This window comes from Macrotis lagotis, chromosome 3, assembly GCF_037893015.1.
Source record: "Macrotis lagotis isolate mMagLag1 chromosome 3, bilby.v1.9.chrom.fasta, whole genome shotgun sequence".
In the NCBI taxonomy this organism is placed as follows: domain Eukaryota; kingdom Metazoa; phylum Chordata; class Mammalia; order Peramelemorphia; family Peramelidae; genus Macrotis; species Macrotis lagotis.
The window spans coordinates 285,772,673-285,833,620 of record NC_133660.1 but is presented as its reverse complement, the minus strand read 5'-3'; the positions used below and the strand labels follow the sequence as shown (position 1 = coordinate 285,833,620).

The following is a 60,948-nucleotide window of genomic DNA, read 5'->3' as shown; positions in this document are numbered from 1 at the left end:
GATACTTGCTGTACTTTCCTAAACAAGTCACTTAAATTGCTGCCTGCCTCAGTTTCCTCTTCTGTAAAATGAGGATAATAATAACACTGACTTCCCAGAGTAATTCAAAAGAGATATTTTTTTTTTGTTTTGTTTTTAAGGGTTTTTTTTGGCAAGGCAATGGGGTTAAGTGACTTGCCCAAGGTCACACAGCTAGGTAATTATTAAATGTCTGAGGCTGGCTTTGAACTCAGGTACTCCTGACTTCAGGGCTGGTACCACCTAGCTGCCCCCAAAAGAGATATTTGTAAAGTACTTTGCCAACCCTAAAGCAAGACCTAAACATGTCTATGATGATCACCCAGCCAAACTGCTCCCCATTTCAAAACCTCTGGCAGAGCTGGAGACTTCTTGCCTTAACTCTGGTCGTCTCTTGAGTCCAGAATTACTTACCTTCAGTCTCTTCCATTTTCTTCTGTCCCCTTTATAGTCCCCCTCAAATACCAACCCAATCCAGAAGCTAGTCCTGATTCTTCCCAGGACAGATTGCCAGTCTTCCTTCTACCACTCTTACTAATACATGTTACTGACAGGTGTGTGTGATGTTTGGTTTTGGGGTCTGATCCCCTGATTTACTAGGCTGAAAGATCCCTGAAGGCAGGGATCCAAGGCAACTCAGCTTTTTCCATAGTCCTTTGCATACAGTAGATGGTTCATGTGTGCTGTATCTAATTGAAATTTGGGAGCAAGGGTTTTGCCATGGCTGGCTGGGCTCCACTACTGTCAACCCCTAAGCTTCAGAGGGTTGGCGGGGTCTCTGAAAATGTGTAACCAAACTCGACAACCTGGTCTCACACAACAGAACACTAGGCCCTTGTCTAAGCTGGCAAGGGGACCCTGAAGACTCTTTCTCATGCCAAATCCCAGAAGTGCCCCAGGCTGAGAACCCTCAGCTCCTGGAGAAAGGTGCTGTAAAACTGTCCTTCCAAGGGCTCCTCCCTACAGTCTACCAATGGGAGAGGGACCTGGAGCCTGTGGCTGCATCCAGGGGGACTTGAAGGGGGGAGAGAAGCTTTCCCAGGTCCTCTCCTGTCACAGCTGGGAACCAGGGTCACCTGCCAGGAGCTGAGAAAGGACTCAGCTCGTTAACTGCTGCCGTTTGTTTCTTTATTTACACGTGTCTCTCACCAAAGACTGGAAGAACACAAACATTCAGGGTCAGGATGGGACCGGGCAGGGTAAGGGGTGAGGGCTGGATGGCCATGCTTGGAACACTGGGTCTGTGAGCACGCACACGTATTGGGGTGCCAGCCCTGAGAGCCCAGAGCTGGGTGTGCGTATGGAAGGGCTACTGGGGGAGGGGAGGCAGAGCAGAAAAGAAGGGCGTTGTCACAGGACAGGTGGCAAGGGCAGCATGCGAAAGATTTTTGTCCTTAGACATCGATATCGGTGCAGAGTAAAGACCTCAGGCTGGGGAGGGAAGGCCCCAAAGGATTTGCCAGTACTCCAAATCAATCCTCCTTCTGTCCCATTGTTCTGCCTCTCTCCTCTGGTCCTTTCCTGACCCAGGCTGGGCTTTTATTCTGTACTTTGGGGTTGGGGTGGATATGGCATCATCAGAGGACAGGATGCTCAGTGGTCTGACATCTCAGGTGGGGCCAGATCTGCTTTGTTGGAGTTCTCAAAGTCCAGGTCCAAGGTGTTCCAGGGGCCACCTGAAGTCTTTCCATGTCGATGGCATCAGTGGTCTCTGTGGCCACCAGAGGGCACCCCCGTCCAAAACCACCAGAGCCCTGTGCTGGGTGGAGGGCCCTATTCATTTTTAGTCTGAATTAGTCCATTTGATTTCTCCGCCGCCCCCCCCCCCCCCCACTGGACTGCTCAGGTTTTCTCCATAGAGAACAAACAAGACTCTGAGGCCCAGATCCTCCTCCCAAGACTTCTTCCTGGTGCACTGTCCAGTCCTTCCAATTGGAAAGCAGAATAACCTGTTTCCCTGGGATCAACAGGACTCAGGATACAAGCAGGGCCCTCCTATCCTGGTGGAGGACAGCGGCTCCCCCAGAGTCCTCTGGGACTGTAGCCCAACGCTGCTTCCATCTCCTCCAGGAAGCCTTCCAGAGTATTCCAGCTGCCAACATTGCCCCCTCCTCCAACAATCTCAAGTCATTTGGTCCAAATTTCTCCTTCACCCCTATCATGTTCGACTCTATCATGATCAGCTGTGTCCATGTGGTATCTTCTCTATTAGACTGTAAGCTTCTTGAGGAGTTGTATGGCTTCCTCTTGTATTTGAAGTCCCAGTGCCACATAAAGGCATACTGTACACAGTAGGCATTTACTTAGTACTTGTGGAGTTGAATTGATAGGGGATGGATGGGCGATGGGACAGCTCTCTTACATTAGGAAGCTGTGTGTGTATGTGTGGGGGGGTCTGCACGAGCACAGGCGTGGCAGGGCGAGGCAGGTCTGGACTTGGCTTGGCATCAACACTGCCGAGATGGGGTGCGGTGGACAGATCCAGGACGCTTTGGGATCTTCCGCCAGCGCCTCTTGTCCCAGCGGCAGAGCAGCAGCAGGCGGAAGGTGTCGCGGAAGGCCTTGTTGCAGAGCGCATAACACATGGGGTTGATGGTGCTGTTGACATAGCAGAGCCAGTAGCCTAGTTCCCACAAGGTCTCGGGTACGCAATCAGTGCAGAAGGTGGACACGAGCACCATGATGTTGTACGGGGTCCAGGTGAGGATGAAGGCCAGGAGGATGGCGCTCAGGGTCCTGGCAGCCTTCTTCTCTTTGACCAGCGAGAAGGTCTTACGCTTGGTCAGCTGTTCCTTCCCCTTTCTCTTCGGCTCCTTGCTCACCCGCTCGCGGGTCTTCTTGGTGGGGCGCTTTACTGTCTGGGGGGATGCCCGAGGAGGTGGCTTGGCTGGAGCTTGGGCTTCTGGCCCCACCATGGGCATCTTGATGACCACCTCAAAGCCTGCCTCCTCTCCCTCAGAGGATGTCAGAGACTCCAGGTAGCCTTCATCCTCCTCCTCTTCCTCTTCTTCCTTCCAGGTGTAGGAAGGAAGGAGCCGGGGTCCCCAGCAACAGCAGCAGCGCCTTGTTGGTACGTCAGGGGAACCTTCGGGGCCCGGCTGGGACCTCTCCGAGCTGCTGCTGCTACCTCCACCTAGCCCCTTGCCCGGCGTCTCAGAGCCCTGAAGTGCCGCCAGCTCCCTGGCCCTGTTCTCAGTCTCACGGTAGATGCGCCAGTAAAGCACGCACATGACGGTGACAGGGAGGTAGAAAGCTGCCATGGCTGTGCCGAAGGTGATGATGGGCTCAGAGAGGAACTGGATGTAACACTGGCCAGCCTTCACGGTCCGCTTGCCCACCAGGTACTGCCAGAAGAGAATGGCTGGGGCCCAGAGCACGAAGGAGACCAGCCAGGCCAGGCCAATCATCAGCGCAGCTCGCCGAGGGGTCCTCTTGGCTCGGTAGCTGAGTGGCCTGGTGACGGAGAAGTAGCGGTCAAAGCTGATGAGCAATAGGTTCATGACCGAGGCATTGCTGGCCACATAGTCCAGTGCCAGCCAGAGGTCACAGGCTAGCGTGCCGAGGGCCCAGTGCCCCATGACCAGGTAGGTGGTATAGAGGTTCATGGAGACCACACCTATGATGAGGTCGGCACATGCCAGGCTGAGCAGGAAGTAGTTGTTGACTGTCTTGAGCTCACTGTTGACCTTGAAGGATATCAGTACCAGCAGGTTTCCAGTCACAGTAGCCAGTGACAGCAGGCCCGTGGTGAGGATGATGAAGGCCACTTGCCATGGGCCCTTCACCGGCTCCAGGACAGTGATGTTGGGGCTCACGGCGGGGGCGACAGAGACGTTCATGTCAGCAGCTGCTGTGCCACATGGGAGATGCAGAGTGGGCTAGGGAGAGGAGGACCTTCCTTCCCTGGCTCAGGGGGCAACCCCTTCCTTCCCTGGGGCAGGGAGACCACTTCTGGACTCCCTCAGGCCAAGCTCCGAACCTGAAAAGAGAAGGTACTTGAGCACATTCAACACCTTCAAAGGATACCTAATAGGGGCTTGATGGTGTGTTGGGCTGGCTGTGGAGGCATCGAGTCTGCCTGGCATTCTGAGGGGTCAACTAATGGGAAGAGTCCTAGTCCTGAAGGTAGATGACTTGAAGTCCAATTCCAATTTTGATACTTCTTAGCTTTATGACCCTGGGTGAACCAGTTATCCTCTCTCTGCCTCAGTATGCTCAGCTGTAAAATGGGTGTACCAGTCAAGGAAGAGGTAATATCTATGCCCCCTCTGTCAACAGGGCCCCTAGAGTGTGAGGGATGTGGGAGAGTGCTTTGGCCAGACTTGGGGGCCTCATCCTCCAAGATTGTGGGTGAGAAGTGACACCAAGGTCATGGTTCCTTTCTGAACCTCGATTAGGGAAACGGTCAGGTTAGGTTTTTCCTAGAGGAATAAGGGAAAGAAGCTGGGATCTTTAATTTTTTTTCCTTCTTTGCATCACTTCCACCTCTAATCCCTCTACTCCTCAGTTGTCTCCCAGGCCATCACCTCAACATTGACTTTTTCTCTCCCCAACTTGACATCTTGTTGAACCACTTCAACTCTACAACTGGTAGGCCTGTTAAACCTCAGCCCTGGATCACTCCCACTATCCACCGACTTTGCTCCTACTCACGTGCTTTTGAAAACTCCTCCTGGCTGGGTCCACTATAAGTTTAGCATAGGTCATTCGAACCAGGCCCCCCCCCCCCCCACCAGGAAATCCTTTAACATCTTTTCAAATCACCACAGTGATTCCCCTAAACCTGTTCATCATTCCTCAAACTTCCCATGGCTTCCTCTTCCTTCCATCCCCTTGGGCCAAGAATCACCCCCCCCCCCCCCCCCGTTGACTGCTAAAAGATTAAGGTAGAATACCTCTCTTCCTCATCTCGGATACCTTCTTCCACCTTCACCCACAAAGAGGTGGCCCTTCTCCTTACCAGGGCATAATCGTCCTATTCTGTCCATGATTTCCAGGAGATTGTCTCTTGTCAATCCTCCTCTTACCTATGTTTACTCTTTCACTATCTACTGCTTGTTTCATATCCATCTTTTCCCCTGACATCCTCAAAAAACCTCCTCTCGATCCATCTTTCCTGATAGCTGTCATGCCATCCTCCTCCCTTGAGACTAAATTTGAGAAGGCTGACTCCACATGTGATGGATGCCTCCACTTCTCTTCTCATTCTTCTGGACTTTCCATAGTCTGGCTTCCAACTTTATCATTCCAATGAAACTTCTCTCCAAAGTTAAGAATGGCCAAATAGAATGACCTCTTCTCAGTCTTCAATCATACTGATTTCTCAGTAGCCTTAGACATTGTCTGCCAATCTCTTTCCCCTATCAGTCTCTTCTCTCTAGATTTCCAAGACAATTCTCTTTCTTGGTTCTCCTCCTACTCCTCTGTCTGCTTTGCTCCTCTTGGACCCTTTTCCTCTTTTTCCTCAAAATTGCCTTAACTGGTGATCTTATCAATTATCCTCTCAAGTCACTTGTCCAGACCCAACCTCTCTCCCAACTCCTGGGTCATATCTCTAAATAATCAAATCCATTAGACTGTGAGCTCTTTGAGGGCAAGTTCTGGTTCTATCCCCAATGGGGCAGCTAGGTGGCACAGCAGATAGAGCACTGGTCTTGGAATCAGGAGGATGGAAGTTTGAATCCAAACTCAGACTCTTAACTGTGTGACTGGGCAAGTCATTTAATCCTGATTATCTCACATCCAGGACTATCTCCAGTCGATTAGATTCCTATTTGGCCACTGGACCCAGATGGCTCTGGAGGAGAAACTGAGGCTGGTGATTTAGCAAAGCCCCCCCCCCCCCATTCAAATCCATTCATGATCTTTTCATGGCATCATCTCCCTGATGTCATGGTCTTCTTTGAAAATGAAGGACAAATATCATTATCTCCCCTGGACTAAGCATCATGACTGGTACATGGGTGGGGGCTTAATAAAGTCATATCAACCATTCAATTCTAATCCTAATTCTTTGCCTATTATGTGTCTCTCTCCACTACAGTACTTCAGCTGTCAAGCTAATCTCCTGACATACAGATCTGACTATGGCATCTCTCCCCCCCCAATAACTCCAGGGCCTCCTTATAAGCTCTAGGGTCCACTTTAACACCTTTTATAGCCTTGTGTTTTTTCCAGTCTTCTCACACATCATTTTTCTCCATCTAATCTCCAATCCAGGAACACTGGCCTCCTTCACACCCAACATTCTGAGTATTTCCAGTGGCTCACCTCTATTCTTGGAAGGCTCTCCCTCCTGGCTTCCCTGGCTTCCTGCAAATTTCAGCTAAAGTCTCACCTTTGGGTGAAGCCTTTCCTATCCCTCCTTAATCTTAGTGGCTTCTCCCTTCACAAGAAGAACTTAGTGCCTTTGATCCTATATAGATCTTGTTAGTGCATAGCTATCGGAACCTAATCCCATTAGATGATGAGCTCCTTAAGAATGGAGATTGGGATTTATACATTTATATATCCATGTGTATCCTTGTATCCGTGTGTATTCCCAGTTTTGTATCCCTAGCCCTTAGCAAAGTAACGGGCACACAGTAGGGTTTAATACATCTTAGTTGCCTGATTGAAAGCATGGGAACCTGTCAGGGGAGAATATGATGGTGTGTTGTCATGGAAACATTTCTAGCTTGGGAGTAAGGAGATCTATTTTTGAGACTTGGTCCAGCCAGTCTGCTAATGGAATCCTGGGCAAGTCATTTCCCTTTTCAACCTTCCAGTTTTTTTCTTCTCTAAAACAGAGGGATCGGACTAGAACTCTGAGTGCTCTGCTGGTTCTGAGAGTTGGTATTCTGAGGTCACTTCCAGTTTTGACCATTCTCTGTTCTGGTTTTCTAGTTTCTAATATCTTGTGACTCTGTGTCTGAAGGGCACTTCCTGTTCGGATATTCTATGTTCTAGTTTTGGCATTCTATGCTCTGACATTCCATTTCCTTTTTTTTTTTTTACAAGGCAGTGGGGTGAAGTGGCTTGCCCAAGGCCACACAGGTAGGTGGTCATTATTAAGTGCCTGAGGTCTGATTTGAACTCAGGTCCTCCTGACTCCAGGGCTGGTGTTCTATCCATTGCACCATCTAGCTGCCCATGATATTGTATTTTCTAAGGTCAATAGGGGTCTTCAAGCCAAATCTGAATCCACCTACCAGGTGGAAAGGAGTCTTGTTCAAGATGGTTCCTGGGGTCTCTTCCTTGTCAGTGATTTGGTGATTTGGCAGTTATCTCTGTTTCCTCATTTCACTTCCTCTACTCATGGTTTCTCCTTTCCTGATTTCACGAGCCATCATGGAGGCAGGACAGGACAATGATAACCTTGAGCCAGGACTACTATTGAAAGCAGCCCCCATGGGATCATCTGCAACCTCTTTGCTTCTCTGAACTCTGCTATGTCCTCTCTTTTAGGGGAGGGCAGGAGGCAGGGAAAGAGCGTGGGAGAAGGGTCACCTGCTAAGCACAGTCAGAGGAAGGTTAAGGGACTTGTCCTTTCTCCTAGGACCTTTGGAGTCAGGTTAGGACAACTGGTAGTGGGTAGAGGGTTTGCAGATCAGGAACCAGATGAGGGAGATTTTGAGAGGAACAGACCAGGAGGAGGGAAGTTAAGTGGGACAGCATTTAGAATTTACAGATCTCATGCCTTCTTTTTTGAGCTCTGGGGCCCTATTTTGGGGAGTGTGAGGAGCTGTGTATCCTTAGACCAACAACATAATAAGCTTATTTGTTATGTCCTTCCAGCTTGCTTGGGGTTGGGCTGTGAAGAGTGAAAACTTAAAAGGAAGAGGAAAAAGAAGGCAGAGAGGTAGAGAATGAGGGAGGATCCTGGAGAGGAAGGAGGAGCAGAGATGATTAGAAGGAACTATAAATTTGAGAATTCAAGTATCAAGGCCACCGGAAGACAAATGTGACCCTTGAGGTGATCAACTGGACCAGGGTTCACATCCCGCCTCTGACTCTTCCTAGCTATGTGATCCTAGGTAAGTGATTTATCCTCTTGTGCCTCAGTTTTCTCATATGTAAAATGTGGGAAATAATACTTATGGTAGTATCATGATCCAACTGAAGGGCTTTAGAACAGGAAGTGTCAGAGCTGAGAGGGACCTGAAGATAACTTGTAGTATCCCTAGATGTTGGCAGAGAGGTGACTGGAGATCATTATGCCTTGAGGTATGTCCATGAGCATATGGAAATAAGGAGGAATTATGCTACAGAATCTGAGAGGATCCTGGGAAGAGACTTAGCCAGGGTCACACAGTCAATTAGTGTCCTGGAATGCCAGACCCAGAATGAATGCATCCTTAATTCAAATCTATTGTCTTCTTGGTTCCCAGTTGACTCTGTTCCCAAGGTAAACCCCAGGATTTGGGTACTTCCAGTTGCTACAGGGGTTGGATGGAGCAAAATCCCACCTGCTCTTCCCCTTGATCCTTGGGAATGAAGTTGTTCAAATCTTTCCCTGTTTTTTCCAGGCCTTCAAAGGGGATCATTTAGCAAAGGAGGAATTCTATCTTGAAAGTAGATCTATAGGGCAGCTGGGTGGTACAGTGGATAGAGCACCGACCCTGGAATCAGGAGGACCTGAATTCAAATCTGACCTCAGACACTTAATATTTACTTAGTTAGATCTTGGGCAAGTCACTTAACCCCATTGCCCTGCAAAAACAAAACAAAATAAAAAGTAGGCTTATATATCTCCTGCTCAGGAGTGGGCCAGGACTGGGAGTCAATATGGCCCACTGACTCTTGTCAGACTGAGGGCTTTAGAGTCTTCTCCTGGGAAGTGCTGCCATCACAGAGTTGCTATATGGGTGTTTGAGGTGAGGGAAGGACGTCATCACATCCAGGAGTGAGACTGTCCCTGATTTCTGGTATTTAAGAAAGAATAAAGCAACCAGGAACTCCTGGGGAGCATCATTCTGCCTCAGTTGCCCTTATCTGCAGTAATTAGCATCTATCTCCCTGGGTTGTTGAGAGGATCAAATGAGATGGTATATGCCATACACTTTACAAAATGAAAGGACTGGATAAATGTTACATTATTATTATTGGTTTGGGGGCTGGCTTCTTCTGCCAGCATCTTTCTAACTTACAGGAAAAAATAGAAGCATGATGGACCTGGGGCAGAAATGGGGCCTGTTTCCTCCTCCCTTTTGTCTACAATCGAATGTCAGTTGTGATCCATGTCTTTGGACTCTGTGATGTGGTCTGAATTCCACTCCCTTTCCTGCAAGCAGAGGGGCTCAAGGGCCAAGGGTCAATGTTGCACCACAACTGGTGGGGGGTCAAATTCCAGCTCTGTCCTTACTGGCAAATAAGCTAGTCCTTTTCTCCTTCCGGGCCTCAGTTTCCTCTGATGTAAAATGAAGGAGTCAAATGACCTGCAAGACCCTTCTGAGTTCTAAATCCATATTAAAAGATTGTTACGCTGGGCTGTCTCTTCCAACTCAAAATTCTATGATTCTGGTTCAGTTTTGCTTTAGGAGTTAGAGGGTTGGGAGTTGGGAAGATTCTGAGCAAAACTGGAGGAGAGTAGGAGGTTAAAGGGTACTCCCCTGTGCCTCAGTTTCCTCTTTTATAAAATGAGAGTGTTGGATTGAATGGCTTCTATTGAATGGCTTCTCTCAAAAACAAGCCCTGTATCTTCCCGGTTTGGCTAGTGGTCTTTGATCAGCCCTTTCCTTCTGCCCGGAATGCTCTCTGGCCCCCTCTCCATGGATTTGTGGAAATCCCAGACAGCCTTGAAATCTTAACTCAAACACCACCTTCTCCAGGAAGCTTTTCCTGCCCCTCCAGGTCTAGCTTGCCTTCCGTCCCCCATCTCACTAAGCTCTTGGTGTGTAGCTGACTTACAGCATAAAACGTCCATTCAGGTTATCAGTGGGGCTGTCCTATCTCCTTAGGAGGCTCAGAGAGTGGGAGACCTGTGACTTCAGAAACCATCTTATCTAGCTTCCATATTGTTCAGGGGAGGAGACTGAGGTTCAGAGATTAAATGACTTACCTAAGGGCACATAAGGAGTAAGTGGAAGAACTGGGATTTGAACCTAGGTCTTTTGGTGTCAGAGCTTGTGGCCTTGAGCTTCTTGATGGCAGGGAGTGGACTCTGTCTTATCTAAATCTCTAGGGTCACATATAAGAGAAATTGGATCAATCTTTGTTACATTAATGGGGGAGTGGTAGGGACTGAACCCAAGAGAATTTTCTGGAAGGACCTTCCCCCTGACACTCCCTAGCCCCCTCCCTGAACCCTCCCTCATTTGCTCTCTCCCACATGACAGGGTCCTGAGGAAAACCTTCCCTGGTACACACTCATTCTAGGATTTTCTGGGCTCTGCCCTGAATTTCCCAACATAGGTTTTTTCCCTCCTATTAGGAAACAAAGGCAAGGCAAGGGGGTCATGTCTTCCCTGCCTTTCACTTGCCCCTCTCTGGAGACTTCATTATAGACCATGATAAGAGCTCCTATAGACTGATTAAGTAACTAAGGCAGTAAGAGGCAGGATGGTGGAGAGACAGGAGTGTGGACTGGGTTTGGAGGCAGGATCTGGGTTCAAACTCTAGTTCTGCTCCTTAGTACTGTGTGACTTGAAGCAAGTCATTTAACTATTCTGGGGCTCAGGTTTTTTTTTTTTTGTAAGGCAGTGGGTTAAGTGACTTGCCCAAGGTCACACAGCTAGGTCATTATTAAGTGTCTGAGGCTGGATTTGAACTCAGGTACTCCTGACTCCAGGGCCAGTGCTCTATCCACTGTGCCACCTAGCTGCCCTTGGGAGCTCAGTTTTAAAACGAAGGCTTGGACCCTTCGTAATTCCTAAGGTCTTTCCCATGCTTCAAATATATCATTCTTCAGGAGTAAATATTCTGAATTGACTGGAAAACTGAATGACGGGGAGCTTGGCCTAGGACCTGCTGCACTCTTGGCTACAGCAGGAAATGAGGGTGATTGGCCTGGTCAGGCTCCACAGATTGGCATAGGAGGAGCCCTAGGGATGAGACAGACACTGTCTGAGAAAACTCCAGGCAGGAGGAGTCTCCAGTGGAGGAGCCTCCCCAAGGAGAGGGCTGGGCACTGGAACTGGTGAGGCAATGCTAATAAACACACCTTTTCCCCAGCTCCCCCTTCCTGTTCCCCCCATACTATTAGATCCTGGTCTAAATTATTCTGTCCTAATGAAACTTCTATTAATATTGGACATCCCCCAGAGGAAGCAATGCCATGAGAAGTTAACACAGAACAATTCCATTTTAGAGTCCTTTGATCATTAGAGTGGGAAGAAACTTTAGAACATGGAATGTTAGAGCAGGGAAGGACCTTGGTTAGAATATGAAAAGTAAGAGCCAAAAGGGACTTTAGCTCATAAAACAAAGAAACATCAGAGCTGGAAGGACATAGAACAGAGAATTTCAGAGTTGGAAGGACCTGAGAACAGAGAACATCAGAGCTAGAAAGGACCTTAGAACACAGAACAGAGATCACCAGAGTTGGAAGGGATCTTGGAACATAGAGCAGAGAACACTAGAGCTAGAAGGGACTGTAGAACAGAGAACACCAGAAGTGCAAAGGAACTTAGAACATAGAGTAGAGAACACCAGAGCTAGAAGGGGCCTTAGATCAGAGAATATCAGAGTTGGAAGGGATCTTAGAATAGAGAACACCAAAGCTAGAAAAGACCTTAGAACATAGAACAGAGAATTTCAGAGCTGGAAAGGATTTTAAAACATAGAAAAGAGAACACCAGAGCTAAGAGGGACTCTTGAATAGAGAACCGAGAACACCTGAGCTGGAAGAGACCTTAGAACAGTGAAGAGAGGACATCAAAGCTAGAAAGGACCTTAGAATATAGTATAGAGAACACCAGAGAAAAGAAAATATTAAAGTTGGAAGGGGCCTTAGAATAGAGAACAGAGACACTGAAGTTGGAGAGAACCCTCCATTAGAGAAAATTAGAAGGGAAAGTTTTTTTTTTGGCAAGGTAATGGGGTTAAGTGACTTGTCCAAGGTCACATAGCTGAGTAATGATTGTGTCTGAGTTCAAATTTGAACTCAGGTCCTCCTGACTCCAGGGCTGGTGCTCTATCCACTGCACCACCAAAGACCTTAATACATTGAATGTCAGAGATAGAAGGGATTACAGAACACAGGAAGGAAAAAAAAATTGCTTTCCTTAGAAGCCAGGGGCTTTACTAATCTGATCTCATTTGATCCCCACAAGCCTGGGAGGCTGGTGCTCTTGGGATCTCTATCTTGCCATGGAGGCAGACAATGGTTCTTACTCAGGTTACTGGTAGTAACAATTAGTAAAGATCTGAGGCCAGAACTAGCCCCTGGGCCACCAACTGTCTCTGATGGAAGTTAGATGAAGGGGAGCTCTTTGGAGTGGAGTCTGACAGAGACAGATTATGGATTTTACCCTCAAGTTTGACATGAAAAATCTATCTCACCAGGCAAAAAAAGAAGTCGGAGGCACATCTAATGGACTAAGGAAACAGATTCTGCTTAGGGAGAAAAAAGAGATCTAGATGAGGCAGCAGGATTGGGAGTTTTTGCACCAATGTGGGAGATTTCAACAGTCAATTCATGTCTTTTAGAACCTGTAAAATTTCTAGAAACCTATCATAAGCAAGGTCAGTCTCTCACACCAAACCTTGTCTCACCATACACAGGGAATAGCATCCAGAGAAATTCCTGGAGAAATCTCTGGGAAATGCTAGCGAGAGAAATACCTTTAATTAGCCTCAGTTTCCCACTTTGTTAATTAGGGACAAAGGTCCTTGCATTATTAAGGTTATTATGAAGAACGCATCATAAAAATCCAAATATCATTATTCCAATTAGGAAATAAACCATCAGGAATGAGCAAAGGGGAAGAGGGACTTCCAGAAAGACCATCTTGCCTTGAACATTCTATCAGATGTCTTATGCATTCGGTTCCTTTCCTTGAATTGTATTTGTCTGGCTTATATGCCCCCACCCCAAGCTTCCTGAGGGCAAGACTTTTTTTTTTGGCCTTTGCATCCCTAGGGCAGGTAATAGTTCTTGTATATAACTGAGGATCTAACAAAAGTTTGTTTGAATTACACCTGAAGAGGTCCTGCCTCTCTAAGGTTCAGTTTCCTCGTCTGTCAAATGGGGATAACAATCTCTGCCCTACTTCTTTCTTAGAGATATTTGGAGGGTCCTAGAAGATCCTGGATGTGGAAAAGCTAGAGTGTGTGTGTGTGTGTGTGTGTGTGTGTGTGTGTGTGTGTGTGTGTGTGTGTGTGTGTGTGTGTGAACACTAGGGCCATCTCCCAATTCTCCCAATTAGTTGATAACAACCATAAGATTCTTTCTGATCATGTCTGCTCCTTCTTCCCCTTCCTATCTTCCCTTTTCCTCCTCCTCCTCCTCCTCCTCCTCCTCCTCCTCCTCCTCCTTCTTCTTCCTCCTTCTTCCTTCTTCTCTCTCTCTCCTCTCTTCCTCTCTCTCTCTCTCTCCCTTCTCTCTCCTCTCTTCCTCTCCATCTCTCTCTCTCTCCTCTCTTCCTCTCTTCCTCTCTTCCTCTCTCTCTCTCTCTCTCTCTCTCTCTCTCTCTCTCTCTCTCTCTCTCTCTTCTCCCTCTCCTCCCGCCCTCTTCTTTCTCCTCTCCCTCCCTTCACCCCCCCTCCGCCCCCTGCATTTCTGTGTCGCCCATCTCCATGGTACCCACTGCAGAACAGAAGCCTGCTGGCTTCACCAACTTCATTCTGCAGCGTTCACTCCCCACCCAGATGGGAGGCAAACACAGACTCCAGCTCTTGGCCTTCCCCTTCCCTGTCTCCAAGACTGCTTTGGATCCACAGGTTCTCCCTGACCTGGGGTATCTTGTCTTTTCCCATCTTCTACCTGTCCGATTCTTTCCAATTCAGGGCACCTTAACCCTTCTCTCCAGAGCCAGGGGAGGCTGGAGCCCTAGGTCATCAATCTTCCACCCCAACTGACCCACCTGGTGCCCAGGTAGAAGCAGTGAGGGGAGATGAGGAAGGGGAAATGGCCCCAGGACAGCAGTGCTGTGGAGTTGGGGGGTACATAGGTAGCCAAGTGACAAAATCTTTAGTCACTGTGCAGGAAGGTCTATGTCAAGTGGGACTGGCAGAGCTATTTACTTGGGAGGGGGAAGCTTCTAGGTGGGCAAGCCTGCCGCTGACTGAAGCCCTGAATTTCCTGAAGTTTTTGGAGGAGGTAATTAAAAAAAGGGGGGGCAACCTCTTCATAGCAGGGAGCCACTGATTCTGCAGTGAACAGAGGGTGTGTGTGTGTGTGTGTGTGTGTGTGTGTGTGTGTGTGCTGTCCGTTTTCCTATGGCCCTCCTTTCAATGAGATGATGATAGTTTGTCGATAACCTGAGCTCATGGGAGTGTGAGTCCCCCATCGGATACGGATGCCAAAGTCATGGACCCCAGACTCAGAAAGGAATTGAGAATACAGGGTTTGGAATCAAAAGGACTGGGTGGGTCTTCCAAATTCTGCCTTTGCTAATATGTGTGACCTTGGGCTACTTCCTTTTCCCTCCTTCGTTGCCATTCTCACCTCTGTAAAATGAAGAGGTTGAATGAAATGACCTTTGAGGTTCCTCCCTGTTCTAAATTCTATGAATTGATCTCCCAGAGGTGAACCCCTTCATTGCTAGGTCATTCCAGGCTGTGGAGCTATCAGTAAGGTCTCTACCCTTCTTTTGATGATTTGTCCTGGGCCACCCCCAACACAAGTCTTGGAGCTGGGGTGGGGCCAGGTCTTGTACCCACCTTGAGGTTTTGTTCCTCCTTCTGCCAGGCTGCTGGTGTCAGTCCATCCTGGCGGGGGCCACAGGTAGGTGAGGTTAGCTTGACACAAGGAACCCTAAGGGATGAAAGAAGTTGGGTTCCTGGGATTCAGGGGAGTCACCCTTGGCATGCCAGGTGCTGGCACCAGCTGATCACCCCAGACGAGACAACGCCCTCCTGGACAGTTCACCTGATCAGCTGCCAGGTGACAGCTGCCATCTGGCTTTGCAGACCCTTCCGTCTTGCTCTCCTCCCCTCTGCCTCAGTGGGTCCCTGTCCTCTGGAGCACCTGTTCTTGTCTTTAGACTACTCTTGTAGAATCATCAGGTTCAGGGATGGCAGTGATTGAGCTGGGAGGTAATCTCCAATTCCATTCATTTTACAGAGAAGGAAAGCTCGACCCGGAAAGGTGAAGGGACTTGCCCAGGGTCATGGTGGAGCCAGAATTTTTTGAATCTGGCCTGTTTCCTAGAGACCTTCACCCCACTTGAGCCCCCACCGACATCCCTGTTCTGCCCCTCCCCCTCTCCAGCAATTCCCCAAACCCAGCCTCTCTCAGCGTTCCCTAAAAACCTCTGATTCATACTCTGTGAGATGGGGGGGAGGTAGGGAGAAGGATGAGGAGTGGAGAACACTCTTCATTTGCCCCCTCCTCCCCTGCTTCTTCCCCGTTTCCCAGGACTTACATCCAAGGGGCCCCCCCCCAACCTAGCGGCTTCTCTTCCAGAGTTCAGGTGCTTTCTCTCCCACCCTAGACCCCCCCACCCCCAGTGCTCCAAAGCCCCGAGCCCCTCTTCCTGCCCCCTGCCCCCAGTCGCCCTGAGACAGCTACTCACCATGGGGGTGTGCGTGGGAGCAGAGGTCTGCCGGGGTGTCCAGTCCCGCTCCCTCCCCAGGGGGACGGCGTCCTTTCGAGGGACCTGGACACTTGGCTCCCCCGGGGAGCTTCGTCCTGTGCTGGCAGCAGGAGAAGAACGGTTGTTGATTGGCATGTCCCACCCCCTGGCACGACAGCCCCTGGGGAGGGAGGAAAGGAGGAAGGAGGGTGGAGCTGGGAGGGAGGGGAGAGGGAGCTCTGAGCTGGAGGTGGCCCCTGCAGGGCAGACCTGGGCACCCCCACCTTGGGCCAGGGGGTGGGCCGCGACGGGGCAGGGCCGCCAGGGGAGGGTGCTGGAGGCCAAGGCAGCGAGAGAAGGCGGACGCGGGAGAGAGACAGACGCCCCCCAGGACCGCACTCCGACAGTCGCCCCGTCCCCACCATCACACGCACACGCGCGGAGGCTCCCCCTCAGAGCCCCGGGCATCACGCTCGCCCGGACACGCGACCCGGCTCGGACCAGGCGCACGCCGCGCCCACTGCCCAGACCCCCCGGCTTGGACCCAAGGGGCGGCCCGTCCCTGAGGGCCCCGCCCCGCGCGCATCTGCCTCCCCGCCGCAGGTACACGCGCCCCCAGCCGTGCCCTCCCCCTGCCCGCCCACCGTGCCACCTCCCACACAGCCGCGCTGCGGGGCTTCTGTTCTTCGTTCCCGTCTGTTCGGAGATGACACAGTGGTCCCAGCCTGGAGCCCACCCGGGGGCCGGGGGCCGGGGGCCCACCAAGGCGCGGGGATCGGGTGCGCTCCGGGCGCGGTTGGCTGAGCCGGGGCGCTCCCCAGTCGGGTGGGTCTGCCTGCCAGAGGCTTTGGCTAATTCTGGCCCTTTCTCCCCTCCTTGCTCCGCCCCCAACTTTCACTCGGAGAGACAGACAGACAGACAGACAGGCAGACAGACAGCTCTCCGCCCTCCCTGTCAAACTGTGTCTCCCCCCAACTCCCACATAAGGTTCACAACATACCTGGAGATGGCAAACCTCTCCCCTCCTCCCGACCTCGCAGAAACTGGAGCGCAGCCTTGCCCCCCTTCAGTCCTGCCCGGGGGCACCTCTCACCCCCTCTACCCCTCCCATTTCCTTAGCTTTCTCTTGGGTACCCACACCCCTCCCCAAATCTCTACTTCCGTGACCTGGCAGACTTGGGCAGAGTAATAAGACGCATCACTGCATGGGGGGGGGTTAGCTGGTGCCTAGTTTTTCCTGGAAGCCCCTCTCCACCAGGTATCTCTCTGGGTGCCCTCCCCCTCCATCTAGGTGTTGCATTTGTGTGTTCAAAGTTTCCCCAGAAACAGGACCTCCCTGGGAGCCCTTTGCTATAGAGACCTGGGTCCTGTCCCTGCCCTTAGGCTCTACAGACCTCCTGGAGACTGGAGGAACAAAGACCATGGTCTTGGGTCCCCTGCCTCCCCTCCCACAAGAAATTAGTTCCTGTCCATCCTGATTACCTCCTGCCGGGTGACAGGGAGCTGACTTAAAAAGTGTGGATGGTGAGGAGGGAGCCACTTCCCAGAGGATCTGAGTATTGAAAGCTGCCCCCTGATGTGCCCATGCAAAAACAACTTCCCTTCTCAGGGTTTTGCTTTTGTCCACTGCTGCCTGGATGCCCCCCTTCCTTCTTTGGCTCTTCCAATCCCTGACTCCCTCCCAGCCTCATCTCAGAAGCCACCTTCTTCAGACAAGACCCTCCATCTACTCTCTGTGGGGCTGTGGGAGAGCCTATTTTGGGACACGTTGCTGCCCCACAGCAATGTGAGGAGGATCCACGGAGTCTCTTTCTTTGTATCCCGAGTACCTCAGGAACAGGGCCTGGGGAATAGTTGCTCACCAATATCGTATTGAGTAACTGATTCAGGAAATAAAATGGGAAAAGAACTCACCTGGGGCCTCCAAGGCAGAACTGGAACAAACATAGAATGTCCAAGATGGGGGGGGCACTTAGAACCTAGAACCTCAGGGACCATAAAATATAGAATATCAGAACTTGGAGGAATCTTAGTATATAAAATGCCAGAGCTGGGAAGGACCTTAGAACATAGAATGCCAGAGCTGAGAGGGTGCTTGGAACATGGAATGTCAGACTGTGAAAGAAGTTTAGATCAGAAAGAGTCAATGATGAATAAACCTTGGAACATGGAATGTCAGAGATAGGAGGGTCCATAGAACATAGAATGCCAGAGCTGGGAGGGCCCTTAGAACCCAGAATGTCAGAACTGGGAGGGATTTGAGAACACAATGTCAGAACTGGGAGGGCTCTTAAAACATGCAAGGGATCTGAGAATGTCAGAGTTTGGGAGATGGTGTAGTCAATCTTTTCATTTTATAATCCAGGCCCATTTGGCCCTGGGAGAGGACATGAGTTGCTTGTTGGTCCAGAGTGAGGTCAGCTGCAAAGAAAGCCTCAGAGGAAGGGGATTGAATCCTTAATAGAGCTGCCCCTAGATGTTAAGTAGGTAGGCTTCATTGCTCTGAGACTGACCGCCACTCAGCACTGTCCTAGGGGGTGCCCAGTGCCAGCTGTAGCCAGGACCTTCTGGAGGTGCGCTTCTGGGTCAGGTAGCAATATAATATGCAAGAGGCCTGGAAGATGATTCAGTGGGTGGGAGGGCATCTCTCTGGTCTGCCAAGTCTCCTGCTCCCCTGACAAGCTGGTGACCTCCCTGCCTGGCCTTGTCTATTGCCCTCCTTTTCTCCAGGAAGCTGATAATGAGGACTCTGGTATCTACAAGACCTGCCATGCATGCATCACAGTGGTTGCCCTGACAGGTCCCTTATGATGGCCCTCTGGGTGTGGGCAGTAAATAAGTGCGCTCAGCCCTCCCTGAGAATACTTCTCTACCCACTTCCACAACCGGTTGAGGGTGCTTTTTTCTCTGTCTTTTCCGATTTTCTCTAAAGGATGCTGAATGTTTCTCCTCAAACCCTACCTAGGGGGTGGGAGCAAAGGCTTTCCTCTCTCCCATCGGCAGGATATTTAAGGATCAGAGGATGGGGGGGTGGGGAGGAAGAAAGCTTTAGGGATTTTCTTGTCACTCATGTCTAGCTTAACACAGATTGTAAGTGACTTGAACCCGAGTTTTCTGGCACTGGCGGAGCTGGAACTGTTGCTTCCTGCTGCCTCTCCGGGGCCTATGCCAACCTGTCCAGGCCAGCACTGTCAGCTCCAGTAAGCATTTAGGGATGCAAAGACAGAAGGAAGTAGGGCCCCTGCCTTCCAGAAGTTTACATTCGACAGTAGGGGATGCTACAAGGAAAAAGAGAAGTATATATACAAGATGCTTGGAAGGGGAGGGACAGGGGGCCCACCAAGGGAATATAAATTCTGCCCACTGTGCTAGCCCAGGAGTTAGGGGAAGCAGGGGACTGATTCTTAGAGCAGCCCTGGAATCCCTGCATCAAAGATTGACCCTGAGCAAGGCTAAGGCTCTGGGGGTCCCCAGGTGTGTGACTTTGGATGTCTGATAGTCACCTCCCTATCAAACCAGGGGGCTGGGTTCCATGGTGTCCAACACTTCCTTCTGATGCCACCAATCAATGAGTCTTAAGAATTTTTTAGGGGGACCATGGGGTGTTGGGACCATCAGCGGTTGGCTCAAGAACTTGGCCTCCCTGTATTTTACAGATGGGGAAACTGAGGCAGGTGTACACTCAAGGCCAGGGGTGGGAGCTGGAGGGTCAGCAGGAATGTGGGTGGCTCGGAGGTCCCATCCTCTCTGCCTAGCTCAAGCGCTGGTCCTGCCGCCCTCCCTAGTCGAACCTCCCCCGCACCGAGCCAGATTTAGCAGGGAGGGAGGGAGGCTGGGAATAGGTTTTTTTTTTATTTTAAGCAGCTTGGAGCGAAGCACGAACGCATTTCTGCACCACAAAAGGATCTTAGAAGAGGCTGCGCAGGTGCAGATTGGGGGGAGGGGAAGAATAAAGTGGCCAAACCATTAGCCAGGTCCAGTTCAGTGTCCTACCTCCCTGCCCCCATTGTGGGTCACTGGGCATCCCTACTCTGGGCTCAATCTTTCCCCCTTCTCCCATCCTTTAGGATGGGACCTTTCAAAGGTCCTTAGAGAACCTTAGATCCAGGTTAGGCAATTCCATTTAGCATACTGAGAAACCGAGGCTCAGAGAAAAGATCACACAACTAATTAATTCACAGACCTGGACCCTGAAACCCTTGAATCTTCTGGTTCTTTTATTCTGAAAAATAAATGTAGATAGATGGCACAGTGGATACAGCACTGGCCTTGGAGTCAGGAGGATGGGAGTTGGAATCCAGACTCAGACACTTGACTCTTACTAGCTATGTGACCTTGGGCAAGTCACTTAACTCTGACTACCTCCCATCCAGGGCCATCTCCAGTTGTCCTGATTCCTCTCTGGTCGCTGGACCCAGATGGTTCTGGAGGAGAAAGTGAGGCTGATACCTTAGTACAACTTCCCCCCCTTCACATCCAATTCATGTGCTTATCATGATGTCACCTCTCTGTTGTCATGGTTTTCTTCAAGAATAAAGGACAAAACATTCTGAAAAATGCTAAGAAAGCTCTTCCTTCCCCTACCCTCACTCTACCATGGGGAGGAGCCTGGGTGGGGGGCTTTTTGGTGTTCCTTGATCAGCACCTACAAGACGGACCCTTCCAGACCTGTGATCTCATCAGAGCAGAGTTTGCATGGAAACACCCAACATGGATGCCCACTGACAACTTGTTGGTAGAGTCTAGTCTTAGAAAGCTTCAGAGAGGTTCATGGATTCTCCCAGTCACACAGACTGTAGGGCTCAGAGGAAGGACCTTGGATCCAGGCCTTCCTGACCTCAAGGCTCTGACTCCCTCTTCCTGAGGTGTGACTGTGGACCTCCAGTCACTCTCTCCTCTGCTCACATCATTTAAACCAACAATTTAGGAATCAAAGCATTTAGAAAACCCCTGAGAGATTGAATTGTTTGTTGGGAGCTCATTGGCCATCTCTAGTCCAACTGCTTCATTTTCCAAGTGAGAGAGAAAAAAGCTAATGACTTGTCCTTGGTCAGGGGCAGGATCTAAATTCAGGTTATCCTGACTCCCAGTGCTCTTGAAGACAAAAGGCCATCTAGTCTAACTTCCTCAGGCCATGGAAATAGGACGAGAGAGGGACAGGAACTTTGACTGAGGGCCTAGATTGGGAGTCAAGCAGATGGTTCACCTCAGACACCTGCTGGTTAGGTGACATGGGTAGATCATGTAACTTGTCAATTTGGGCATCAATAAAGTGGGAACAATAAGAGTAAAACCAGTCAAGGGTTGTTATGGGTATCTGTAAAGGGTTTTGTGAAACCTTTAGATAACATGTTATTCACTAATATTATTAATAATTGTTACTTGCCTAAGGCAGCTCAATTGACTTGAGACAGGACAAGCTGATTCATCTGCTTCAGATTTCCCATTTTGTCCTGCTGTTCATCCCTTGGGGACTTGGAGATGTTTGGTTAGAGCCTGCGACTCGAGAGGCCTCCTAGGGGAAGGGGCTCCAGCCCAGGGCAGGCTGAACACCGGTAGCCTGGCTGTAGCCTAGTGGAACTGTGTGGGCCCTGGGGGGGGGGGCAGGGGCAGTGGCCATCTCTGATCATTACCTCCTCCAATGGCTATTTTTGGTCGCCTCCAAAGGGATTCGCTCCTCTCCACCCCCACCCCCTGGGCAGAGGCGGTAGAAGGACCGAAATAGAAATGCAGGCTTGGGTGCTCTGGAGTCTGTCTCCTCCTCCTCCTGCAGAGAGGAAGCAGCCTCGGCCACTTAGAGTGACTGGAAGCCAGGTTCCTGAGGGGTGGCCTCGGTTTTGCCTTGGATACTATGTGGGGCCTTGTTCAGATGACCTTCTCTTGGAGTGGAGAGAAGGATCCAATGTGGCAGGAGTTTGCCCATTGTGGGATCCCTAGGACAAGGGCTCTTAAGGCTTCTAAATTTTGGGTCAAAAGGGGCTATTTTCTTCTTTTTACAGAAAAGGAAACTGAGGCTCTGATGACAAGGTAAAGATGATAGGAAATGGTGGAAGCAGAATTGGGGACCATCAGAATCCAGTTTAGTGTCCCTAGCACAAAGTCATGGTGCCAGTTGGGCACAGATGGGTTTGGATGAATTGTCTATGGAAGCCATTTCAAATAGGCCTGGGGGTTCCCCAGTGGAGGCTCAGTGAACTAAATCACAGGATTTAGGTCACATGAGCAGTCCCTGAATTTGCCCAAAGTCATACCTGTGGCACCTGGTTCATAGGGCCAAGCTGGGCAACCACAGGAGGAAATATAGTTGCCCTGTGATGGTCTGGGCAGGCTGCTTGCCCCTCACAGGGACTGGCGAAGGTGTGACATTCGAGCTCCAAAATTCAGAGTCCCAATTTTCAGGGACTGGGTGGCATTTCAGAAAGAACCCTTGAGGTGACTTCAAGAACTCTGGGTCCTGTCATTTAATCACTTTCTCTCTTGAAGCCTCGGTTTCCTTCTCTCTAAAATGGAGGTAATGCCATTTGCACTCTGACCTCAATCTCTCAGGGATGTGAAAAAAAAGGAAATGTCAAAGAGGAAAATGGCTACAATGCGGGAGGAACCCACTGCCCCGCATCCATTCTTTTTTAAAAATCAAATGAGCAAATATTTACAAAAGGCTTAGCCCAGTGTCACCCTAGAATACAGTAGTCACTTAATAAATGTTTGCTCTGTTCCCCTTGATCAAGATGTTAGAAAGGGGGTATGTGAGGGTAGGAGTCTGACTTGGAGTGAGCTGCTTAATAAAATATTGTGTGTGTGCGTGGCGGGCAGTGATGATGCCCTTGATTGGGCAAGACCTGGGAGAACCCAAGGCAGGGCTTGACAGAACATCTTGTGCATCTCCCTTCCCCTCACCTCCTTAACTCACCCAAGCTTGGGCAGCTAGATGGCACAGAGGGTAGAGTGCTGGTCCTGAAGTCAAGAGGACCTGAGTTCAAATTTAGCCTCAGATACTTTGGAGCTGCGTGATCCTGGGCAAGTCACTTCACCCTGATTGCCTCGCATCCAGAACCATCTCTAGTCATTCTGATTCATTTTTGGTCACTGGACCGAGATGGCTCTGAAGGAGAAAGTGAGGCTGGTGACTTAGCACTGCCCCCCTCACTCAAATCTCATTCATGAGCTTGTCACAGCATCACCTCCCTGAGGTCATGGTCTTTGAAAATGAAGGACAAACATCATCATCACTAGGCCTGGACCTCTCCTATCTCTCAGATAATTCTAGGCTGAGGTGGAGACCGTGATAGAACATCTAGCAGAGACTTAGATAATTTCCTCACAGGGATCCTAAAGGGACCACGTATGGGAGTAGTGGTATGGTAGTGAGGGTGAGGGACCCTAGGTCTTCAGTCAGCTGGGTTGTCCCTGAGGCCAACTGCAAGCCTAGGTTTCTAGGGAAGGGAAAAGAAATGGACTTTCCCAGGAAGGAACTGGGATTTCTGGGAATGCTGTCTCTCCAGCCTTTTCCAGATTGCTGGAAGGGCTGTGGCCTCGCCTCTCCCCTCCCCCCAACCCTATGCAAGTGACAATCTAGGCAGCCCTGGGCTTGGTATTAGGAAAATCAGAATTCAAATGTGACTTCAGACACTTGTCAGCTGTGGGACCCTGGGCTAAACGGGGGTCATAGTGCCAACTACCTTCCTTAAGCACAGTGCCTGAAGCATCTCAGATTCTTGTTCCCTCACCCTGCGCTTCCTCGCTCTGTGCCTCAGTTTCCTCATATGTAAAATGGTGCTAGTACTCCCACTGCCTCCCACACAAGTTGTGAGTGTATGAATAAAAAGAATTCTGGGGAATGCTAGGTGGCACAGTGGATAGAGCACCGACCCTGGAGTCAGGAGGACCTGAGCTCAAATCCAGACTCAGACACTTCGTCATGACCTAGCTGTGGGGCCTTGGGCAAGCCACTTAACCCTACTGCCTTGCAAAAAAAAAAAAAAATTCAACACAAACAAGAATTCTGGAATATCGACTGAGAGACCAGTTCCTCTGGGAGCTCAGGCTCTCCTTCCCCTGGCCCTCCCTCTCGGGGTGCCCTCTGGAGCCAGAGTTGGACACCCGGTCTCTCAGCCTGCCGTGTGCCCAGGGCGAGACCTAGGGCGCAGTTCTGGAGGAGCGCCATCCTCACCTATCCTCCCGGTGTCCCACAGCTCCTGGGGGGTGGATTGGACTGGGCTCTTGGGCTGCTGGGTCAGGGTAACCCCTTGAGTGGGACTGAAACCATGCTTCCAGGCACCTCCCCCCCCTTTATTTCCCAGCCGGGGTGCTAGCTCCAGGGGCCTTGGGACAGGTGAAGGAAAGAAGAAGCCTCTCTATCCCCAGACAGGAGCTAGCAGCCCTCCCCCTATCTTGGGGACCTGGGTTCATTCAGGGCTACAGCCAGCCAGCCAGCCGTCCTGGTTCCGGCTGCCTTCCCTACTGGCCCAGCCCTTGGCCAACCCAAGGTACAGGGTTTAGAGTTCCAATCGTGTTGGCTCTGTGGTCTGCAGAAGATTCTTTGCTTTGGGACTCAGTTTCCCCATTTATAAGAGCAAAGGGAGGGGGGTGGATAGGATCGTAGCTCAGCCATGTATGTAGTTCGATCCCTTCCTTTTACAAAGGAGGAAACTGATCTTTAAGGTCTTTTTAATCTGGGGATCCCCGAGTCCAGGCCTAGGGCCCCGAAAATGAGATCCTTACTTAGTATTTCACTTTTTCCAAAGACGTTATTGAAGTCGAGAGGGATTCTCAGAAGTTTCCCAAGTCACTTCCCGGCCTCCCGGCCCCTAGAGACCCCCCCCCCCTTCCCAGAGGAGGGAGCAGGCCCGGACCCCAGCCCCCCAGCCCATTCCCTGTAAGGCTTTGGAATCCATTCCAGCTCCGCCACTTCCTTGTGGAGAGACCGTGGGCCAGTCCTTTCCCCTCTGGTCAGTGTTCTCCTCCGTACGAGGAGGGATTGGACACGACCTCCCCTGAAGGTGCTTTCCAGCTCTAAAGCTTCGGGAAGGAAACGGATTCCTGGGGCCAGCGCTCTCTCACGCTAGGGCTCTGCAACAGGTGGGCACGCAGGCTGGGGGCGCCCCCCGCCCCGCCCCAGCTCCCTTCTCCGCCGGCCCCCCGGCCTCGTTCCCTCGGCTCCCCGCCTCGGCTCCCCAGCCATCGGCCAGGGCGACCCCGCTGCTCCCCACCCCAGCCTGCTCCTCGCCCCCTCCCGCTCCGGGGGCGCAGCCCGAGCCGGCGGAGGCGGGCTGTGTGTGCCAGCTTCTCTGCCCGCTTCTGCGGCGGCCTCCGATTCCAGGGGCGCCCTGGGCTCTCGCCCCCCTCGGCCCTCCTGAGCCTCGCTGACTTCTCCCGGAGGAACCCTCACCCTGCCGGCTGCACACCCATCCCCAGATCGGAGGGAAGAGGGGCTGAGGCCGGTGGGCTCCTGGTCCGCTCGGGCCCCCGGCTGCCTCGGCTCCGCCCGGCCTTGGCCTCTGCCGTCTGAGCCGCTGCCCTTGGCGGAATGTGGAGACCCCAGCCCCCCGCCTCCCCACCGCCCCAGGGGTCAGGGGGACAGGGTGCTCCAAAGCCGAGGGGTGACGGCCTCAACCGTCCTTGGAGAGATAGTCCTCCAAGGGCCATGTCTGCTGCCTGGGTGGCCCGGGCCCCTCCAGTGGGATTCAGATGCGAATTCTGCGCCTGTTCCCCAGTGGGGTTAGAACTCGGGGTCACATCCCTTCTGGGTTCGGGATAAATGCAGACCTTCTGCGAGGCCAGCGTGTGTGTGTGTGTGTGTGTGTGTGTGTCTGTGTGTGTGTGTGTCTGTGTGTCGGTGCGGCTCTGTGTCTGTGTCTGTGCCTGTGCCTGTGCCTGTGTGTCTGTGTGTGTGTGTGTGTGTGTGTGTGTGTGTGTGTGTCTGTGTGTCTGTGTGTCTCTGTGTGTGTGTGTGTGTGTGTGTGTGTCTCTGTGTGTGTGTGTGTGTGTCTGTGTGTCGGTGCGGCTCTGTGTCTGTGTGTGTGTGTGTCTCTGTGTCTCTGTGTGTGTGTGTGTGTGTCTGTGTGTCGGTGCGGCTCTGTGTCTGTGTGTCTGTGTGTGTGTGTGTGTGTCTGTGTGTCGGTGCGGCTCTGCGTCCTGACCTCTCCCTTTTCCAGGTCGCCCCCATCCCTCCGCGGCTCCGGAGATCGGGCCACTTCGGGGGAGTCTCTGGGCTCCGGGGGCGCCGCCGGGCCCCCCTGCCTGGGCCCCGGCTGCAGGCTCGGCTGCAAGGCCGCGTCCCCGTCCTCATCTGCCGCGGGCTCCCAGCTTCTGCTCGGGCCCTGGCCTCAGTTTCTCCACCTGGGACGGGGCGGCCCCTGGGGGAACGCCCGGCGTCCCGACCCGGGCCAGGGACCCGAGGTCCAGAGAGGGAAAGCGAGCGGCGGGGGGTCCCACAGCGGAGCAGCGACCTTAGCTCCCAAGGCCCCCCGCGCCCCCTCCCCCTCGGGGCTCCGTTTCGCCCCTGTCCCTGGCGGGGCTTGGGGCGGACGAGGGTGGGCAGGTGCGCCCGATCGGAGACCCCAAGCCGGGGGCCCCTTTGTGGGCACCCTTGGGACAGCGGCCAGCGCCCCGGGGGCTGGGAGTGGCGTGCGCTCGGGGCCGCCCTGCTCCTTCTCGGGCCCCCTCCCCGCCCCATCGCCCCGGCCCAGCCCCAGACCCCCCGGGCTGGGGATCCCCAGGCCGGGGGCGGGCGGAGCCGGGCGCAGGCGGCGGGGGTGGGGGGCCCCCGCGCCCCCTTCTGCGCCCCCCTCCCGGCGGGCTTCAGGGCACAAGCCCCCCCGCCGCCACGCTTACCTGGGGCGGCCCCCGCGCCGCGCCCTGGGCCCGGGCTGGGGGCCGGCGGAGCCGGGGCGCGGGCCCCTGGGAGCTGGGCGGCGTCGGGGCCCCGGCGGCTCCCTGCACCTTCTCCTCTCGGCCGCCTCTGCGCCCCGGCGCCTCCCGCCGCGCCCCCTAGTGGGCGTGGGGCGCCCCGCGAGCCCCGGGCCCCCCGCGCCGGCTCCATGGGCACCCAGCCCTCAGGTGGGGGGGCCCGGGGCCCGGGCAGCGGGGGGGGCCCCAGGCTTGGCCCCGCTCCGGCCCCGGGGGGCCGGCGGACCAGCCACCCTCGCTCCCTAGGGGCGCTGCCTCCCGGCCCCCCGGGGCTGACCCGCGTGCAGCTGTGGTGCTGATTTCTTCTGATTGGAGGGCCGCGGAGGCCTCCTGTTTACTGTTCCTGCCGAGTCTGGCAGCGGGGAGATTAATGGGGCACAATCGAGTTAGGGCCCCTTGGCCGGGGCTGGGAGGAAGGAGGCAGAGGGGGAGGGGAGGCTGCCTGCTGGGCCTTCGCAGGCCTGGCCACTGGCACAGGCCCGCCCTGGCCTGAGCCCCTCCTGGGGGAAGAAAGCCTGGGGAACTGGGGCACTAGAGATGGAGACCCCAGATGAGGAGCCCCCCATCCCGAGGAGTCCACTTTGAACTTTGCAATTTCCCCAGGCCTGGAGCAGGAGGGGCTGCTGCTTCCCTCCTCTTCTTCCTTGGACAGTTGGATGGAGGAGGAGGAGGGCCCGGGAAGCCGCCTGGGGTTTCTGAGGCGAGCCCCCTTAGCTACAAATCGTATTAATGAAGACCCTTTATTAGCCGCATCATGCGGGTACAGCCTGTCCCCTGGCGCTGCTCTACCAAAGGGGAAATCAAGGCAAGAGCTGCAAGTAGCAGATGTGGGAACTGCCTGTGGGGGTGGGGAGGGTGTATATAGGGCTCAGCCTTCTGTTTCCAGGGCTGCCCGAGGCCAGCTTTTTCAGATCCAGGGCAGTGGGTAAAGGGAATGGGGGGTGGGGGTGGAGGGAGGCTGAGCCAGTGAGAAAGTGGGAGACTTTGGCTCTGGTAGTTTTCTTATCATCTTCAGGCTGGGAAGATCTTCTGGAAGCAAATTGGCATCTCATCGACCTCTCTGAGAAGGAGCGGACCCAAACATAGCAGCTAGGGGTGCGTGTGGATGAGCCAGGGAGTGATGGAAGTCCCAGGAACAGAACGGAACTCAGGTGTCCCGTCTCCCAGTTGGCCCACTGGCCAGGCACCCATGGGCTTGGGCCTAGGAGACATCCACCGGTCACCTGGTGTGGCTTTCTCCTAAGGCTCTGTCTCCTGCTGCTGGGTAAGCCTGAAGGGCCAGATATGTTTTGAATCAGTGGAAAGAAGAAGGGAGGCCATACTCGGACAGGTCGAGGAAGGATTCGATTGCCACCCACCTGTTCTCCACCTCTTCCACGGTGTCCTTCAACGGCCGATTCCTGGTTTCGGGCAGCCCAAGGGCCACAAGGCCGGAGAGCACCGGGATGGAGCCATAAATGATGGGGGGCACCAGAGGCATCTGCTCACCCATCAGCTTTACCAGTGGGGCCACAATGCCCCCCACTCGGGCCATGGTGCTTCCCACTCCCAGCCCAGTCTGCCTGGGGGAGGGGGAGGCATCCAGTTCCAGAGGAGAGAAGGGAAATTCATTTCAGTTAATTGCCATGTCCCTTCTTTTCTAGTCATCCTAACCTGGGTGGGCCCGAGGCAATAGCACATTCACTGTCTACCTTCTGCCCTCATCTAAACACCAGTTCCCATCTGCTGGCTAAGACCTGACTTTTTGCTTCTAATGCTAGTTTTCACCTTTAATCCTAGTTTTAAAACATTTCCTGAGAGAAATCAGGGATCTAGTCTTATCTGTCTTTGACCCCCAAATGCCCTGACTCCCCTTATTTTGTCTTAAGACAAAGATGGGATGTAAGAGGGGCAAGCGAGAGTGTAAGGGGTCTGAGAGCCCAAGAATGAGTGCTTCCCACTGGAACGGACCAGGGGAGCCGGGGAACTGAAGGCCAAGGCTCTGAACCTCTTCAGTTGACCTCCCTGGTTTTGCCCAGTCTGCAATTCTCCCAAGTCCATCCATTCTTGTTCTCTCAAGCTCATTCCAGGAAATGAGACCTTGTTACGGAAGCCCGAGAGTCTGGCATCCTATGCTGTTCCCTGAGAAATGGTTCCTGCTTCTGCCCCTTCCCCTCCTGTCTTTCTGAAGCTCAGCCCCTCAGAGTCTTCCCCCAACCAGGCCTGCCCTCCCTAAGGACTGCTGGGAAATGGTTTCTAAGGTTACCAGCTCGACTCTGGCCCCCACCCCATGTGTTTGACTGTGGCTTCACCCCCAGACTGTAACCAGCCCCTACCTGATGGCTGTGGGGTACAGCTCCCCCGTGTAGAGGTAGACGCAGTTGAAGGAGGCTGCCAGACAGCCCTTCCCTAACACAGCCAGAGTGGTCCGAAGGGCGGCCAGTTCTGAGGAAGGACACAGGAAGGATGCTGGAGGCGTGGTGATGGTGATGGTGTGGGGGGGTCTGAGTGTGTGTGCGTGTATGTGACTTTGTGTGTATGTGCATGTATGTATGTGAGAGTGTGGATAAGTGAGTGTATGTGTGAGTGAGTGTGAGGGTGTGAGTGTGTGTATATATGTATGAATGTGAGTGTGAATAAGTGAGTATATATATGGGTGAGTCTGTGAGTGTGAGAGTGTGGATAAGTGAGTGTATGCGTGAGTGTGTGAGTGTGTGAGAGTGTGGCTTGTATGCATGTGTGAGTGTGTGAGTGTGTGTGTGGCTTGTATGTATGTGTGAGTGTGAGTGTGAGTGTGTGGGTGAGTGTATGTGTGAGTGTGAGAGTGTGCAGATAGACAGAGTCTGCAGGAAGCTGCTCAGCCCGGTCCTCCAGGCCCCTGACTTTGCTTCATCCCATTGGCGCCATTCAAAGCCCCAGAAAGCAGACAATGGTGGCATGGCTGTTTCTGATTTTCACATGGAAGTATGTTGGCTTGCCCAACCTTATAGGGCCAGTTTTGAAACTTGGTGTCCCTGATTCCTAGCTCTTAGGCCTTCCAGGAGCCCTCCCTGCCTTCTCAGCCACATGAACTAGTTACCTTTCCTGTTCTCTTCAGGGGCACTGCCCAGATGCCTTCCTGCTGCCTCCTGGCCAGGTCAGAGTTAAGGCTGGTTGCTAAAATCCTGGAACCAAGAGGAGGATGAAGGGGTGCACAAACAGGCCTCTTCCTTGACTCTGGCCCTTCTCTACTCACTTCCTTCTCTTCTTTTTTTTGAAATTTTTATTTATTTTAAGGCAATGGCGTTAAGTGACTTGACCAAGGTCACACAGCTAGGTCATTATGAAGTGTCTGAGGTTGAATTTGAACTCAGGTCCTCCTGACTGCAGGGCCAGTACTCTATGCACTACACCACCTAGCTGCCCCACTTCTCTTCTGATCCTGATGACTGAGGCTAAATGATTTTTTAATGGCTTAGAATCCAGTGAGTTAACACAGTGCCCTTAAGAGAACTCGCTCCTTATTACCTCTCTGACCTTGGGCAAATCACCCAACAGCCAACATCTCTGTGCCAACATTAGAGTTGGCAAAGAACTTTTACATGTACCATCATACTGAATTGTTGCAACAGTCCTGGGAAATTATCCCCCATGTTACAGGTGAGGAAACGCTGGCTAAGAAGGTTAAGTGATTTGCTTGCCTATTACCCATTTAGGAATTTGATCCTAGATTATCTCAACTACACAGGTTCATATTATCCTGCTTATGTTCCTAGATGTGATCTGGGGTCAGTCACAAAATCCTTCTGAGCCTCGGTTTCTTCCTAGATAAAAAAGAGGGGCTGGGCCAGATGGTCACCAAGGTTGATTCCATTTCTCAATCTACAATCATACGCATTAGGAATAGCTCTTGGGACTTCAGTTTCCCCACTTGTACGAAGAGGAGGTTGGATTGGAGGACTAAAATGCTTTTGAACTCTCCATCCTGAGTCCATTCATCTGAGCCAAAGTCCTGGATTGTAAGAGGAGGCCAGAGTTGGGTCCCTCTGGGTGACTAGGATCTTGGTTCTTATGGTTTAGGTGCCTTTGTGAGTGAGGAGAGAAAATCAGAAGGTGCCAACACTGGGGAATGAATGAATGAATGAATGAATGAATGAATGAATGAATGAAATTGTTTTGGAGGGTCATAGATGGAGGGATTTAGATATGCAAGGAAGGTCATGTGGTCCAACTTTGTCATTTTACATATGGGAAAATTGAGGCCCCAGAGGTGGTGACTTGCTCACACCTGTGTAATTAGTCAGACCCAAGTTCAAAACCCATTTTACTAGCTGTGTAATGATGAATAAATTATTTAACCTTCTTCAGTTTCCTCTCCTAAAAAATGAGGCTGATAATAAGGGAAACTAAGGTTTGGAGAGGCTTAGATATTTAGTGGTTTGTTTTAGACCAGGCAAGAGGGGAGCTGACCTGGGTAAACACTCTCACCTGCAGGTACAAAGAGGTTGGCCAGGATGCCCAAGCCAGCTAGTACTAAGGTGGCCACTTGGGCTACTCTCCTCCCAGCTCGGCTCATGCCCACCGTGGAGAGCAGTTTGGCTGGAATATCCACGATGCCAAACAGCAGCTGCAGCATGTGAACCCGGAGGCCGAAGCCCTGCAGGTCCATGGCCACACCATAATAGGCGAAACTGGTAGCAAACCTTTGGGAAGAGAGGGGATGAAAGGTAGTTTAGAGAGACTTCTCCCTCCCCTGTCCAATGTGGGACTCTTCTGGGATGGAGAAATCGAAGATCTAGGGCCCTGCCTGTTCCAGAGGATGGTTTGGAATCAGGAGGACTGGAGGGAAAAGAGGTGGGTGCCTCCCACCCTCTTCTCCATTCGTTTGGGAGCAAAACTATCCTATAGCAATCAGAGCCCATACTTAGTGTTGAAGCTTGACAACTCACAACATATCTGGGGGCATTTTAACTTTTTTATTTAAAATTTTAATTTAATTCAAAATTAAATTTAAAATTTTTAAAAATTAGTGCTTGGATTCTTCTTATGAGACCAAGAAACCTACCCAAGGTCACACAGTTCACAAGCATAAGTGTGGTTTTCTTGACTGTCCCTATGGAGAAACCATCCATAGAGGTGCTCCACAAGCCATTCCATCTCCTACTCCTTCCTTCCTTTCTCTCTCTCTCTCTCTCTCACTCTCTCTCTCTCTCTCTCTCTCTCTCTCTCTCTCTCTTCTTTTCATCTTCCTCCTCCTCCTCCTCATCATCATCTTTATTGTTTTGTGAGGCAATTGGGGTTAAGTGACTTATCCAGGATCACACCACACAACTATTAAGCACTTTCTTATTTTTCTGAGAATGTACTAAAACTGACCAACCTCATAGTTTTACCTCAAACTGAATGGAAAAGATCCCCCAGATCACATGATTCAGATCACCCCCTTATTTCTCCAATGGCCCATGAGACTTTTCTCCTATCAGATGGTGACTCTAATCAAAGAGGCAATGTAGAAAGAAGCCATATCTAGAGTGTTAGCCTCAGAGTCATAAGGAACTGGGTTCAAATTCTACCTCTGACATATACTGACTGATCCTCTCAGTGCTCTGGGTCAACTCTCTAAAATTTAAGATTTATATAGAGAAGTTGCCCATCTGCATTGGTAAAGAGAGGCTCATGATTAGGCGAGACCCCAGATTTAGAGTTGAAAGGGACCTTAGAGACAATTTGACTTTAGAGATGAGGAAACTGAGGCCCAGAAGAGGTAAGTGGCTTGTCCAAAGGACATGCAGTTAGCAAGTGGCAGCATATGAGCTCAGAGCTCCAGAGGACTACTAGCTCCTAATACCAATGTGATCTGAGAGCTGGACAAGAATCTCTGAACTTATTTATGTCACAGCTAAGAGGCACAGAGCTCTGGAGCTGGATTCAGGAAGAGCTGAGTTCAAATCTTGTCTTAGATACTCATGAACTCTATTACTGTGCCATTTGTTAATCTTTCAGCCTCAATTTCCTCTTCTGTAAGATAGCTCCTACCTCAAAGAATTGCTGGGAGGATCAAATGAGATAATTAAGTGCTCTGTTAACTTGAAAGCACTCTGGAAAGACTGGTTCTTAGCTATTATTCTCCTTCCTAAACCTTTCTTTAGGATAAAGGAAAATGGGGCTTGTCAGTTAATAGATTATTTCTATATTCATCCCAGGAGGTGAAACAGAAGAATCTGTTTTTCCCGACTTGCTTTGCGTTTCTTAAAACACCATAAAAATGTTTGCATATCCATATAAAGGATCCACAAGTCCCTCTGACCAGGGGCCCCAGTCTGAAGAGGCACTTACCAGACAGCAGCCAGGCACTTGGAGATTCGCCGAATGGTGGGTGTGTGGACCAGGTCCCAAGGGGTTCCTGGGGCTTGAGCCAGATCCAATTCTTTCTGAAGATGGGATCTCAGGGCCTAAGCAGCAATAGAAGGAAAGAGCCAGAGCTTAGATAAAGTCTCCCTTCTTTCATAGTCCTGGGGGCCAGAGGGAAATGGGATGTAGAGGAAAGGGGGCACCTACTAGAGAGTAGGCTTTCCCAGCAAACATGAGACCTCCAAAGTAAGGTGAGGATGGAGAGGGATTCCAGAAGCCAGGTCATAGCTCCCTTCAGTCATGCTCCCTGGGTTCTCAGAGTGTCAATTCCTCTTCTCCTTTCCATCTTCTTTCCCCCCACCCCCCATTCTCCTCCCCCATCTCTCCCCTTCCTGGTATTCTGGGGAGCCAGGTCTCCCTGGCAATTCTTTCACCTCTATGCTGAGTTTCTCTCCTTCCGATTTCTTCCCATTGATGCGAGCCACCCTCTTCAGCACCTGGACAGCCTGCTCTGGTCTTCCAGCCAGGACTAGCCATCGTGCTGACTCAGCAAACCACCTGAGTACAGGAATGGTCATGGTATTTCAAGAATCATTCCTAAACAAACACTGTCCTCTATACATCGTTTCCCTTGAGAAGCCTGCTGATCTTGGATTGGAGAACCCCAGTGAGGGGACTTCCACTCGACTCTGGGAGAGTTCTCATCATTAGCAGGTTTATCCTGACATTCTAGTTTTTCCCATCCATTGCTGTCCTTGAGGAAGATAGAGCAATTTCAATCCTTCCAAATGTTTCATCATTTTCAGTCATGTCCAACTCTTCATGACCCCATTTGGGTTTTCTTGGCAAAGATACTGGAATGGCTTGCCATTTCAGTCCTTTAAATACTTGAAGAAAGCTATCAGTTCAAATCCTTTCTATAGGCCAATCATCCTTAGTTCCTTTAACCAACCATTGCATGGTCTGGTAGCCCTTCACCCTCCCTGCTTCCTTCTAACTTATCAACATCCTTCCCAAAATGTGGGACTCAAATCTGAATACACTGCTCCTAATAGAGTTGGATCAGGACAGAGGAACTATCATCCCCTAGTCTGGGTCTTATGGCTTCATGAAGACAGGACAAGTTCCATTGGATCCTTTGTCTACCATATTGAGGTTATCACTTAATGTCCTTGGTCTTTTTCTGGTGAGAATCTTTCACAGTGCCATCTCCCCTCCCCCATTCTGAAGAAGTTGATTTCTTGAACCCCAGTAAGACTTTGCATTTATCTCTATGAAATTTCATCTGATTTTCTTCCTGAAAATTTATTTAGGACCCTGACTTTTTCATTATTAGTTATCTCTTCTAACCTTGCATCATGTATGCATTTTTTGGGGGGGGAAACCACTATTCAGAGGCAATTTGGCAGAGAGGAAAGAGTACAGACCTGAATCACATAATAGTTACTTGCCTCAGTTTTCTTGTCTGTAAAATGTGAATAACAATAGCACCTACCTCCCAGGATTGTTGTGAGGACCAAATGAGATAATGATTATAAAGCCTTTTGCAAACTGGAAGGTTATATATGTGCATCAGTTTTTATGATTGTTATGCTATATCTTTATCCAAAGAGATAAAATATATAGGGCAGCTCAGTGGATAGAATGCTAGTCCTAGAGTCAGAAAAATATGGCCTCAGAGATTTACTAGTTGTATGACCCAGGACAAGTCACCTAACCTCTATTTGCTTCCTGGAGAAGGAAATGACAAACCACTCCAATATCTCAGTAGGGTCTCTGGGATCACATGAATCAGACATGACTGAATAATAAAAATAATCCAAGTCACTGATAAGAATGTTAAATAGTATAAGACAAAGCACAAAATCCCTTGGGCACTCCACTAGAGACTTTCCAAGTTGACATGAGTCCCATTTGGTACTGATTATTCTTTAAATTCCACCATCTAAGCAGCTCCTAATTCATCTAAGGCACTATTGTTTAGCTTGCATCTTTCTCTCTTTTTCACATGGATAATAATGAAAAATACTTTGTTTAAATCTATGTAGACGACTTCTAAAGATGTCTGGATAAAATTGTTACTCATAGCTCCTTAATTTCCTTGGAAAGAAGAAATAAAGAAATCCTCCTTCCTGATCCCACCACAAGGGGGCAGTGGCTATAGATTTCCAACCTTGAGCTCATGACAGCCACTCAATATGGCCCCTTCCCAATGGGTAACTCCTAAAGGGTCTCTCCTTAGTAGAGCTGTCAGGGCCAAGTTTGGACTTTTTCATCCTTCTTTTCAAAGGGATGGGAACGCTCAAAGAAAGTCTAATAGTAAACAATTTTTACAGCTGGAATTTTAGAAGTCATCTGATACAACCATCTCCTTTTACAGAGGGGGAAACTGAGGCCCAGTACGTGTTGAACACCGACAGTTCGTTCAGCACAATCTCTTTCTGACCTCTGGGAACCACTCCCCTCTCACCCAACTACTGCCTAGGACCATACAGAGCTGGAAAGCCCCTTGCAGACCATAGAAACCAACCCTGTAATTTGGTAGATAAGAAACTGAGGCCCAGAGAGTTTCACCAACTTGCCCAAACCCTAATTCCAAGTTCTAATTGGGACTGAAATCCAGTTTTAGGTTTCAACCCTTGAATTTAGAGCTCTTTCCATTACATAGACTTCCATCCCAGTATGAAATAGAAAACGGGGGCTTAAACACACCTACCAGGAGTAGCAGAAGAAGGCAAAGAAAGGCAGTGAGAGAGTGAGCTGAAGCCAGCGCCAGTTGGGGAGGGCATAGGCCAGGCCTGGGAGGAGGATCTGCCCCAGGGTAGCAGAGTAGCTAACCAGGGTCCCTGTAATTGTGCGAGTCCGGGTGGGGGACCACTCTAGAACTAGAGAGAAGAGAAATGGTCACCTTTCCTCCCTCTGTACCTCAGTTTCCTTATCTATTCTTAGTGATTACTAAGGTCTCTCATTCTATGTTTTAATGTGTTTTAATGTGACATTCTATGTTTTAATGTATTTTTTCCCCTAAGGTCCCTTTCAGCTTTAATCTTTTCTATTCTAAGATTTCTTTATCTGGCACTCTTGGTTCTGAACCCTAATAGTCTATGCTCTAAGTCCCTTCCAGCCATGGCTTTCTAAGTTCTAAGCCAACATTCTGTGCTCTTAGGTCTCTTCCAGTTCTAGGAGGGCATATTTTCTCTTCCATCATTTTAGGTTCTAAGGTCCTTTTCAACTTCAGCTTTCTATGTTTTAGGTGTCTCCTAGCTCTGACAGACAATTTTCTTTTTATGTTTTTGAGTAGCATCTTTGTTTATTTTTCATCCATTGTCATCTCTGTGTGTGTGTGTGTGTGTGTGTGTGTATGTGTGTATATATATATATATATATATATATATATATATATGGTTTTTGCAAGGCAATGGGGTTAAGTGGCTTGCCCAAGGTCACACAGCTAGGTCATTATTAAGTATCTGAGGTCAGATTTGAACTCAGGTCATCTTGACTCCAGGGCCAGTACTCTATCCACTGTGCCACCTAGCTGCCCTGGCACATGTTTATTTTTAAGTTACAAAATTTCTTTCCACCTTCCCTTCCCACCCCCTCCCACCAATGGCAAACAGTCATGTTTACATTGTAAATACAAGTTTTTGATAAACATGGTTACAGATTAGTCATTTTTGGTAGGAGGAATTAGGAGTAAGGGAAAGAGATATAAGAGATCATTTTTATAGTGTTCATCAGATTCTGAAGGGTTGGTAGTTTTTTTTTTTGGTTTTGTTTTATTTTGTTTTGTTTTTCTTCCTTTGGTTGGGGATAACGTTGTCCATAGCTGGTTTAATACTGTCGTCCTAGCTCTCTAAGACAGACAATTTTCTAAGTTCCCATATTTTCTCTTCCATAATTCTAGGTTCTAAAGTCCTTTGTAACTTTAGCATTTGATGTTCTAGGTATCTCCTAGCTCTGACAATGTTCTAAGTTCTCAGCTTTGATAGTCTATTTTTTATGTTTTAGCACTCTTAAGTTTTAAGGTTCCTTTCTGTATTAATAACCCATGATCTAAGCTCCCTCCCAACTCTGCTATTACATGTTCTAAGGAACCTTCCAACTTTAACATCTTGTTTTCTAGGTCCTTCTCAGTTCTTCTATTTTATGTTCTATTTTTTCTCATATATTCCCACTGTCCTGGACCCCACTCATGTTTCTGGGGTCCTTCTGCCCAGCTTCCCTCCTTCCTTTCTGATTTTTACTCCTGACTCCTTCATCCATATATACTTCCCAACTTCCCAGCTTGTTCTGACTCCCTGAACAAATTATTAGGTTTCTGTTCCTCTAAGAAGGCATGTCCTTTCCCTTCCTCAGGATCCCTTCTTCTGTGTCTGCTTTTCCCAAGGGCCCCCTGAAGGTAACCCAGGGCAAGGAATTCCCTTCTTGTTGAGGGGCTAACTACATCCTGGGACTGGCCTGAGGCTTCTGGCTTGTCTAGTAGCCCTTAGCCCAACTCTCCAGTGTCATCACCTGGGCTCTGACTAGAGAGGGTTAACAGGTCCCAGAGCTGAGTTGGGCCACGTGTGTTCTTTGGGCTACAGCCAGGGCCTGGGGAGAAGGGGGGGAACAATGAAGTTGCCTAGAGAGGGCTGGGATGAGGGCAAGGACTTCAGGGGGGAACAGGAGAGTGTTTACGGTAATCAGAGAACCCTCTACCCCTGCTTAAGCCTTCGGGGCACAGCTTAGCCCTAGGAGAGGGAGGGAACCCCATGGTGCCAAAACAGAGTTTTTGCTGTGGCTGAGAATTCCGGGTAAGGAGGAGGGGGGGGGGGGTTGACCAGAATTCAGACTTTGGAGCCCAGGAGTCCTGGATTCAAAGGATGGGGGTGGGAAGGTGGGCCAGGAGGTACATGAGGAATGAGGGGAGTGAAGCTAGAGGGGGAAGGGAGGACATGATGGAGGAATAGCTATGTATGGTGCCAAGGACTGCAAGAAAGGAGTGAAAAATGAGACTGGGTTGAAATGGAGAGATTTTGATATGGGGTGGGGGGTGAACCCTTGGATTAAAGGGGGAGGGTGAGTCTGAACTCTTAGTTCCCTCAGTCATTATTAATTGAACCCTTAGACCCAGAGAATTTAGAACTGGGAGGACCTTTTGAAAGCCTCTTGTTTAATCCCTTCGTTTTACAGATGAGGAAACTACAGCCCAGAGAAGGAGAAAAGCACCCACTATGGGGCTCAGAACATTTTACAAATGTTATCGCATTTGATTCTTACAACAACCCTGTGATATAGGGGTTATTATCCCCATTTTATAGTTGAGGAAACTGAGACAAATGGAGATTCAGTAGTTCAGTCCAAAGTCTCATAAGTGGAATGTGAACCAGGGCTCCTTCTGTCTAAGTGGGCTGCTACCAACCAAACCTGTTTCAGTGATTCCTGGCTCTATGGCTTTGGGGGTATGGATTCACCCTCCACTGACACAGATAGCAACCTCTCTGTAAGTTGTCTTTGAGAGTGATGGTAGCTGAAAAAGTCACCGTCCTTTGAACTTGTTTAGGTCCTTATCAACAGACTCATAGTCTATTGGTTGCTAGGCCTGGCCAGTTGGTAGGAAGAGACCTGGCTCTGTACTTGGAGGATCTGGATTCAAATCCTGTCTCTGCTACTTACTATGACATGATCATGGTCAAATCACCTCACCTCATTGTGCTTCAGTTTCCTCATCTGTAAAATAATGGAGTTGTATAAATGGCCTTTGTGGGTCCTCCCAGACCTACACTACCTCTCCTTCAGATTTAAAGTCACTGTACCTCAGAGTGATAGTGATGTGCCCAAAGTCAGCCAAGATCCACACCTGTTGCAATAGCCTTCTGGTTGATCTGCTTGGCTCAAGGCTCCCCCCACTGCAGGTCATATTCTACTTAGCAGCCAAGGTGACCTTCCTAAGGTCCATGTCATCCTCACCCCCATTTCCTGTCAGTAAACATCAGTGGCTCCCTATTACCTCTAGGATCAAATGCAGACTTATGTTTGACTTTGAACACCCTTCAGAACCTGCTCCTTTCCTACCTCTTTGGTTTTTTCCCATGTTAGTCCCCTCCTATGATCTAGTGACCTTTGCCCTTAGCTCTCCTGGATTTTTCTACCTTACCACTACATCCTAGTCTCCCTGCCTTCAAGTCTCAATTCTCGATTTCCCCTTCTGCCAAAGTCTTCCTCAAATTCTCTTCCTTCTGAGATGACCTTCTAACTCTTTTGCATATAGCTTGCTGTTTGTCATTATTTGTATGTTATCTGTGAGCTCTTTGAGGCCTGCTCTCTTCCCCCCCCTTCCCCCAGCATTTAGTACAGTGCCTAAGTAAAGCCTGGAGTAAATGCCCCATAAAAGCCTATTGATTAATGTGGGGGGAGAGAGGACACTCACCCAGAGACATGCAGTTGAGGACGATCCCAGAGACAGCCATCCCAACCAGAAATCGAAGGGCACAGTAGGTAGAATAATTGGGGGAGAAAGCAGTGGCAGTCCCTGCCACCCCCAGCTGTAGGTAGGACCAGCTCAGTAGGGCCTTCCGGCCAAACCTAGGAGGGAGTAAAGGATCAGGATAGCCTGGTCTAGAACAGGTTGTCTCCAAGGAAGGGGCCCAAGAGAATGAGAGGGATACCTTACTGAGGCTCAGGGGTATGACCAGGTCACCTGTGACCATAGTGAGGGGCAGGAAATGGGGAGGCAGGGATCATGGCCTCAAGGGACAGACTGAGGATGAAGGATCTGGATGAAGAAGGCAGAGCCAAAGGATGTTGGGGAGGAGGGGTAGAAGATTTGAATTCACCCAGGGGTTCAGCGAGAGAGTCTGGATTATGTGGGTCTTGGGCCAGAGGTCTAGGATAAAGGAGCCTCAGTTCTGCCATCCCTCCACTCAGGGCAGAGTACCTGTCTGCCATGCTCCCAAACACCATGGCTCCCACAAGGACCCCTGCCATGTAAATGGATTGTGCCATCTGGGTCAGTTTCCAGGAGTCACATACCAGGTCCCACTGTTTCAAAGAAAGGGGGATAGGACCAGAGGGGTTAGGAGGGGAAAAATTGGGAGTTCGATATCTAAATCCTTCAAATCCCCACATTGATCCTCCCCTCCCTCTACAAAATACCCTACCAGGAAGATCCGAAATTCTTCAGGCAAAGTCTGCAATAAATGTATTAAGGGCTCACAATCTCTGATATCCTGCATCTTCCCTCCAGGCATTTGAATTATTTTGACTGGCAAAATGCTGGGTTCTTGCAGTCAAGAAATGTTTCACTTTTGTCTCTGTAGAGTTTAACATGATGCCTGGTACTCAGTAACCACTTAATACATGCAGCCTCTGTTGGTTCATACATTGTCTTAGTCTCTGTCCTTCTCAGTGCCTGTCTCCTACCAAAGACTCCTACCATGCCATTGATTGAGGATTTCTTGGTGGTTAGAAATCAAAGATGGAGGGAGAAATGTGAGAGTGGAAAGAGTCAAGGGATGACTTAAGTGTTGGGAATGGATCAAAGGCAAGGACTAGAAGACACTGACTTTTGGGAACTGAAGATGGGATCAGGGAGGGGTGACAGTAGCTTTGTCTTAGATATTGGGTGACAACGATTCCTTGGTGACAGTACTCTAGAGTAGCCTCTGTTGGTCACACATTGTCTTAGTCTCAGGTCTTCTCAGTGCCTTTCTCCTACCAAAGACTCCTACCCTACCATCTTCATTCTCCTAATGGATGGTACCTGCTTGGGAGATATGGCCATGCAACCTTGGTTTTAGACCTCCAGTAACAGGGAGCCTACAACCTCCTGAGACAACCCCTTCCACTTGGTTTCAGTTCACATGGTTGGAAGTTCTTCCTGATGGACATCAAACCTAAGTTTGCCCCTGTGGTCACCCCTATTACTCCTGTTTCAGCCTTCTGGGACCAAGCAAAATGAGTCTCATTCTTCTCCCCATGGGAAAGCCTTTTGGACCCCTTGAACACAGTCCCTGAGTCTAAACCTCCCTAATTCCTTTCCTCAGTTCTCCCAAGGCATGTCTTTGATGCCTTTATCTTCCTTGCTGACCAAAGTCCTTCCCTAATGGCAATACCCCAAACTGACCAGGTAAGGGAGAGAAAGGTGAAGGGGAAACTTTAGTTTTTGGTTTCTGGCCCTCCTTCCTTGGTGACCAAGCACCTTCACTTTTAACTTAGAATCCATTAAACCCAAAACATCTCTTTCAAGACAATTGGATCTTTAGCAGACTTCCCACAGCTTGTCCTAGTGAAAGTGATTTTTTGACCCTTAGGCTCACAGCTTTACATTTTACTCTAATCAGACTCAAACTTACCTCTTTAGAGTTGGGCCTAATCCCTTTGAACCATGATTGTTTTTCAGAATTAGTCATCCCTCCTGATGACTTTTGGTTATCAGCACATTTGAGAAGTGTGTCACCTCTGTCTTTAGTGGAATCTCCAAGAAAAATGTTAAACACAGTAGAGACAAGTCCAGATTCCTGAGGTACTCCACTGGAAGCCCTCCCAACCAAGTGACTCTGCAACTATCAGAGCTTCTTTGTGTTTTGCTATTTAGTCATTTCTGAATCCCTCTGAATTAAGTATAGCTAGATCTCATTTTGCCATCTTTGCCAGATGATTCAATACTATGCTAAAATGAAGGTTAATCTTAACAAAATTCCTCAATTTACCAATTTAGTAACTCTGCTAAGAAAGGAAATAAGATTAACCTTGCATGACTTTTTTCATCTAGTCTCATCTTTTCATTTTGCAGAGGAAGAAAATAGGGCTCGGGGAGGGGAAGGTCTTAGTAAGGTGACCCAGGGAGCAAAGAGAAGAGTTGAAGATTTGACTCTGAATTTGTCATTTTCCATTACATGGTCTTGTGACTTCCCTGGGCTCCTGGCTCGTGTCTACCCAAGTTCCTCATTACCTCTGTGACAATGGTGGCCTCGAACTCGCTGTGGTCATAGGTCCATCCATCTCGGCATGGTTCTGTGGTGGGGATGCTCCTGTTGGGAGTGGTATCATTGGACTCCAGGCTTTGCCAGTGGGGTTGGGAGAATTGTTGGCACCTCTCAGGCTGGCGACCTCCATCCAGTGGAACCCATAGCCGGAGGAGAATCTCAGAGGTGAGGTTCTCCATCGAGTTGGCCCCAAGGGGCATCTGTTGGAGCCGGCAGTGATGCGGGGGCACCGCTGCCGAGAAGTTCTGCAGTAGATTGTGAGAGGCTGTCAGGAGCATGGGGGTCACCAATGCAATGATGTGCAGCCGTTGGAAGTGCCCCAGTCCCCCAAGCTGCTCCAGTAGACTGGCAAAGGTCATGGCAGCTCTGGGAACCCCCTAACCCTGGACTGATAGAGGGAGAACTTAGTCAGTGGAACACGGCTGGGCTGGTCCCAGAGCCCTGGTCTTACCATCTGATCTGTTCGGCGCCTGGAGGCAGGAAACGCCAGAGCTGTGGGGGGCCCTCCTCCTCCAGGCCAACTGGTTTCAGCTGCAGATGAGAAAAGAGGCCCAGGACATTCCCAGATCCAGCTCCTCTTGCCCCTCCAATTCTTGTTCCCTGATGTGACTGGAGGAGAATTCCGATTGGAACCATGCTTTGGCAGCGTGGCCCGGATTGCAGGGGCCAAGAACAAGTGCACCCCCTCCACTCTATCTGTTCCCCCCATCTGTAATTACCTGGGTTAAACTGTTATTTTTGGCTCAAGAGGATTAACCACTGGGAAGAGGAGTGGGGGATGTCCATCCAATGCTAAGGAAAGAATAGCGGACAGGTCATTCAGTGGACAAAAAGATTGATGAGTCTTAGGCTGTCCTGGGCTGACCAGCCAGGCCCCTTGCCAGTCACCCTTTGGCACCTGGTTTGCAATCAGGGCTTAGAAGAGCCTCTTTTTGCCATATTTTGGCCTTCAGCATGTGGGTCCTCTCTATTTGGTGGGTATATTAAGAATCACTTTAAACCTGAACCTTGGGCAAGGAACAAGAGGCAGAATCTCCAAGCTGGATGGATCTCAGAGGCCAGAGTTCAACCTGTTCATGAATGGGAACCTTCTTTATTGACCAGTGGTGAGTCATCTAGGCTCCCTCTACCCCCACCCTTTGTAGACATTCAGTGTTGGGGAACTTATTACCCCACAATTCTTTTTTTCTTCTTCATTTTTCTTATTTATTTTCCAATTCCAAGCAAAGATGGTTTTCAACATTCTTCCTTTTGCAAGCTTTCGAGGTCCACATTTTCCACCAACTCCCCTTCCCACAACAGCAAACGATCTGATATAAGTTGTACATGTAAAATCGAGGTGAATATATTTCTATATTGATCAAGCTGTGAAAGAACTAGAACGAAAAAGGAAGGAAAAAGCACAAAAGAAGTTTTAAAAACATGAACATAGTATGCTTTGATCTGCATTCACTGGATGTGGATGGAGCTTTCCATCATGTATCTCTCAGGACTATCCTTGATCACTGAACTGCTGAGAGTTGTGGCCATCATAGTTGATCATCTCAAAATAAATTGCCGTTACTGTGAATGATGCTCTCCTGGTCACTTAGTATCAGTTCATGCAAGTCTTTGAATGATTTTCTGAAGTCAGACTGCTTATGATTTCTTACAGAACCATAGTGCTTCATAACATTCATATATCATAGTTTGTTTAGTCATTCCCCAATGGATGGGCCTTTCCTTTTTTTTTTTTTTTTTTTAAGGTTTTTGCAAGGCAAATGGGGTTAAGTGACTTGCCCAAGGCTACACAGCCAGGTAATTATTAAGTGTCTGAGGTCACATTTGAACTCAGGTCCTCCTGACTCCAGGGCCGGTGCTCTATCCCCTGTGCCACCTAGCCTCCCTTGCCACCTAGCCGCCCCGGCATTTCCTCAATTTCCAATTCTTTGCCATTACAAAAACAACTGCTATAAATATTTTTGTATGTGTGGATCCTTTCCCCCTTTTTAAAGATCTCTTTGGGATATAGATCTAGTAATAATATTGCTGGGTCAAAGGGAAGACAGTTTCATTGCCTGTTGGGCTTAGTTCCAAAATGCTCTCTAGATTGGTCCTCACAGTTCTTAAGGGAGAGGAAATTTTTATTTATATTGAGCTTAGACTGAGCATGGTGGGGGAGAGGAGAAGGAAGAGAAGGTTTAAGTCCTGATTGGGGGCAAGTAACCAAGGAAATGCTTCTTCTTAGCTTTGTATTCCTCCAGGTCTTAAAGGATATTTCCTAGGCTCTAGGGGATAAAAGGAGAGAGAGGAGGCCAGGTAAGCATCAGGTAGCAGGAGGAAGGATTGAGGTCAGCTCTTAGACAAAAAAAAAAAGCTATGTTGGACTTTGGTGTACAAATGGGAGAGGGGCCTCCCCATATTTTCACTCGTTTTTGCTTTCAAATGTGGGCTTTTGTTTTGATCTTGGGTTTGTGGTTCAAGAAAACCTGTCAGTTTCAGGATCCACGGTGGGGGAAGCAAAATTTGGGCAGAAGTTCTGGGGGGGAGACAGTGGGTGGTAGTCTAGACTTAGCCCTTAGAGTTCTTCATTAAGGAGGCTTCTGGATTGATCTGGAGGCAAGGGGCTGGTGTGTCTGAGACTGAAACTTGGAGATGAATGGGGACCCCTTGATGCTTCATTGATTTTCTTATTATCTTTGGAGAGAAGAAGGGACAGGTAAGAAAAGGGCAACAGAGGACTGATCCCAAAGGAGGAACACAGGTAAACCTTTTAATAATGGGGCCCAGGATGACATATGGGCAAGGAGAGGGAGTGAACTGAGGCATGAATGAGCTGGGGGAGGGGTACGATTTTCCCTGTTCCAGTTTCAGGTCCCTTTGGTCTTCCTCTTCACTCTTGGTCCAGCCAAATACTGCCCAAGAAGCTTCAGTTTTCATCTGAAACAGTTCTTATTGCTAGGGAGCAAGGAGAGGAGAGAAGAAATGGATGGGACCTTCTGAAGACCAATTTCCTAGCCATCCTCAGATCCCATCCTTCCTCATGGTCTGCAGGGGGATTGTCTGTTCTTCCTCTTCTTTCTGCTTCTTCTTCCTTTGACTCCTACAAGAATAAGGAGAAAGGAGTCATAAGGACAGGGATAATCTTTCTGGGTAGAGAGCAAAAAATTCTGGCAGGTGTTGGGGTGACCTGTCCACCAGGTCTCTTTTGATTTAATGACATAGACCCAAAATTGGGTAAATGTGGGTAGCTATGCAGCTTTGTCATCCCCTGGCATCCTAGTGCCAAATTCATGGCTAATCCATTTGTAGGAACTTCCTAGAGAATTCCAGGAGAAATATTGGGGATTTCTGAGACTCAAAAATATGAATAAGTGAGCAAGAGATGAGCAGTAGGAAAAGGAAAGAGAGACACATCCAATTTTGAAAGAAGCTGCTGGTGACCCAGGCATGATCATGGGGGCAGAGGGAGGATGACAACCTTCACTCACCTGGTCTTCAATTCTTCCACACTTTCTGGTAGAGGCATGTTGAGTGTCTCAGGTAGGAAAAAGGTGACAGCAGCACCAACAATGGGGACAGCTCCATAGATGAGAGAGGGCAATGCAGGGTAGAGCTCTCCAGACATATTCACCAGAGGGCTTATGATGCTGCCCACTCGGGCCATCATGCTACCCATGCCCAGTCCAGTCTGCCTGAAATGCCAATGGAGAGAGAGAGAGAGAGAGAGACAGACAGACAGATGGACAGACAGACAGACAGACACACACACACACACATACCCACACAGAAGAGAGAATGACAGACACACACACACACACACACACAGAGAGAGAGAGAGAGAGAGAGAGAGAGCCAGAATCTTAGCATGGTTCATTTCCCAGGGTATTGAACAACTGGGGGAAAGTGGAAGTACCATTGACCTGGGAAGACTTGGGTTCAAACTCTGTCTCTTCATTTTTACTCATCCCACACATTCAAAGGGTTTGCCAAGTTCTGTCTCACAACATTTCTTTCCTTTCTTTGACACTGCTCCAACCCAGGTGCACTCTCTGATCTGTTGGATCTGCCTGCCTCAGGTCTCTCCCTACTCCTGTCCATACTTAGCTAACAAAATGATTCTCTTAAAACACAGATCTGATCATGTTAACTCTTGCCCCCATCTCAGTAAACTCCAGGGACTCCTATTATCTCTACGAATATATACAAAATACTCTGTTTGGTGTTCATAACTGGACTCCCTCTTACCTTTTCAGGCTTCTGTTACCTTACACTTCAATCCAGAAGCCCCTTGGCCTTTTAGCTTTTCCTTGAATACAACACTCAATACTATTTTTTCCTGGCTTTCCCCCATGCTCAAAAGACTTTTCTTCCTCATCTATTCCTCCTGGCTTTTTCAAAACTCAGTTTAAATCCCACCTTCTTCCCCAGGCCTATTCCTCCTTAGAGCTTTTCTTTTGTGTTGACTTCCCATTTACTGTTTATATCTTATAGTTTTTTGAATGTTGGCTCCCCCATTAGATGGGGGAGTGGATGGAAGGGAGGATGCAAGCAGCATCATGAAGAAGGTGGCATTAGAACTCAGTGTGAAGGAAACCAGGGGTTCCAAATGCTAGAAGAGAGAGAAAGGGGAGCATTCTAGGCACAGGAAAAGGCAATAGAGTTAGGAAGGAGATCAGGTTAGATGGACCACACAGTGAATGAAGGGCAGTAGTGTTTCAAGATTGGAGAGATAGGACCTAAGCTTTGAAGAGGAGTTTTAAATACCTAGTGAAGGATGTTCTATTTGATACTAGAAACAAGAGGGAGTCTTAGGAGTTTAAAAGGTGACCCAGTCAGTCCTTCAATCTAGGAAAATTCTTTTGACAACTGTGCTCTGAGGATGGGTTGAAGAAGGGAAAGGTTTGAGGCAGGAAGGTCAATCAGAAGACTGTTTTATTGGCCCAGGTGAGATGTGATTGGGGGCTGAGTCAAGCTGGGAGGTGTTCTAGGGTTAGAATCCATGTGATTTGGGAACTGTTTGGATGAGGGGAGAATGAGAGAGAGGAACTAAGGGGGATACCGAGGTTATAAAACTTGGGGGCTTGGAAGGATGATGCTGTCCCACCATCCTTTGGTTGATCTGAATCAGCTTGGAAGGGAGAAGGGTTTGGGGGCAAAAATAATGAGTTCAGTTTTGGACATGTTGACTTTGAGATGCTTATGGAGTTCCCAGTTTAAAATATCTAGTAGGCTGATGGTGAGCAGGACTAAAGTCAGGAGAGGGAGAGAGATGGAGTATGGGTATGATCCTGGCCAAAGTAATCTAAATAAGGAAGATCATGGAGTCCATGGGAGCATGCAATTAATCCACATTTGTTGACTTGATGGCCTCTGGGTATGGTGACCATTCTCAGAGGGCAATAGGAGAGTTATCAAATGGTCCTTCTCAGTCTGGGAAGGTGTTTGGATACTGCTTTGATTAGCCTGGTTAGAGGGTGGCTTCCAGTTCCACCTTCCCCCCCCCCCTCTGCCCAGCTTCAGGACTCTCTCCCAGGACTTCTGATACTCACCGAATTACTGTGGGATAGAGCTCCCCAGTGTACAGGAAGACACAATTGAAGGAGGAAGCCAGACAACCCTTTCCCAGGACCGCCAGGGAAGTCCTTATGATTCCCCAGTCTGGGAGGAAAGAGATAGTATTGGAGGGACACAATGAAGGCTAAGGACAGGACAGAGACCCTCTCTGGCCTCACCAGCTTTAAATTATGAGCCCTGGGCCATGGAAGAAAACAGGGTTAGGACCTCTTGCCCACCACCTCACCTTTTGGCACCAACGTATTGACCAAGATGGAAATGCCAGACAGCAGCAGGGAGATCATTTGTGCAGGGCGCCGGCCAATGTAGTTAATGACTAGGAAGCCTATGAGTTTGGCTGGCAAGTCCACTGCCCCAAAGATCACTTGGGTAAGGTAGATGTTGGTTCCAAAATACTGCAGGTCCATAACCAGCCCATAGTAGGCAAAGCTGGTGGCAAACCTGGGAGACATGGGAAAGTGGTTGAAGTTTGTGAGTCATGGATTGAAAGCTGAGAGGAACCTTAATGGTCATTTAATTCATTCTCTCATTTTTACAGGTGAGAAAACTGAGGCTCAGGGAGAGAGAACAAGATTGGTGGGGAAAGTGTCAGAGAATAGAGGGAGGAAAAGAAGGTGGATAAGATGGAAACAATTCCATATAGGAAATGGGACTGTGGGAAGGTAGCGACCCCAACTCAGTGTGGGCCTTGGTCTGGAAAGTCCCAGAACAGTCTGAGAGAGACAGGCAGGTGGCATAGTAGAGAGAGAACTGAGTCTGGTGGCAGGAAGACCTGATTTCAAATTTAGCCTCAGACACTTACTGGACAAGTCACTTCACCTTTCCCAGCCTCAGTTTCTTCATCTGTAAAATAAGAATAATAACAGCACCTACCTCCCAGTGCTATTGAGAGGATTAAATAAGAGAATATTTGGAAAGCTCACAGGGTAATAATTAATTGTCTCTGTTCTCTACCCTTCATAGCTACATGGGACACTGGGTGTCTTTGGGGGATGGTAGAGGACAGATTCATAGCATATTATGGCCGAATGGGCAGCTAGGTGATCCATTGAATAGGATGCAAGATTTGGAGTCAGGAAGATTTGAATACAAATTCTGCTTCAGGTAGAGAGCCCTGGGAAAGTTAGTCATTTACCCTTTCTGACCCTCTATAGCCTCTTTTGTAAAAATGAGGGTTGGACTTGATCTCATCTAAAACTTTCCAGATCTAATTCTATGAGCTTCTGTAAGGTGAAAGGTTCATAGAAATCTCTAGTTTCTAATTCCCTCATTTTATAGAAAAAAGAAAATGTGGTTTGGAGAATGAATTTTCCTCCCCCATTCAATACTTCCCAGATGGAGCTGAGGAGGGGGTGTCACTGAAGCTTTTACTAGTAATTTCAGCAACCAAGTCAAGTATTGGGGAACAAATGACAGTTGTTGAGGAGCCAGGAGGCAATCAGTTCAGGGAGGAAATGGCCTAGGGTGTGACTGCAGCATGCTATCTGGAAGATTCCTATTTGAACTGATTGTTCTTTCAAACTAGGATCATAGATTACCTAGAAAGGCTAACTGCCTCATTTTACTGGTGATGGAATGTCTATGTTGTTTAAAGACTGCCAGTGCAGCCAATATTCTACATTTTGATGCTTTGATATAAGGCTCTGATGGCCCTTTCCTAGTTCTGGCTCAATGGGTAAACCGGCATCACCTAATCCCTTATACAGACCTCCCTGTAGTTATCCTGTCCCTCCCTCCTCCTGCCTCAGATTGGGATAACCATCTGTCCAGCCTCCATTTATCTGTACCTGGTCAGCTCCTTTCCTGACCCAGTGACTGCCCCTCTTCCAGTCTATGGTTTCCCCCTCAGAGCCTACCAAATCAGGGAGAGGCAGCAGAACAGGCCTCGGAGCAGTGGCAGGCGCACCAAGTCGAGGGGGCTATATCTGCTCTTGCCTAGAGTCATCTCCTTGTGCAGCTTTGTTTGGAGCACCTGGTGGAGAGGGCAGGAAAGAAGGCTTCAGGATGAACATCCCCTTCACAATCACTATTACTGAGACAGGTAGATTGAGGACCAGAGATCTTGGGACCAAGATTGGGGGCAGGGCTGGATCCCTGGTGCCCTGATTTGGTCCCTGGCCTGAGGGCAGAGCCTTTGGTCTGCCAGGGTCCTTGGAAGGTTGGTGAGGTGGATAACTCACCTCTATGCTCAGTTTTTTCCCTTCATCCTGCTTCCCATTGATCCAGGCCACCTTCTGCAGAGCCCGGAGGGTCAGGTCCAGCCGGCCGGTGGAGGCATACCATCGTGCAGATTCAATGAAGATCCTGGGGTCAGGGAAGACCCAGCTTCAAGCCTGGCTAGCTTGAGGGTGGGCCCCTGGGGGGTGTTTAGAGTCTGGTATGCTAGGCTTTCCTTAGTGGAACCAGGGGTGGATGGGGGTCGAGCAGGGAAGGAAACATGCCAGCCCCTGGTGTGTTTGTATGTGTGCGTGTAGCAGTGGCCAAAGCCACAGGAGACACTAGTGATACAAGTACAAATGAAAGACGGTCCCTTTCCCAAGGACGCTTATATTCTACTAGGGAAAAATAAAACCTGATAATCTATATACAAAGCAAATGCACAGTAATTTGTTATCCTTCTTCTGGGGCATTAACCATAGGGGAGGGGTCAGGAAAGGCCCCTTGAGGGGGGTGGTCTCTGTGCGAGTGTTGAAAGGAATGAGGGGTTCCCAAAGACAGAGATGAGAAGGGAGCTCTGTCAAGATATGGGCATGGAGGTGGGAAATGAAATGCTTCATATGAGAAACAGCAAAAATGACAGTTTGTCTGGAGTGAGCATGGATGAGGATTGGGGTGGTGGGGTGCAGTCAGCCTGGAAAGATATGTTGAAATCATATTGGGAAGGATTTCAAATCAATGAGGCATTTGTATGGTGTTCTAGATGCCACAGGGAGCTACTGGGGATCATTGAGCAGGAGTGATATGGTCAGACTAAGTCTTTGCAAACATCAGTTTAGGAGGTGAAAGCCCCAGCAAGTAGGTGCTGATGGACCAAGTCAGGCTGAACACAGGGGAACAGAGCGGAGAACTCAATAGGACTGCATGACTGCCATGAGGATTTACATACCAGGAGTAGAGGAAGAAGATGAAGAAGGGGACGGAGGTGAGGAACTGCAGCCAGCGCCAGTGGGGGACAGCATAGGCACAGCCTGCCAGGATGAACTGCCCTATGCTGTAGGTATAGCCAATCAGAGTGCCCACTGTGGCCCGGGTGTGGATGGGCATCCACTCCACATCTGCATGGAGGGGGGAAGATGGGGACATGATGTAGTGAGCAATGGGGTCCCTGGGGATTCTGCTCTGATTCTGCTCTTGCACCTCCAGGCCCTCTCAAAGGCTCAGGACTAGGGGTTGACCAAAGGTTGGGTCATCTGAGGGACTCAGGATTGAATGAGTATGAGGCAGACAAGACAAGACTATTCCAGTTGGCCCACTGAGCCAGGCCCACCGAGCCAGGTCATGACTCCTGTGTTCCTTCTCCTTATTCTCTTACCAGAACTGAGGCTCAGAATCCTAGACCCTTGGACTTTGGATGGGGGAGCCTTCCCCAGAGGAAGACTGGCCTGAGTGCCCTCCATCACTCTCCCTGGGGATAAACTCTGAGAATATCACGGGGCAACCCTACCACCACTTCCTCAAAGGCCAAGTTAAGCCATTGCTCAATGGTGACACCAGTCACTATTCCCTGCCTTCCCTCTCCAAAACATTCCTCCGTGGACACTTACTCTTTTTGATGTGTTGCCTTCCTCTATTAGAGTGTAAGCTTGTTGAAGGCAGAACTATCTTTCTTGCTTAAATTTGGTTTCCAAGTATACAACCTACTGACTGCTACAGAGTCAGGCCTTAATCACCAATTTTAGGGACAGTTGGGTGATGCAGAGCCTCCAGTACCAGACTGAAGACAGGAAGACCTGAGTCCAAATCCAGCCTCAGACTCTAGTTGGGTGACCCTGGGAAAGTCATTTTACCCTGTCTGCTTCAGTTTCCTCATCTGTAAAGTGAATTGGAGAATGAAATGGAAAACCATGTCAGTCTTTGTCAGGAAAACCTCAAATAGGTTCATGAAGAGTCAGACATGACTGAATAAGGACAAGAAATGCTAATCTGACACTTTCCATTCTAAGGTCCCTTCCAACTCTAATATTCTGAATTGTCCTCAGCACCTCAGTTCCTTTTTTCACCCCTTTGGTTCAACACTAATATCGTCCCTTCCAAACTGGGTTTGTCCTTGACAAGATATCCTCTATTCTGTGTTCTATGGTCCCTTCAATCCTGATATACTAGGGTTTCAGGTCTCTTTTGGGTCTCACTTTCCAAGTTTCTAAAGTCCCTCTCCACTGAAACATTCTATGTTCTAAGATAATCATGGAATCATAGGTATCAATCAAATCAAGGTAATCATAATTCTGAGCCCACTTGAAAGTGCATACGATAGTGTTTCCCTGAGTGGGGCAGAGAGAGAGAAGAGGAGGAAGGCTGGTCCTTTGAATAATTTGAACCTTCAGAAGGTCCCCTGGCTGTGATGTAGGTGGAGCAGGGCAGCCAGATGCCAGAGTCAGAACCCTGCTCAGTCAGAAGAGCTGGGGATTCCATGGCTCTGGGTTAGACTAGAGTCCTGAGGCCCATCCTCCAGTTCCAGCCACAGGGATCCCTCCACCCCAAACACCACTGAGACCAGTGACCCCATCAGGTGCCAAAGTCCACCTTGCCGGATCCCCCCCCTCTCCTCAGTCCCAGGGAGTCCTTAAAGGGATAGAAAGTGAGATGTTGGAGGAAAGGAGGCAGGGCAACTGATACAAGTGAAACTCTGGCGTGGAGTCTTGAGCCCTGGGTTCAAATTCTAGCTTTGTTCCCCTAGGGCAAGGAATTTTGAACTTCTATTTTTCCACCCTTAAAAGATGGTCAGCCTAGAGGATCCCTAAGCTTTCTTTCAGTTGGAAATCTTCTCATTCTAGGGGAAAGATCTTGGGACCCAGACCAAGCTGAGAGATCATTAGGGGAGAGGTGGGACCTTGTTTGGGCCCTGCAACCCTCTCCTCTGGGTTAGGAAGAGCCAGGAAGGAGCCCCTTGGGGAAGATTTGAGAGACTGACTTGGGTACCACCAGAGGGACCAATTCTGGGAGGAGGGGAGGCTTATGGGATAGAAAGAGCTTTTGCCACCTCTTGTGAACTGTGTGATCCTGGCTAAGTGAGTGGACCTCTCCACGCCTCTGCAAAATGAGGCCCCATGGACTTAAGAGAATCTGAGTGCAAATCCTCATTCTGCTAATTACACCTCACATGGTTATGGATCAATCTCATTCCTTCTCTGGGCTTCAGCTTCCTTGTCAAAAAAAATTAGGGAACTGAACTAGATGTACTTGGAAGGCTGCTTTTATTTCTAAATATTAGGGTTCTTCCAACTCTGAGTGGTCTCTAGGCCTGGGGAAGAGGGGATCCTAGGGCAATGGGACAGTTACTCTCAAATCTTTTGAAGAGAGGTCAGGGCAAAGCAATTGTCTCTGGAGTTGGGGCAGCCCAACCTGGGAACAGGGGTTTTTAGCCTTTTTTAGGGTCATGGGTGCCTCTAGTAGCCTGCTGAAGCCAGTAGACCCTTTGTCTTTGAATTCAGATAGAGGTTAGTGAAAAGAAAGATGTCATTTTTTTTCATTCTAAGTTCATAACTCTCTCCTTGAATTTATGTTACAGACCCAAGTTAAGAACTCTTGCCCCAGAGAGTACATTCTATAACCCTATAGGATGGTTGATGGCCCTCACTGCCTCAGCTTCTGTGAAGAGGCTGAGGTGGGACCAGACATCATAGAAATATAGCAGGGAGGGGAGCAAGTCAAAAATGTGTGGAAAACCTTGTTCTTGTCTTGAGTAAGAGCCTCAGTTGCTTCACCCTAGTTAAAACTCAGGCAGAAATGGGGGACATGAGGCTGTTAGTCAGGACAGGGTCAGCATGGATTTAGAGAGATCATGGGATGGAACTAGAGTGAGTGTAAGAGGTGGGCAGTACAGAGCCTTCGGATCTCAGGGTGCTGGGGAGCCACAGTGTCTGTAACCATTCCCTCCTTCACCCATTCCCCTCCTTTTTCCAGTACCACCCTCTCCTGCTCACTCAGTGTAATGCAGTTGAGGGCCATGCCAGATAGGGCAAAGCCAATCAGAAATCGGAGGATGCAGTAGGTACTGAAGTTAGGAGAGAAGGCACAGCCAGTCCCTGCCACAGCTGCTTGTAGGTACGTCCAGATCAAGATCTTCCGGCGGCCCAATCTGGGGAGACACAGATAGGAGGGCATCTCTGGGTCCCAGATCTCCCCACTTCTCTGACCTTCCTCCTAATCCTGGCCACTCTGGCATTCATTCACTCAATCACTAATTCATTAATCAATCAGCTGAGGTCTCTGACGTGCCTGGCCCTGAGCTCTGCCCTAGGGTTGATAATCAACCATGGAACATTGGCTAAGTCATTCAGTTTTTCTCATCATCTTGTATTCTGTAAAATAGACTTCTATCACCTATGTTCAGGGAAAGTACTGTGGAAAGCTCTAGACATGAACTATTATTAGGTCACTTCTCAGAACCTCAACTTTCTCATCTGTGAAAGAGGGGAATGACAATAGTATGTAATTGTGGTTGTGTTGCTGTTTGTCCTTCGTTCTCCCCCACCCCCTGTTTTGTTTTTGCAATGGCATTAAGTGACCTTCTCAAGGCCACACAGCTAGGCAATTATTAAGTGTCTGAGGTCAAATTTGAACTCAGGTCCTCCTGACTCTAGGGATAGTACTCTACCCACTGTGCCACCTATTGTCTTTTGTTCTTGAAGAAGACCATGACTTCCGGGAGGTAATGCCAGGACATGCAAGAGAGTTGGATTTGAGTGAGGGAGTCTGTGCTCATTCTCCAGGCCTCATTTTCTCCTCTGGAGTCATCTGGGTCCAGTGGCCAGATATGGATCAGGCTCTGGATGCAGTGAAGACCTTGGTCTTTTTAAACTAAGGCCTTTACAGAACTTTGTGAAAGAAAGATTCTCTTTGAGGGCAAACTTGGGATTATAGGAGGATGGGGAGAAGATGTGACAAGAACGTGTCCTGACCAATTCTTCTTTTCCCTTTCCTACATTTGTATCCCTACTTCCTAGAATGGTGCTCTATTCCTACTAGGGGCATAATAAATGTTTGCTTTATACAATAAATAAATAAATGGATTACAAAATCTCAACTCACTGAGTCATGGCTGCAATTATGTTCATTTAAATGAGACTTGGGAATCATAGGTGTAGGTCTGGGTGACCCTGCCAAGTGCTTCATTTCTCTGACTTTAAACTAGCTCCTAAAACTAGAAATCAGAGATAGGTCGCCATCTGCCTTGGAGGAGGGAGTTTATTGGAACTCATCCCCTCGTGGTCAGCATGGCGCTGAGCACTCAACTGCTCTGCAACCCCCTTGGTAGCCTTTGAAAATCAGCACTGTCCGGGCATGGGCAGGGGTCTTCAGTATAGAATTGAAGCCAAGCACTTTACAAATATTAAACTAATTTGTTCCCCCAAACAACCGTGGGAGGGAGGTGCTATGAGAAACTCTTTTTATAGATTGTTGCTTGTCCTTCATTCTTCAAAATATATATTTTTTGCAATGGAGTTAAGTGACTTATCCAAGGTCACACAGCTAGATAGTTATTAAGTGTCTGAGGTCAGATTTGAACTCTGGTCCTCTTGACTCCAGAGCTGGTGCTCTATCCACTGTGCCACCTAGCCACCCCATCCTTCATTATTATTTTTTTTTTTTTTAGGTTTTTGCAAGGCAAACAGGGTTACGTGGCTTGCCCAAGGCCACACAGCTAGGTAATTATTAAGTGTCTGAGACCGGATTTGAACCCAGGTACACCTGACTCCAAGGCCGGTGCTTTATCCACTACGCCACCTAGCCGCCTCTCCCATCCTTCATTCTTGAAGAAGACCCTGAGATCAAGGAGGTGATGCCATGACAGTCACATGAATTGGATTTGAGTGGGGGGGCTGTACTAAGCCCCCAGCCTCATTTTCTCCTCTGGAGGCATCTGGGTCCAGTGGCCAGATATGGATCAGTATGACTGCAGATGGCCCTAGATGAGAAGCAATTAGAGTTAAGTGACTTGCCTAAGGTCACACAGCTAAGTAAGTGGCAAGTATCTGAGGCTGGATTCAAACTCCCATCCTCATGACTCCAAGGCCAGTGCTCTATTCACTACGTCACCTAGCTGTCCCCACTCCCTGTTTATAGATGGAGACATGGAGGCAGATAGAGATTAAGTACTTGTTCAAGATGGAAAAGCTAGTAAGTGTTCAAGGTCACATTTGAACTCAGGTCTTTCTGACTCCAGATCTGTTCATGTAAAGTAAAATAATAATCATGATAAATAGCAATAGTGATGAGCAAGTCCCATCTTTAGGGATTTATGGTAAACTTGAGGACAATCACATGAAAGGATGGGAGGACTGTAAGGTGGAAGTTGTGTGTTGCTGGAGTGAGAAGGGAGCCTGAAGTAATCAGGGGGAAGCTGGGCCATGAAGGGGTGGCTCTATTTCATACTCTAAGTCTATGGGGGTTTTTCCTTCTCTCAGTACTCCTTTAGACTTCTTTGGTTGTCCCCCATCTCTCTCCCTGGGTTTTCCCAGATTGGAAATGTCCTCTCCTGGCTCCCCCACTCTTCACCTGGAACCCTAGCATGTCCCAGGACTGACCTGTCAGCCAGGTTCCCAAACACAGAAGCACCGAAGAGCACTCCCAGCATGTACAAGGACTGACCCAGTTGGCGAAGGGTCCTGTGGCCACACACGAGGTCCCACTGTAGAGAGGAGAGAGAGAGAGAGAGAGAGAGAGAGAGCATGTTTGGGTGGGGAGATAGCCCAGCTAGCTTCTCCAAAACTTGATTCCCCTCCCTGGAGAATGACAGCTTTGGGAGAGAAAAGTCAAGAGGAGAGCTACCTGCAGGGCCATAGAGACGCAACTTCTTGCCTCCTCCTCCATCCCCCTCCCCACCCCAGCCACCTTTTTTGCTATCTCCACCCAATCCCCACTCTCCTTTTTTTATCCTGCCCCCAGTGTCCCTTTCTTATCTCACTTTCCCTTCTCCATCTGCATTCTACTCTCCCTATTTCTCTCTTCCTCTCTTTTGTATCCCAGTCTCCCCCTTCTGATTTCACTTCTTTATTCCCTTTCTTCTCCCCCAGCTCCCTTTCCCATTCTTATCCTGATCCTTTCTCTCATTTTCCCAGTCCCAGATTCCCCATTTTGCCCCTTTCCTTATGTTCATCCTTTTTCTGAATCCCCTTCTCCTACCCCATTTGTTTTCTCCACAGTCATCCCCTTCCCCCCCTCTCATCTAATTCCCTAGTTTCTGAACATTCTGACGTAAGAAGCACAGGTGTCTGCTGCCTTCAGAAGGTCCTTCAGTCCTATTTTCTGCCTTCATTTATCCTTGTGTTTGGTCTTTCCAGGGAATCTAGATCCTCTTCCCTCAAGTAGGGAAACTGAGTTATAAAGGTATAAATTTCAGACTTTTCCTTGTAATAGGGTTTGGCCATTTGACTCCCTGTGTCTCTCTTCCCCAGACCCCTTACCTCAGTCACGATGGTGGCAGGGAATGTGCTGTGGTCATAAGTCCAACCATCCATGCAGGCCTCGGTGGCTCCAGTCCCATTGAACCCTGTGTCATTGGACCAGTGTACCCCCCTCTGGGGGGTGGTAAAGCGACGGCATGACTCGAGTTTGCCCTGTTCATTTCGGGGCAACCATGCCCACAGCTCCTCAGTTTCTAAGCTGTCCCCACTCAGGTTGGCAGAGGGCGGTGGGCGACAGTGATGGCGAGGGATGGCAGCTGTGAAGTTCTGTAGGGTGTTATGGGAGGCCATCAGCAGCAATGGGATGAGCACCAGGGTGACCTGGAGCCATTGGAAGCGGCCCACCCCTCCCACCTGCAAAAGGATGTCATTGAAGGTCATGGAGACAGGAGTGGGCCTGACCTGAAAGAGAGCAGGGAGCTTCAGCAAGGGAATCCAGGGGCTTTTGCCTACTGTCTGGCTTGCCTTCAGTGGGATAGAGGGAGACTGGATTTCCTGGTCTGGCTCCACATGTGGTCTGTTCTTAGAGAAAGACTTTGTATTCACTCAGTGGCAGAGACAGCAGCCAGGCTGAGCCAGTCCTCCCTCCTTCTCCTGTCTGCTTTCCCAGCTCTGGGCTGACGGGGGATCTTGACTGGGCCTAAGGAAGCCCTTTATTCCTGGAACTTGGGGCATGCAAGCTCAGCCTCCCATTTGACTTTTATTCTCTCAGGTTTGGACAGTCAGAGTTAAAATGTGACCCGAAGCAGAGAGAATGATTATTGAGAAAACCTGCCTTGTACTCATTTTTCCTTGAGGGTCAAAAGGGAACAGAGCTGGGGTGCAAGGAGTTCTGTGTCTCTAAACTATCTTTTGGCCCTACTGCACAATGTGGGGAATTGAGTCAAGAATTGTGCCTTCCTGTGGACTGGGAGCTGAAGCAAGGAATGGACAGAAAGGCAGTAGTGACCTAAGCCCCTCTGAATTGGTTTGGGGCCCAGACTCCTGGTCTTGTGCTTGGCCCGCATGTCAGATGTCGTCTAGGCCTTCTCAGAGAATCAGACACCTCCTTCACAGATCCCTAGAAAATGATCACGGGGAGAACTTCCGAGAAGGTCAGAGTTAATGGGTGACTGAAGAGGATCCTCAGAATGTAGAATGTGAGAGTTGGAAGACCCTTAGATCATGGGATGTCAGAGTTGGTCGGTGAGGGCTCTTAAAACACAAAATATCTGAGCTGGGAGGCGTCTTAGAACCCAGAGAGAGACTTCAGAGACTTTTAAAGAATAGTAACAGAATTTGCTCAAGGTCACACAGAACTGAAACATCCAGATTTAGGAGAGAATGTAGAACAAAGAATTTTAGGGATAGGAAGCACCTTAGGACAGAGAATGTCAGAGCTGGGGCAGACCTCAGGGAATAGAGAACATCAGATCTGGGAGAGACTAGAACCTACAATACATAACATCAGGAAGGGACTTTAGGACAGAGAATGTCAGAGCTGGGGCAGACCTCAGGGAATAGAGAACATCAGATCTGGGAGAGACTAGAACCTACAATACATAACATCAGGAAGGGACTTTAGGACAGAGAATGTCAGAGCTGGGGCAGACCTCAGGGAATAGAGAACAACAGATCTGGGAGAGACTTTAGAACTTCCAAAATATAACATCAGGAAGGGATCTTAGACTAGAGAGAATTTTGAGATTTTTAAAGAATAGTAGCAGAATTTGCTCAGGGCCACACAAGATGTGAGTGGCAATATTCCTTAAGACCAGTTAAATCACCTTCAGTTCCACATGCTCCCCATTAAAGATGCTGTCTAAAGTTTGAATTCCTCCTGACACCAGACCATACCCCTTGCCTGGGGTCCTTAGCCCTGCCCCCTTCAACTCCTGAGAGTATCTCTGTGGGTGTCCCAGTTCCTGACCTCTTGGTGATGTTCTGGCTCCAGCCTCCCATCCCAGCCTCCCTGGGTTTTTGAATAAATGCCAGGCATCTGACCCACTTCTCTCTTGGCTCAGCTGTTGCTCCTGCCCCGAGCCCAGCCTGCCTCTCCAATTCTGACTGAGATCCCTGGTACTTACTTACCTGATCCCTTAAGACCCGGGTATTAAAATTGTGTCTTGTCTAGTTCTCCTGACCACCCTCCCCTGCTTTTAGTCTTACAGGCCAGTGAGGCTAAAGGAGCCATTATAATGGGACAAGAGGTGGAAAGAAGATTGCAAGGGGAACTCAGAAGTCACATGCAAAACCTCCCAAAGATCTAAGGAGAATAATTGACAAATGGCATCATATATTAACTAAAAATCACATTGGGGCAAGTCAGCTAGATCTTTTGGCCCTATTGTGTGTAAGTCTAAGACAAGTTCCTGACGTTGCAGGAAGACCAACAGATCATCAAATGTGTGCTGAAGATGGTGAGTTGATGCAGATCTGTGGACGTAAAACCTTATGAAAAATTCTGAGATGATTTGGATCTGTTGATGAACTAAACCCAAGGTGGCACAGATAAGAATTAAATTTCTCCTCCCCCCTTAACCCTATTAAAAAAAGAGGTCTCAAACGCCTACCTATCTAACCCCAGCCTTCCTCTATGGGATCCATGGTGATTTGAGTGATTCTCTCTGCACCTCTCACCTATGGCAGTTGTAGTCACAGGTCACAGGGTCATCTTCTCATTGGAATGAAGCAGCAGTGGGATTCAGCATCCCCCTGGGGATGTCCTTGAAATTTTTAAAAATTTAAATTTATTAATATTTAATTTTCCCCTAGTTACATGTAAAAACAATTTTTAACATTCATTTAAAAAACTTTGAGTTCCAAATTCTCTCCCTTCTTCTCTCTTACACCCCTCATTGAGAAGAAAAGCAATTTGATATCGGTTATACATGTGTAGTCACGCCAAACATTTCCATAATAGTCATGTTGTGAAGGAAAACAGACAAAAAAAAAACTCCACAAGAAAAATAAAGTCAAAAAGTTTGCTTCCATAAGTATTCCGATTCCACCATTTCTTTCTCTGAGGATGGAGAGCATTTTTCATCACATGTTCTTCAGAGTTATCTTGGATCATTGTATTGCTAAGAAAAGTTTAGTCCTTCACAGCTGATCATCTTATAATGTTACCATAACTTTGTACAATAATGCATTTCATTTGATATCTGCTCCTTTAAGTCTTTCAAGGTGTTCCTGAGAGCATCCTGCTCATCATTTCTTAGAGCAGAATGTTACTATATCATTGTCAAAGAAGACTATGGCATCAGGGAGGTGATGCCATGACAAGCACATGAACTGGATTTGAGTAAGGGGGACTGTGATAAGTCAATAGTCTCACTTTCTCCTCCAGAGCCACCTTGATCCAGGGACCAGCTATGAATCAGGACAGCAGGGTTATGTGACTTGCCCAAGGTCACATATTTGGTGTCAAGTGTCTGAAGTCAGATTTGAACTCCCTTCCTCCTGACTCCAAGGCTAGTGCTCTATCCACTATACCATCTAAGCAAAATAATATACATCATAATCACATCATAATTTGTTCAGCTTTCCCCCAATTGATGGCTATTCCCTCAATTTACAATTCTTTGCCAACAGAAAAGAACTGCTATAAATGTTTTTGTACATATGGGTTTTTTCCCTTTTTAAATTTCTTTTGGGAAATAGATCTAGTAATGGAATTGCTAGGTCAAAGGGTATACATGGTTTTTCAGCTTTTTGGACTTAGTTCCAAATTACTCTACAGAGTCGTTGAATCAGTTCCCAACTCCATCAATAATGCCTTTTCCCCTCTTCTATCCTATTAGCCAATCTAATAAGTATGAGGTAAAAACCTCACATAAAATTTGCATTTCTCTAATCAATAGAGCATTTTTTCATATAGCTATAGATAACTTTGATTACTTCATCTGAAAACTGTTCATATCCTGG

At 49.0% G+C, this 60,948-nt stretch overlaps 3 protein-coding genes across 3 annotated transcripts; all 3 read right to left on the bottom strand.

The window, feature by feature from the left end:
- Positions 1–1,837: 1,837 nt before the first annotated feature.
- On the bottom strand, positions 1,838–24,408 carry CHRM1 (cholinergic receptor muscarinic 1). The gene is made up of 4 exons (XM_074231243.1): positions 17,589–24,408; positions 15,675–15,795; positions 14,821–14,914; positions 1,838–3,997 (listed from the first exon to the last, which is right to left on the bottom strand). Exon 4 carries the CDS (start codon positions 3,855–3,857, stop codon positions 2,466–2,468), a length of 1,392 nt encoding a protein of 463 aa, XP_074087344.1. The 5' UTR covers positions 3,858–3,997; positions 14,821–14,914; positions 15,675–15,795; positions 17,589–24,408; the 3' UTR covers positions 1,838–2,465.
- A 2,914-nt stretch (positions 24,409–27,322) lies between these two features.
- LOC141518870 (solute carrier family 22 member 6-A-like) lies at positions 27,323–44,441 on the bottom strand. Its single transcript, XM_074231242.1, has 11 exons — positions 42,580–44,441; positions 41,827–42,469; positions 39,811–39,914; positions 39,304–39,458; positions 35,608–35,776; positions 33,326–33,449; positions 32,877–32,992; positions 31,029–31,243; positions 28,898–29,006; positions 27,941–28,144; positions 27,323–27,852 (listed from the first exon to the last, which is right to left on the bottom strand). The coding sequence occupies exons 2-11, from the start codon at positions 42,217–42,219 to the stop codon at positions 27,822–27,824; spliced, it is 1,620 nt and encodes a 539-aa protein (XP_074087343.1). The 5' UTR covers positions 42,220–42,469; positions 42,580–44,441; the 3' UTR covers positions 27,323–27,821.
- A 146-nt stretch (positions 44,442–44,587) lies between these two features.
- Positions 44,588–57,732, bottom strand: SLC22A6 (solute carrier family 22 member 6). The gene is made up of 10 exons (XM_074231240.1): positions 57,043–57,732; positions 56,164–56,267; positions 53,560–53,714; positions 50,523–50,691; positions 49,597–49,720; positions 49,273–49,388; positions 47,643–47,857; positions 47,392–47,500; positions 45,331–45,534; positions 44,588–44,942 (listed from the first exon to the last, which is right to left on the bottom strand). Exons 1-10 carry the CDS (start codon positions 57,421–57,423, stop codon positions 44,864–44,866), a joined length of 1,656 nt encoding a protein of 551 aa, XP_074087341.1. The 5' UTR covers positions 57,424–57,732; the 3' UTR covers positions 44,588–44,863.
- Positions 57,733–60,948: the final 3,216 nt, after the last annotated feature.

Coding starts and splice junctions, on each gene's coding strand:
- CHRM1 (XM_074231243.1), bottom strand. CDS start 3,857: ATGAACGTCTCTGTCGCCCCCGCCGTGAGCCCCAACATCACTGTCCTG.
- SLC22A6 (XM_074231240.1), bottom strand. CDS start 57,423: ATGACCTTCAATGACATCCTTTTGCAGGTGGGAGGGGTGGGCCGCTTC. Junction 47,501..47,642: donor CAATACGTTGGTGCCAAAAG/GTGAGGTGGTGG, acceptor CTTTCCTCCCAG/ACTGGGGAATCATAAGGACT. Junction 44,943..45,330: donor GTGGAAGAATTGAAGACCAG/GTGAGTGAAGGT, acceptor TTATTCTTGTAG/GAGTCAAAGGAAGAAGAAGC.
- LOC141518870 (XM_074231242.1), bottom strand. CDS start 42,219: ATGACCTTTGCCAGTCTACTGGAGCAGCTTGGGGGACTGGGGCACTTC. Junction 39,915..41,826: donor AGGCCACCATTGTCACAGAG/GTAATGAGGAAC, acceptor TCTTTGAAACAG/TGGGACCTGGTATGTGACTC. Junction 28,145..28,897: donor CTGTACCCCACAGCCATCAG/GTAGGGGCTGGT, acceptor CCCCTCCCCCAG/GCAGACTGGGCTGGGAGTGG.